The 69,665-nt window shown below is 48.5% G+C and overlaps 1 protein-coding gene across 1 annotated transcript; it reads left to right on the forward strand.

The window, feature by feature from the left end:
* The first annotated feature begins 23,753 nt into the window (after nucleotides 1-23,753).
* On the forward strand, nucleotides 23,754-38,655 carry LOC149336772 (uncharacterized). Its single transcript, XM_089554230.1, has 5 exons — nucleotides 23,754-23,829; nucleotides 24,542-25,424; nucleotides 32,120-32,279; nucleotides 36,842-36,866; nucleotides 38,567-38,655. Exons 1-5 carry the CDS (start codon nucleotides 23,754-23,756, stop codon nucleotides 38,653-38,655), a joined length of 1,233 nt encoding a protein of 410 aa, XP_089410356.1.
* The last annotated feature ends 31,010 nt before the right edge of the window (nucleotides 38,656-69,665 follow it).

Consider the following 69,665-nt stretch of genomic DNA (forward strand, 5'->3'; position numbering starts at 1 on the left):
TGGACACGTTCATCGAGTACCGCCGAATAGGGGTACACCAACCGAATATGTACCACTCTCGTCAACTCTCATTCGTTTCCTCCACACGGCCTGTACAGGCTTCGGCGTCCAGAGGTCGGGTCCTAGAAGTATAACGCAGAGAACCAGGAGATTTTCCGAATATTTAGCACCATCTTTATCGCGCTGAGGTCGATAGGGGCCGCGGTAAAAGCGGGGATGCGGCGATAATTTCCTACGTGAATACCCTTTTTGTGTTTTTTGGTTGGGTTTCGAGCATGACGAACGAGCGCAGTGGTTAACAACAGCGCCACTAGGTCGCTTCACCGCATGACAGCAGAGTGGTATGGTGAAGAATGAACACGTCATACTCCGGGCTGTCAGTGATTTAACCATGGACACCTTTCGGCCAATTGGAAATCGCCTTGCGTTTCCGTTTTACATCGCTCTCACTCGTCTTCGCCTTCGGAAACCGGCGGCGCGATGGCACAGTCAAGCATACCAGATGCACTGCCGACCGGTCAGACCACGTGACCACGCTGCGAAAACGGAAACTATAGATCGCACAGGGCACATTACAAGCACAGTGCGCTCGGCAGCGGGCTATGCGCAGCGACAAGGTTGCAAAGTGTAGAGATCGAAAGACCTTGTCAACTCTATCGAGGCAACAGGTCAACGGAGAATTTTTCCCGCAGGACATACAACGGCAGCGCCAAAAGGTGAAGAACTTAGAGTGGACTGAGCCGCCATATTTGGTCACATGACCATTCCGCCATCGCTGGCCTTCGGGCCGTCTCGTTTCGACGGCTGCCGGCGCGCAAGTGCCCGGCTGCGAGACGCTTCTCCGGCTCTCGCTGTGGATAACGAGCTGCCGGACGGCACGAAAATTTCTTGTGAGTGCGCATAGAAGGTGTTGGTGCTGGAAAATGTTTGCTTCAACCAGCTGATTTACTCGTCTCCTTCCGACTGCCGGCATCGGCTCGAATGTGTCAACAGACCGCGGTCAGCTACCTGCGCGTTCACATTTATTCAATCAATTCACCACGTAACGATATTTGTGGACCGCATAACTTGTTGTCGAACTGCAGATTGAAAGCGGGCCAATGCCTGCAAGCGTGCTTTTTAGAGCTCGATATTTTTGCCGAATGGATGAATATGTGTTCACAGCTATCAAGAAAGTTCGCTGCTCAGCACTGTGCACGCGATTTACAGCCGAACGTCCGCGTGCGTGTGATGGCCGGCCGATTGTCTAGATATTTACTTTATCCTCCGTTAACATTCCGGCTTCCAAAGGAAGAGTATGGATCTTTTTCATCTTGGTAATGTAAAAGCTTTTAGCGCAAAACGACTCAGAAAGGACGGGGACAGAACACAGACACAAAGGAGCGCTGTTTTTCAAGGACCCCTTCAGAAGCTCAGTGACATTCGACCGTGCTCTCTTGCTAAGTAAAGCTGAAAACTGCTCGGAGTTCAGCACCCGTAGATGTAAGCAGTCGGAATAAGCTGGAATATTCGAAGTCCTGTAATGATAAATTTCACCGCTGTCCCGTGCATTAGCGCACTTCTGTAGAGCTTTGCACTGGGCAACAGAATTGCATGTCGAAACGCCTGCTTTGAGGACTTTTGCAAACGCTCAGTTACCGCTTCCACCGTGCTAGCGTTAAGTAGGCACGAGAGTTTTCTGAGCACAGTGCCGACGCCAAGGAAGCACTTATTGCAAAGGTATGAAAAAGCACCGATCATTCGATGTATTGGATCAGTGTTTGCCGAAGGTGAGAAACGTTACAGGCATATTTACGCTCGTTCTGCCATTCCTGCAGCTACTACTGGCGTTGGATTAAACTGGCACGCGGCGTTTGTGATATGTTTATTTTTTTCGTGGAACAACACATTAACGTTCTGTTCTGCTTGGAAGCAGCATGAACTCGCAAAACAGCTCCTCCAAAAACGGCGGTAATTGTTTCGCGGTTTCGTTTATGTAACAAGCGCGTCTATTTTTCCGACACTACACCACAGGGATATGAGATCTAGATATTAATTCAACAAACAGTTATATTCATTCACCGCTAAATAAATTCAACAATACGCATGACATCCGTATCACAGCTGGGTTGTTTAAAAGTCACTTGACGTTCGTACACACGCTGTGCCACAGCGTTTCGCACTGCGCGGTGATGCCGTTAGCGCCGGCTTCGAAGGCCAGAAGTGGAAGACCTCCTAGTGGCGCCATCTGTCGTGGATAGAGCAAACTGCTCTCTGTAAACCGTCTATACATACTCCAGAGCAACTCGACTGCTCAAATGTGACGTCATGCAAGATTCGCCACTTCATTAGTTCATGTTTCACTGCCGATCGGACGAGAGGAAACGAGACTAATAATCTTTATGAGCGCAGCAGCGGCTGCGGCTGTGGCAAGCCGAGCTGCAGGTTTCGGATTTAAATACGTTCAGTTAAAGAGCTCTAACACTAGCACTACGCGGCTCGCCGATGCTTACCCGACGACGACATTGACGGTCGGCCAACCGGTCAGCAGACCGAGTCTGAGCCAGACAGGATGTCTCACTATATAGGCCGACAACGAAACCAACACGACTGACGGCCAGATGTATTCGCAGTAGGACACGCTTTGAGGCCGGCTACGCCGACAAAACCAGTCGGCCGACCGTCGGCGGCCGGGGGTCTTCGCGAGATCGACCGCTAAGCTAGAACGTTCACCAAACACGAAACCGACTCTATACATATTGTCAACGGAGAATACGATTAAGCTGGCGTATATAAAGAAAATATGCATAATTGCTACATGTAATCGCATAATCTTCTGCCTACACGCGAGCTCAAAACACAAAAACGTTAAAGTACCCGGAGCGGCCGCATGCATGCGTGATGTCCGCGGTAGCATTTTCCACTCAAAACGAGCGGTATGCCTCTAGAGGAAGATATGGAATGTGAAACCTGAAATAGCCAATGGCGAGGTTTGAAAGAAGTTGGATTGGGAATACTATGCGAGGCATTGGAAGCCCGAACATTTTAACCAAAAGCATGTTTGCAGTGTGTGTCAAAGCAGCAACCACAACGAACTACCATGGCGCATTTCCGAAGAGCAAAGAACAGCGCAAAAAGAACGGAATAGCTGTTAAAGCAGTAACGAAAAAGCGATGATCTACCGTAAGCCGGGGAAAAAAAAAAAGGAAATAGCGCCTGCATCACTCGGAATCCTTCCGTGTTCTTTCTTCGAGTCAGCGCAGAGCTGTCAATTCTCATGCACTTCGAAATGTGTGTGAACACTCCTACAGTGTTTACAATGTTAGATAATTATGTGCGTTGTTGCCGCACAAGCCAATTTAGAAGTCATGTGACGCATCACGGAAGGAATGTTTGTGGAGTAACTTAATATGTAGATAAAAAGTTGGACTGCGCAAATGGGACAGGACAGGTTATAAAAATGGTCTATAGACGGTCTACAAACTTCTTACTGGTTCTATTGACTTCCTATAGATATTGCTTTTTGTCTATTCATAGTCTATAGACTATCTATAGACAAAACTTTGAAGTGTATGGCCATAAATCTATAGATTGTCTATAGACTCTACGGTATTTGTATTGCCTATAGGCTGTTTAGAATTTGTCAATAGACAATTTATAGACTATATAAACAGAAATCTATAGACGCTCTATAGACTGTCTAAAACGTTTCTTATAAGTGGTGAAAGAGGAACGATAACGACAACATTGGTTTCTTTTTCACCTGTCCTGTCCCGTTTGCGCAGTGCTACCTTTTATCTGAAATGAACCAACTGTCCCGCAAGAACGTTATACCAACTTAATATGTACCGAGGATTGTGTGCGCAGAAGATAGCAGAACCAACAGCCGGCCCCGCTGCCGGCTGCCGAATGTTTTGCCGGTTACTGCACTGCCGCCGGGCTGTTTTCTCCTCCGCACCCGATCAGGAACCCGATTTTAATCCGGTCTATACGTTCAAAGATAGTACAACCTACTATCAAAATAGTCACCGCCTTTACCCTAGCCCATGTAAAGGCCCCAAGAAGGCGGATGAGCGGCTCCTTCTCCGCCTTCTCACCAATGCATTGCTGTGCCCGGCAGCACTAAAACATTTCGACCCCTCCTTTAGCGGCAGCTGCCCGAACAGTAGTGCGGTGTCTTCTGACACCTATCACATGGTGTGCGCCTGCCCCTCCAACCCGGCCATTCCCCCCATCCCCAACCCAACCCGGGAGGACTGGGAGGCGACCCTGCTCGGCTGCCACGACTTACAGGCCCAACAAGCCTTAGTCGGGCGCGCCAAGGCGGCGGCCACCGCCACTGGGTTCAAAAACTAGGGACCTCCACCTAGTGCTTGTAAGGACCGGTCCCTTGCGGGCTGATCCAGACATGCCTCCTGTCCCTTCTGAATAAATGTTTTCACCACCGCCACCACGGAAGATTCAAGAGATCAGCGGCTTATTCCCAGCGAGCTTGATAGAAGTGTCAGTCTACAGTCAGCTGCGAACGCCTGCGGTCCGTCGCGAATTTCATACTTCACAAAAAGGACGCAACAGCTGAGACCGGTGTACGTACACTTCTCAAGGCGAAGGACAAGCCTTTCCTTTTTAATTCTTTTCCATTCTCGTGGCCAACCTTTTCCCGCTCTCCGGGATACAACCTCTGTTCCATGCTATGATACCCCCCTTTCACTTACGTTATCTCATCCAGGACTTTACTTTTAAGGCGAAAGCCTTTAATGGCTCATACTGTCGTCCGTTAGCAGAGGGTGTCACACCTTTGGCAGTGTGCTAACTCGGGAACTAAAAAAGATAGGAGAAAACCAATGGTTGCTTCAGATAGAGGAGGATAAAATGAACCCAGAAGCCACGTTTGATGACTTTAGAGTAATTAGTTAATTAATATAGTCAGAAATGTCAAAATTGCATTGAAATAACGCAGACATTTATATAGCCACGAGAACGGTGTGACGTCACATCCACCGGAAGTCGTCACGGCACAGTGAAAATTGTCGCAGAATAGTCGGAAAAACGCCGGATTTGTGTTAAATTAGATGGGAAAATGTGTAATTAAGCGTAATTAACACTTAGGGTCCCGAAAGATGTATAATTTGGGCATCGATATAGTCACGGGAACGGTGAGACGTCCCATCCACCGGAAGTCGTCACGGCATAGGGTCCTCGGCTTTGGCCTCTCAACGCTTTAGTCGCCAAAGTGTCCTCGCAATTATTTCTTTCTCTTCCATTTTCGCGGCCACCTTCTCTCCGCTGTCTCCTAGGCTGGAATTGGGCAGAATGTAATTTGGCTTATGCCCAATTCCATTCTGCGATACCTCCCTTTCACTGACGTTATCTCACCCGGGACTTTACTTTTACTTGTCCGCCTGTGTACAAACACGAAAGTTAAATTTTTTAGATTCTATTCCCGATTGTTTCTCATCTGCAATTGTATAGGTATATTATTGTAAACATGTTTTTGTTTTCAGGAAAAAAAAAGCCCTTCGAGATGTTGTGGCTATCGCAGTAAGAGGAGACACCAGAGGCAGCTGGTTTAGAGTCCGCGTGATAAGCATTGTTTTTAACTTTCAAAATATTTTACCCTTTAACAATCTCCCCCTTCATATTTGGCTGCGTCAAGGCGTTCCTTTTTGTTCCGGCGACCAGTGCCACACAGTTCTGGGCGGTACTGAATCTAGGCTCATAATCACGGCTAGTAAGGAGTCTGTTTATTTTGGTATTGGTGTATTTCTTAAAAAGAACTAAAAATAAAGAAACCCGGCCCTTGAATTTCGCTAACCAGGGAATAATACTAAAATTAAATAATAATAAAAATACTAGTCAAGAAAGAAGGCCAACGGCTGTGTGACATCCTTGTAACTGCCCGGGTGGACAGGTCACGTACGTTAGATTGGGCGAGAGAAAAAAAAGCAAAATAACACCCCCTCAATGCCCGGGCGGGCAGGTAACCTACTTTAGAATAGGCTCGACAAAAAAAAAAAAGAAAAATAATAGCGCCCTGCCCGAACCACTGATTGACACACGTGCTTAAAGCGATCAAAAAGTTGGTTGGTTTGGTTGGTTTCTGGGGTTTAACGTCCCAAAGCGACTAAGGCTATGAGAGACGCCGTAGTGGAGGGCTCCAGAAATTTCGACCACCTGGGGTTCTTTAACGTGCACTGACATCGCACAGTACACGGGCCTCTAGAATTTCTCCTCCAAAGAAATTCAACCGCCGCGGCCGGGATCGAACCCGCGTCTTTCGGGTCAGCAGCCGAGCACCATAATCACTGAGTAAAGTAAAAACAATAGTAAAAAAGTAAAAACAATATTGGCCAAAGACAAAATAAACTTTTGAGAGGAAGAAATGAAACGAATGTAAAAAAGAAATGTATATCTACCACCAGCGGTTCTAAAGCCAAGGGCGGGCCTGGATCAACGGGATTCACAGTATCACGTGACCGTGAAGGAATGACTGTGCCACACATATGCACAGACAGAGAGGAGATAAGAGGACAGAACACATGAGAAGTATTTTTTTCTGTTCTATATGGCTTAAAAGGTTCTCTTAAATGTGGGGAATTACCTCGGGTGGTTATTCTTTTTTTCGCTGAAATGATTTCATGGTAGGCTGCTACCGTCAGTACTCGCAGAACCAGAAGCCTAGCGGAGAACAAACGTAGACGGGGCTAGACCAAGAAACAAAGGATTAGTTACGTCATTATGAAGCACAAGAAAAGGAGCATAACTAGAGCGGCAAGGCACAGCGTTCGTGCAGAGGCTGATGACAGCATGGAACTTTTATCGTCCATAAATATTCGTGACGTCCGTAACGGTAATAAAAATCTTCTTGTTCCTTTAAGGCCTTAGCTACATTTTTCCTCAAAGAGGCTATCCAGAGCGATATTAAGCAATATACTCTCATTCTTCAGTCCTGCCGCGTTCGTTTGTGGCAGTCCGTGCTTTTGCGGCTGCGGAGAGATGGGATTATCAATCATATTTTTATTGATGATCCTCAATGCTATCACCGTGTGCAGACGGCGATTGAAGGACACGCCAGCCCAACCTTGACGAACGACTGGTTCGTCGGGGATTAAAAAAAAACATCAAAAAAAGGGCACGTGGTTGAGTGCCATGCGCCACAGTAATTACCGCAATAAATATGTAACCTATAAATGATGGTTACGTTTAACCAGAATAGTCGGTCAGCGGAAGCCCTCTTCGCTAGTAATAACTGCTTCAGTGGGTGCCTTTCCTTGCGAGTGCGTTGTGCCGTTACTCTGTCAGCTACCAATCCACTTTCATCAAATCACGGCTTATAGAAAAGTTTTGTGCGGTCCCTTTGACAGCGGAGCTTTTAGAGGTTAGGGAGATATGAAAAACTATTTTTCAGTAGTGAAAAAATTGATGGATAGATTATATGCTGCGGAAAAATTTCGACCGGCACGTCCCCCATTGGTAGCTATTTCTCTCGTTCTATCGTGCTCACCTTCAAGACTGGTTAAAGAAATTGACATTAGTAAGATTGGCATTAAAACCTCCCCTACTCCTTCGACCAGGTAGCAGCAACCCAGATCAGTGATCAGTTAGCGCATGTAACTTGTAAAACAATTTATTCGTCTCCTTGTGTGCGCTTTCATGCAACAGCATAAAAAAAAGTCTGAAAAATCCTGATTGGCTAGGTGCAGTGACGTCATCAGTGACGTCGCCAGAGCGGAGAAATGTCCTGATTGGCTATTGCAGTCTGGTGGCCGTTCTGAGTACCCGGAGCTTTCTAATCGACTGCCATGATTAATCGCTACCGTGTCTTTGGTTGTCCTGAGTAGTCGGTTCCATCGCATCGGGTATCTCCGATTGGTCGTAACCGTCTCAACCGCAGCCCTGACTGGCCGGAGCCGTCTTGTAGGCTTACCTGATTGGTCAGTGCAGTCACATGGGTCCGGAGTAGTCGGCATTTTCTAACTGGGTGTCCTGATTGGCAGATGCTATTTTGCCGGTTACTTTTACTAAATGGCGCAGTCTCAAAGGCTGCCCTGATTGACCGTTGCCCTGCACTGACTAATCCCGGCAACCTATGAGCGAATCATTGAAACGCCGGCCAAACGCCTACATACTACCGCGGCTTTGTGAATATCGGACTGCAGGTCATTCTGAGATAAGAGTTTAACAAGACAGAGCATCTGCGCAGGTCTTCTCAAGTACAGGCGTGCCAAGTTCGGTCTGCTCTGCTTTCTCAGAGCGGGCTTATCGTTCTCGTTAACCGGCGATATTCTAAGGATTAACACCAAGTGTTAAACGTGATGATGACTTTGAAGTGCAATTTTCACAGTTCCTTAAAAGACGCGCAAAATGATTCGATATTCATTTTGCACCTCTTTAGCGCTGAAACTTCAGTGTCATAAACGGTTCTTTCTTTTTTACGAAAAAAGTTTCTTACCTAGTTGTGCTAAGAGAAGGAGAGCTCTATAGAACTGACATAAAACTGCGTCCCTCATAGCCTGAGTCACTTTGAGACGTTAAACCCCAACAAACAAACAAACAAACAAACAAACAAACAAACAAACAAACAAACAAACAAACAAACAAACAAACAAACAAACAAACAAACAAACAAACAAACAAACAAACAAACAAACAAACAAACAAACAAACAAACAAACAAACAAACAAACAAACAAACATCAAGAAACTCCCACGAGAAGTGTACAGAAATAGGCACAGGATATAATACACAACAAGCCATTAGGAATCTTCGAAAGTCTTAACTGTGCTCCAGAGCATAGATATGATAGCTACAGATATGCGACGACCATCTGTCTCCACTGCAATGGAGCTCAGACTCCAAGCTCGTCATTGATAAGACCAGGCTGGGTTGCATAACTCGACCGGGAACATCCTCAAGTACGCCCCCTTCCGGACGACCTTGATACCACTAAGGTCGGCCAGCATGTCAAAGTGGACACGCGGACAAACCTCGGACAGCTACGCGCTTGACCCTGGAGAAAGTTCCCCGTACGTCTATCGCTGCATAGAGTGCCTGTCCTGCGCATTCCTTCGTCCCGTCGCACTTTTCTTGAGTTGTTCTTTTTAGCTGCTCCACTGCCAACTCACCTTGCTCTTCGTCTTGTTCCATCTGGCTGTAATAAGACGAGGAGGGAAGGTTCTAAAAGGTCCTGCGCACAGTTGTGCATGTATAAAACTAGCTATAGATTGCCTCTTGATTCTCTCAGGCTATACAGTTAATTTGTTTCAGTCTTTGCCTGTCACCAACAAGAATGTGTGCTGTCCAATTAGAGCCACTCAGGATTGAAGCTATTTTAAAAAAAATAACCGCAAGTGAGTTCCTTGTGTACGTGTGGGCATCTGTTTCTTTGTTTTTCGTGGTCGTCGCACTGTTCAGGTCTCAATAATGAATGCGAATGCGACCTTGTTGATGAACAGTTAGGTATGGGTGCCCAGGGTTTGCTACCCATAGAGTTGCACAACCAGAGCCACTTAATAGCCCAGCGCTGCAGGCGCTCTCCGTGCTTGCAGGACAGCCTTAACACACGTGTTCTGTGAACCGGCGTAGACAGGCACGCAAGCCTGGAGCTGTCGCTTTCTTCAAGGGCAGCGAAAGCACGAGTAATGCACGGTTCAATGTCACACCTCCCATCGCCTTTGCGGAGCAACGTCTTTGAACAGCATAGCATGCAGCAGATCAAAACACCTTCGTCTTGCTCGTTTGGACTCGACAAGCGGCGCCTGATACTTGTGAACAGACAGAGCAAGTCCTTCATTAGCACGCCCCTTTCACCTGCCGTCGGCCGAGTGATCAAGGGACGCGCCGGTAATTACGGGGAAGCTGTGTAAACACACGACTCGCCTCAACTCGTAAATCTTGCTTGCGTGCAGTCCGAGACGTGATGGCTGCGCCCGTGCTGTACTGTGATCAGCCTTCGCAAATGCTATAGACCAGTGTTCGGTCAGCCCACGCGTCTTCAGAGGTCTCAGCCACAATACCAGACAGAAATAGAGGCTGAGAAACGATTCTGCCAGAAAGCCTGGAGATGTTTTGTTGGGCAACGCTCTGGGAGGGTGCAGTGTGACAAGGCTGAAGGGCTAAATGACGCGTTATCTTAATGCAACTCTCGGGGTCTTGTGGAGTTCTGTGTCTAGGAGGAAAGGTCCTGAAGTCGGAGGTGACAGCACACTTCGAACGCAGGAGACCGCCCCCCACAGACAAAAGTGCGAGCCAGAGCCTGCCGAAAACATAGTCTTCAGTGCAGTGCTTGAAGCCGGAATGCGATTGCTTTGTTTTTTTTTTTCTTCCGACGTTTCCACCAGATGCACAGCGACGGTGTAGGCTGTCTGATGCTATCTGCATAAACAGCCACGACTCGTCTCTTGGCGATGCAACCTTGGCGATGCAGCGCTCGTATTTTCCAGATTCTTCAGCGAAGCGCGCAGCAACACGCTGCATTCCACACCGCTACTTCAACGTGACTCCCCTCGTCTCACAGCCGAGCACGTCCGATCACTCTGTCACTTGCTCTGTCAAGAAGCGCGACCTGCGATCCAGTATACTCAGCAACTTCCGTGTCTGAAAAGAGACGGCGGCTCCGTGTTGTCTGTATTCTGATTCCATGCACCTGCTTTAGCGCAAGGCGAAAAAAAAAATAGAAAGGTCGTAGAATATATTTTCACCGTGCGGATGCCCTTAAAGGCTTGAGAAGCTGATATAGGCTCTTCTCATTGCGGCAAACTCGCGCCGCAGTCCTACAACGCTGTGGTCCAACTGCCCCAAACTGGCACTCGTTTCATGGGCCCAGGAAGTCGCCCCCACCTTGGGGCCGCACAAGCCCACCTGCCATAAATCCCGCCATTCTACGGCAATAAAGGTGTTTCTCTCTGTCGCGGCGTCTGTGTGAATCCTCCACCTGCCAACCATGACAGGTGGTGTTTAAGAGGAGTTTCACCTTCCTACCTTACACCTGTCCCCCTTACACCTTACACCGTAGGCCTGCCTCTGAAGATGCGTTAGCGCACAGAAACCGTCACTGCGCACGTATGCAGCCTGTGTCCCACATATCAGAGACGTCCAGCGAAGTGACGCAGTGTTTACACTTGTCATTGGCAGCTGTTTGTGCGCACACTGTACAAGGTGCTCGGCAGTGCGCATTTTATGGCACCTGGGAATAAAATCAGTGCGACATCGGGCAAGAATGAATAATTCCACAGAACAGTCCCATCGATAAAATAAAATTAATCATCTATCTCTACTTCAAGAGTAGATTCCAGCGTGAGATGCATCGCAGGAGAGGTGAGGCGCTTTCATGGACGGCTCATAGACTGTGGTATCCACATACGGGTGTTGGTCAGGTCTTTTTGCTCCTAAACGAGACCCCACCTTCGCCCGATTGTGTTCTTCGATCTGGATATCGCGCCTGGCTTCGTCCTCTGACATTTCATCGCTCCTGAAGTTGATGACGACGAACTCTGACAGCTTGTATTTAGTGCACCTAGCTGGCGCCTTGATCTGATAACATCCACGAAGCGACCACGGGGCTAAGCCGTGCTTTTATTAAGCGTAGCTTCACGACCGGTATACGGTCAGAGAGGTCTGGTGGTATTGACATTAAGGAGTATGCGGTACTAGCCTTACATTGGTCGTGTCGGCAATCGCTCTGCTTGTGTCTGCTAGCGTAAACGATATAAATCTACTACCCCTGTCGCAGAAGGACAGTGTCCTTAAATAATTTTTGAAGTAGCCCCACACCCCCCTCTCCCACCGCGCGCCTCTTACCTCGGGAACATTCAGCGTACACAACGCGAACGCATGGATGGACGGATGGATAGACGGACGGACGGACGGACGGACGGACGGACGGACGGACGGACGGATGGATGGATGGATGGATGGATGGATGGATGGATGGATGGATGGATGGATGGATGGATGGATGGATGGATGGATGGATGGATGGATGGATGGAGGATGGATGGATGGATGGATGGATGGATGGATGGATGGATGGATGGACGGACGGACGGACGGACGGACGGACGGACGGACGGACGGACGGACGGACGGACGGACGGACGGACGGACGGATGGATGGACAGATAGGAGCGTCCCTCGGCTTTTTTCTTTCTTTTTTTTGGTTAACTGTGTTGTAAGTTCCCATTAAAATTCTCAATCTTCTTTCAACATGGTTTCCTACACTTCTAACCTTATGTCACCTCTCTGCTTTTTAGCCACTGATCTTCCAATCGCATTTCACTAACTTCCATCGGAGATTTATTTACATGACCATTGTTATCTCTAAACCATTGTTATCGCTATGCGAACGACATTGTCCAGCAGCGCCAGCTGCCGAGAGACAAATAAATGAAAAGAATTAACTGGTAAGTGAATCCTCGTAAAAAACGAACCCCAGATACCATCTTCAATGACTAACAGAGGAACGCTGTACTTCTCGGTTACTACAAAGACGGCAATGCCGACGTCTTTGACCGCGGAGGAAGCCGCTGGGAAAACGAGTTCATCGGCTTACGTTCACGCGAAAAAGGATAAAGGACGCAGTTTACGTCTCGCCGAGGTTTGTGTTCTTTCTCAGTTACTCACTCTGGCATTTGTAGTATCCGCCCTTGGGCTAACCGCATGACCTGACTTGTTGCAAACCGTAAACCCGCGGCCTTGTCTCCGAATCCCCCATTGGACAGCCGTTTCACCCTTCTAGTTCAGGCATGGACATTCTTTGTCGGTGAGAGCGCCCCCTATAACGTGTTTGAACTGGCTAACGAAATACTAAAAAAAAAAAGAAGTAGCACACGGGGTCTTGCACGGACTTGGACCGCTACCTAATCCTGTCCAAGGGCAGGGAGAACTCCACCAAAAAAACAAACAACATTTGTTGGGGCGGGCTGTAAAATAAGCAAAAAAAATAGTGCCCCGCAGCACAGACAAAGGTGAGAAGAACCGCTTAGCAGAAACGGATAGTTTCTGCAGAGCTACGTGACCCGTTGCGACCTCTCGAGCGGTGACCCGATGCAGGCCGCGGACTTGCGTACACTTTCGTGAACGGTGCCTTGCTTAGGCGGCGTGCAACGAGTCGCCGACCCGGATGCCCCGACAAATGGTGGTAAACATCTCAGGGTCTTAACCACGCTCGTGAGCACCGGAGGTATGTATGTGCGCCCAAGCTGAGTGCCTACGTTCCGACGAAAATTCCGCACGAGCCACGCAACGAAACCGAGAAGCGAGCTCGGACCAAGTCACGAAAACAACACTGAACCGCTTGCGCAGGTGTATCTCCGTTGTTTTGCAAGCTTGTTCCTTCTTTTTGTTGTGTCTCAAATTAGGAGGGTTGTCCGTAGCATTACGCCTAGTAAGAAACACGGTGCGCCAGTACAACGTAGCGGCACGGCGGCGAAGTTCTTGCGTCCGCCGCGGGTCAGTGAACTGCACTGCGGTGGCCTTGGCGTTCTCAGTGGCCGCGGTAGCCGCCGGCAGCGTCTCCAAGGAGAGATCACCCTTTTACGCGCGCTCTCGGGCGGCCTTGAATCAGGAAGGGGGTCTCGGCAAAGAGAGGGTGTCGGACTGGGGGAAGGGGGAACTGGGCAAGAATGCGCCGGCCAGCGGTGGTCCGGCGCGCGCGCGCGCAACATGGCGTTGTCGCCGCGTATTTTTTCTTTCTATTTTTCAATAACGGGATCCTGCAGCCGGAGCGTGAAGAACAAACGAGAATCTTTTCCTCCTCTCCGCTGCGGTCACCGAGTAGCGAGAGAGAGAAGGAGGGGAGCTTTTGGAAGCCACCTGCCGATTTAGCTTCTGTGCAGCGGTGGCGCTCTGTCGAGCCTCGTGGTTTCAGACCCTCCCTCCGCCATAATCCTCTCCCCTTATGCTGCGACCCTCTCCAGCGCTCTTTATCGTTCGCGCCTCATTTACATGTGTTGTGTAAGCACGTCTCGTGTGCTGGTTTCGCGCAAGTGTGGTGGTTTAAGGAAGGGAGCCTTGCGGGTGGTGGCAGTGGCAGAAAGCGCTTATCGGATTGTCTAATCGGCATGGCGCTATGTTAGGCGCCCAGTTCCCCCTTCTGAAGCTGCCGCGTAAAAGCCGGACTTGGAAGCATTCAAGTTGTTGCGCCAAAGCGGGTACAAGATTGCGTTCTGCGTCTAGGTATTATGGGATGGCCTCAGATGGCACGTGGTAAGAAACCGACAGATTATTCACTGGAACGCCATTTTAATTAACTTCGGGGACCTTGAGGAAATATGCACTCGTCAAAGTTCGCTGAATTCAAATTGGCGTACAGCCATTCATATTAAAGAGCAGAAGTAAATTTCGAGCATTAAAATGATAAGAGGCACCTACTGACGCAATTTAATGCTCCATGCTCGTATTTTATTGTACCAGGAACTTAAGATAAAATGCACTATCTACCTGCCCAACTTCTTTCACATTGCCAACTACTTAAAGTGGGCGAGCTCGTCTATGCATTCAGGCACGTTTTCAAAGATAACCGCTTGAAGGAAAAAGTCTTCAACTGTCACAGACAGATAAGTGCCTATGGAAGTACGGCGATGCGAATTTTCGCAAGCTGCGCCCCTACGGAGATGCGCTGTCCGAAGGTTTGCGGACGAAAATGGCTGCACACCTGCTGAAGCAGTGATATAGTGTACTAGAATATTGGGGTACGCTATAGTGGTTCATTTTGCCCCTGGAGCAGCATTGATACTTTTCAAAGTTTGGTTTGGTTTGGTTTACGGGGTTTTACGTCCCAAAGCGACTAATACCCGTGCCACACGCACGCAAGAAATGACAGGAAATGCTTAAGGCCTTAAGTTTGTTAATGCCATTATTTTCGGAGTTGGTGCTACACGTCCACATTTAATGCCATTATCGAAAGTGACGATGACGATAACAATTGCAAGGTAGTCAAAAGTTTGATCTGAATATAAACATTCCTAATGAGCACAGTATATCGGGAATGTTGTTCAAATGTAATGTAAAAACGATTTTCCAGAAAATACGGCTCTTCCTGCTTTACAAGTCGAAAAAGTAGCCATAAACTCGCATGTCAGCGCAGAAGTCGAGAGTACTTGTCAATAAGGCAGGTTAAAATGACGCTCTTCGCATAGAAAAATCGGTATAGATGCCTCATCTGACTGAAAGTTAAGAATTAACCATTTCCTACTTGTTAGGAAGTTGTTACCAACAAAGCTGCATGCTTTTCTGCGTGTGGAATGGGAACGAGAGTACACATTGCACGGGCGAATGAGTTGCGGCGTACTCAGTACGTCGCGAATGGCGGTAAGGCTAATGCCATTAAATTTATGCGTGTGGCACCGCACGAATGACATTAAAACTTAAGGCTGTAAGCACTTAATGGCATTAAATCTGTCCATGTGACACGGGTATAAGACTATGAGGGACGCCGTAGTGAAGGGCTCCGGAAATTTCGACCACCTGGGGTTCTTCAGCGTGCACTGACATCGCACAGTACACGGGCCTCTAGAATTTCGCCTCCATCGAAATTCGACCGCCGCGGCCGGGATCGAACCCGCGTCTTTCGGGTCAGCAGCAGAGCACCATAACCACTGAGCCACCGCGGCGGCGGGATACTTTTCAAAGAGTTCGGCGAACTGATAATGGCAGTCTTCTGGAATTCGTTAGGATGAAACACACCTCTTTTGGTAACAACGGGGTTTTGGTGGGGATTTCGCAAAAAGTTCCTGCAACTGAAAAGTTTGTTCAAGTGGATTTTCATACCCAACACTTCTGGATAAAAGAATTTTTGAGCCGGAAACCATTTATGGACGCCATTTTTTCATATAATGAAAAATTTCGCTTTAACAATTAATATATCCGCAGATCAGGCGACGGCAGTCCTGAATTTTTTTTTTCCCTATTAGCGTTTTTGCTGTCGTCAAAAGCGTTCCCCATTGGTTTTCTAAGGCAGTCTTAACTGCTCTATTCGGTCAATGGAAACACTTGAAAAGAAAATATTTTGATACATATCAGAAGAAAGGACCACTACCTTCGATATTTCCTTAAAAGTATCTCACAATTTTTCGATTTTCAAAATTTTATACGAAATTGTTGGACATGATCTGCATTTGAAAGATACAGTGCTTCGCCGGTATTATTAGCTGCTCATGAACAGTGCTTAGCTGACAGAGAATGCTTCCAGTGCTGAGCACAGCACACGAACGCTGGTCACCTCTCCTTTCTCAAGCACGTCGCATTAGAAGCATTGTTCGTCAGCTACTGAGACCCATTCGGATTCATTCGCCAGGGAGCGCGCCCTGTGAGGACTGCGTCGTCTTTGTGCATGCGATCCAGGCAGACCTGAAAATTAGAGCTCATTAAGAGGGCTGGCGTCGTCAAAAAATTTCGAGGACACTTTGGCAACTGATGTATTGAGAGGCGAAAGCTGAGGGCACCATGTCGTGAAGACTTCCGGTGGATGTGACGTCACGCCGTTCCTGTGGTTATATCGATACCCAAATTGTACATCTTTCGGGGATCTTCAGTGTTAATTACGCTTTATTACACACTTTTCCATCTAATTTGACACAAATCCGGCGTTTTCCCGACCATTCTGGGATAATTTTCACTATGCCATGACGACTTCCGGTGGATGTGACGTCACACCGTTTTAGCGGTTATATCGACGTCTGCGTTATTTCGGCGCAATTGGGACATTTCTGACTATAATTAATTAACTGATTATTCTACAGTCATCAAACGTGGTTTCTAGGTTCATTTTTTCCTCCTCTATCTGAAGCAATCATTCGTTTTCTCCCATGTTATTTAGTTCCCGAGTTAACACGAGTTAAACGCTGCCACTCTGCTAACGGACGACAGTATGAGCCATTGAAGGCTTTAGCCTTAATAAATTAGTCCCTGCCCCTTCTGGACCAGCGTACGGTGGAAAGTCTGGGCGTTTCAATGCCGAAATACATTACACAGTTAAATTCTGAATTTCCCGCTTACGGATTCCCGGTGTACGTTCATTTTTGTTCCTCCGCGCAGGAGCACAAAGGCCAAGCTGTCGCTGATCTGCACCTGTGCTTATCTTGTGAGCAGGTGCACTCGTGCCGACGCCTAACGTCACAAAACAGCTCTGGGATTCAAATAGGAACATTGCTGTAGTACGATATTTTCAGCCTTAAAGGTGCAGTGAAGAGGAATCTGAACTAGTATTTTTACCGGTGGAACTCGATCTACACGTTCCGAGCGTTCTTGGAAGCTTCTAATAATTGCCCTGTGCGGCCGATTTCACCAAATTTAAATTGGATTAACGTCAGGCTTTCACCTTTTTATTTTAATTCCTCGCAAACGGCGGGAGGAGTCGACCAACATTTCACCCAGTCCCGTGGCGGCTTGCCGCACTGCCATCGGCGGAGTGATACGTTGTGACCGGCGAAAGCAAAGAGTCCACGCGTATTGTTATTTCCGTGGGCCTAATTTGCAGCTATGTAGTCTCTGACTGGATCTATCTATTCAGAGAAACCTAAAAGAAACAAAATAAAAGCAAAAGCAGTCGCCACGTTACTGCCTGAAAGGCACTCCACGCGTTGGTCGACTCCTGCACCGTACGCGGGGAATTCAAAAAAAAAAAAAAGTGGGAGCCGGACGTTAATCCGATTTGATTAGGGAAATCGGCCGCACAGGGCAATATATCGAAGTTTCTAAGAATGCTAGGAACGTGTAGATCGAGTTCCCGCGGCAAAAAGACGAATTCAGATTCCTCTTCGGTGCACCCTTAAAGAGCCATAATTTATACAGCCGCCTAAATGTAATAGTTGATAATTAACAAAGTCCCTAGCCAAGCAGCGGCAAATGCAAGAGTGGGGACGGCTAGTACCTCTAAGGATTCATTGCAGTAACTGCCGCCTCTATCGAAGGTGGCAGTACACTCCCGCCACAGTTTGTTTGAAAATGTAAAAGAAACTTCCTGTTTGGCTTTTTCCGCGATGACATACAAAGGGCGCCCAATAGGCTCTGCATCCTGGGTTGTAACGTTTCAGTAAACGATGAAATTTAGATACGTGATAATCATACAAAAGTTCAATTCCGGCCAATTTGCCAATTCACGTTTACAATCCTTGGACCCAGGTCTGAAGCTCCGGCTTCCATCCGGCCTACCACGACGTGACGAAACTTTGCTGTGTCGCCTCTGGCTTGGTGTAGCTTTCGCCAACCATTGCTCATTCTTAATCGGAATGGCTGATAGCCCTGCATGTGCCATCTGCGGGTGTGATGAAACTATAACCCACATTCTTTGTGACATGCAATGCCTACAGCACCGAAAGGCAATCCCTCAGTCATGCGCTGGAGCGTCCAGATCCACGCCCACTGACGGAAATGAAGATTCTCGGCCACTGGCCGCGGCGGCCGTCGGCGGAGAAGGCCTCCAAGGCACTGCTCCGCTTCTTGCGAACTTCTGGCCTGCACGATAGGCTGTGACTTTAACGAGCGCTGACTTTACATGGTGACTTCAATTTTCTGTTACTCTCCTTTCTCTTTCTTTTATTTATCCCCTCACTCCTTTCCCCCCGTGTGGAGTAGCAAACCGATTATTCTTCCGGTTAACCTCCCTGCCTTCCCTCTTATTCCTCCTCCTCCATATAAAAGTTTAGAATGTTTTCTAATATCCAGCAGCACATTGATTTTCGAGACATTCTCCATCAGAGGCGATGCACCTCCAGGAGAGGTGCACTGTACTAGCTCTGAGTGCCGTCAGAGAATGAGAGCGGCTTTTGACGACACCGACGGCGCATTGCCTCAGCGACTTCGTGGTCGTCCGCGAGGTGTGTACACTTCGCAGGATGTTTCATTTTAGGAAACAGTCATACATGAATCCATTTTGACGAGCTCCGAATGTAATGTGAGTGAAGCAAGACTGCTGGTGTTATTTAAATTTATACAAAAATTATACGCATTCTGGAAGGGGTAACGTTAACACATGGCTTAAGATGGACTGCCCACATTGCAGACATTTGCTCCGTCTTTTTCTAAGCTTTGCTACTTAAGGTGGAAGCTTAAAGATGCCCCAAGTAAAGTCAAACTCCTTGCTTACTCAACATTTATTAGGTCCAAATTAGAGTTCGCTTCCGTTTTATGGGATCCACTCATTAAGAAAGACATATACCAGATAGAGATGGTGCAAAGGAAAGCGGTTGGGTTTATTTATAACAGCTATAGGAGGCTAGACTCACCTACAACACTAATGAAAACCAACTATATTCCACTACTTGAAGTGCGCAGAAAAATTTCCCGTCTATTGTTTACGCATAACCTTTTAACCCATAAATTAAACATACTCCGCCTAGCAATTCTCTAACAATTATCGCGGCGAACACACCATTCACGTATTCATTTTCTAGAACCCCTTTATTCAAGGACTGATTCTTTCAAGCACAGTTTGTTTTCCACGTACTGTTTCCGACTGCAACTCGCTTCCCGAGACCATTTTTCACTCCTCCAATTTCAGTAAAGCTCTCGAAAGCATTTTTTTGAGTGAATCAGCGTTTTATTTCGTTGTTTAAATTTGCTCATTGATTGTAACCCCCCCTGTATTTCATTTGGCTTTTGTTATTTTAAATGTCCTGTATAGCCCTCCTGCATGGGCCAATATATTGGCCTGCAGTATTTTTAAATAAATAATTAAATAAATAAATACCGAGTGTTTCATTTTATTTGATACGCATTTGGTCGAAAAAGAGGAATTAATGGCGTGGCCATGTAATATAAATGGGGTTTAGTGTTCCGAATCGACACATGCGCAGTGAGAGACGCCGTAGTGGAGAGCTGCAGATTAGTTTACATAAACTTTGGTTCTTTAACATGCACTGATATCGTTAAGTAGTCAACTGTCTCTTGCCTTTTGCCTCATCTAATTGCGACCGAAGCGGCACAGACCAGATCTCGCGTCATTTTAGCTCGTCAGTCGAACGCGGTATTCACTGAGGATGTGGACCGGATTAAGGAGAAGTTTTAAAATAAGAAGCAATTTGCTGTATTAAAATTTATATTTACAAATAAACCTACGCAAGCTCTCCCCCTCACCGGATAACGCAGCTTCAAAATTTGGGCTTCGTAGCCATTGTACCGATAATATCAAGTCTTCCTTATAAAACAGTGTATAGAGTTTCTATATAGACTTCTAAAAGACTCTAAATGGATTCTTATAGACGTTTCCTTTTGCAGATTCATGTTCTATAGACTGCCCATAGACAAAAATGTACTAAACATGTATGGCCATAAATCTATAAGTACTTGCAGGTGGGCTTGTTGGTGCGTATTCGTGAAAGACATGAGAGCGCAAAAATGTCAACACGGACGAGGGCGCAGCGCTCGTCCTGTTCCCTTACTCGTCCGTGTTGCCAGTTTTGCGCTCTCATGTCTTTCACGAATCTATAGCTTGTCTATTGACTGTCTATAGGATTTTTTATTGCCTATAGACTGGTATATACGATTTTTCTAAAGATAGTGTCTAGACGCTATTGACCGAAGTCTGTGGACAGTATATGAACCGAGTAAAAAAATGTTTAAAGGAATGTATCCAATAAAATGAAACACCAGGCGTAGGGTATTACGGTCATTCACTTAAATACCCCCCACCCCCCTCTCTCCCCTTCCTTTTCAATTCTGTCTGTGTATTAAGAAAAGCTAAGACTTCAGAGGCCAACGTCCTGGCAACACCATCGCATTTGGGGTTGATCAATTTTATGTGCATCGAATGAATTTCAGCATGAAACAATCCCTTTATAACGCTCACAGTTATTTCGCAGAGGTCGTCGATGGAAAGCACGTGAGTCGAAAACAGACCGAAAGCTGCCTTCCCCGTGAAGTACGTGCGTGGACTGTTATCGTCCGGTTGTCACACAGCGAATACGCACACCAGGGTATCGACCAAAAGAATCTGGAGGAGTACGACGGATAATCAGCAACAAAATGGACAACTGCCATTTTCTGTCACCTTCTGTAATCGACATTTTCATTTACCTTCAAGCTCGGAATTTTTTTGATAAATGGCCGCGATCCTGCCTTGTAAACATGTTTGTTGGTGTTCGCCTCCATCGTTTCTGTAACTCCTTCAGACCCGAAGAGACCGCACAAGGAATGGCGCGAAATATGTTGCTTTCCAAAACGCGCCAGCTGGCGAGCCATAGGAAGGTAAAATATATTTATTAACCGTGGCATTGATGAACTCATTAGCCTGACGCTAGTAGCATTGTGGCAGGTGTTTTGCGCATGTGACATAACGACCTATACAAAAGGAGCCTTCTGTCCGCCGCGGTGGCTCAGTGGTTATGGCGCTCGGCTGCTGACACTAAAGACGCGGGTTCTATCCTGACCGCGGTGGTCGAATTTCGATGGAGGCGAAATTCCGGAGTCCCGTGCACTGTGCGATGTCAGTGCTCGTTAAAGAACCACAGGCGGTCGAAATTTCCAGAGCCCTTCACTACGGCGTCCCTCATAGCCTGAGTCGCTTTGGAACGTTAAACCCCCAAAAACTATAAACTATAAAAGGAGCCTTCTGCCACACAGCTTTCCAAGGCGGTACTGCCAGATCAGTGAATGGTAACCTATTTTTCGCGGTGATTTATTTTTAGAAAATTAATTATTTATTTGAAGGCTTTCAGAGATATATAAAATTAATTAATCAAAGACCATGGGGATCCATAAGTCACTTTTAAGAGAGGAATGCAATGGCATTAGATTTTACATTTGTCGCAGCTGCTGCTGTAAATTCCGTGTATGTTTGTGTCAGTCTTTTGTCATCTTCGGTCCATTAACCGCCATATTCAGAGCGCTAGCTGCAGTATATCTCATTTTATTTTCTGATATTTGATTTCGATAGGTCAGTGTCTAGAAAATAGGTTCCTGACAGCCCCATCCTAGTAGAAATCAAGAGGAAGAAATGGGCTTGGGCAGGGCATGCAATGCGAAGGCAAGATGACCGCTGGTCCTTAAGGGTAACAACGGAGTGGATTCCAAGAGACGGGGAGCGTAGCAGGGGGTGGCAGAAGGTTAGGTGGGCAGATGAGATTGAGAACTTTGCGGGAATACGGTGTCCGCAGCTGGCGAGGGACAGGGTTAATGGAGAGACATGGGAGAGGCCTTTGCCCTGCAGTGGGCGTAGTCAGGCTGATGATGATGATGATGACAACCCAATGGGCAGTGTATGAGGATGTCACAATGTCATGTGAGCTTTCTTGACCTACAATCAATTAATTTCCATCTGCCACAGGGGAGCGGGGTGCAAATCGCTGACAACGCGCTGCATAGGTTCCACCTGACACCGTGGGCAGGTTGTGATGACGTCAAAAGGTCACGCGATTTCTCTGGAATGATCAACGAATTTCTTCTCGCACATCGGCGGGGTTTTAGTGTGACAACTCTTGCAATATCACATTACAAAGGCTGGCTCGGGACCTAACCTAAGTGTGGGTGGAGGTGCAGGATTAAGTGTGATACATTCATACAAAACAATTCTGGACGAAAGTATTTTTGAACGGGAGTTTATGACACAATTTTTTATTTATATTAAGATTTCACTATGACAATCAATATATATGCAGATCTTCCGTCGGCAGGCTGTCATTTTTCTGCTGTCGCCAAAAGCGTTCTCCACTGGTTTTCTATGGCAGTCTTGACTGCGCGATGCGAGCGATGGAAACAAATTTAACCCCCGCCGCGGTGGCTCACTGGTTATGGCACTCGGCTGCTGACCCGAAAGACGCGGGTTCGATCCCGGCCGCGGCGGCCAAATTTCGATGGAGGCGAAATTCTAGAGGACCGTGTACTGTGCGATGTCAGTGCAGGTTAAAGAACCCCAGGTGGTCGAAATTTCCGGAGCCCTTCACTACGGCGTCCCTTATAACCTGAGTCGCTTTGGGACGTTAAACGCCCCCCATAAAACAAACCACACCAAAAACTTTAAAATAAGACTTTGTTACGCATCGGAAGAATGGACCATTACCGTCATTATTTATGGTTTATGGGGCTTAACGTTCCTTAGCGATTAAGTATATGAGGGACGCTGTAGTGAAGGGCTCCGGATAATTTCGACCACCTGGGGTTCTTCAACGTGCACTCACATCACACAGTACACGGGCCTCTAGCATTTCGCCTCCATCTAAATTCGACCGCCGTGGCCGGGATCGAACCCGCGTCTTTCGGGTCAGCAGCCGAGCCCCATAACCACAGAGCCACCGCGACGGCTTTCAATATTACTATAACAGTGCCTTACAGTTTTCCGATATTCAAAATTTTTGCCCAGTAATGTTGGACATGACATATGCCTCGCAAGCAAAGCTCTACGCTGAGTTCAGCGTCTCTTAGAACACGTCCCACGGTGGTAGAGGAGCTGCATCGCTGCTCAGACCTGCCAACGCTGAAAATTCTTTATTCTTTACTCAACAGTAAAAAAAAAAAAGAAACCATACTCGGTTAAAGGGGCGCGCAGCCAAAAGACAAAATGGAGGATTGACTGGAACTGCGCACCCTCACGAGGCTCAATTGCAGCAGCGAACCTTTTTCGATTTCAAGAAAATGATAGGTTGACTATGAGACTGCTAAAACAAGTAGGAATTCACGCCCTTTTGACGAGGATGACTCATGACGAGCGGACGTACTTGAGAATGAAGTTGTACATGCCACGCCTGTAGTACCTGAGACGGATACGAGTGTATGTCTTGAATACACCGGCGTGACCGCATTGCTGGTCAGCGTCGAAACACGTGCAGATGTGGGAGCGTAGATGGCGAGGAATGACGAGAAGCCATTAACGCCCATCAAGGTTATAGTTATGCGGATAAAGGAGGTTATCGCGAATGGCAAAATGTGAAGCTTGGCGGCGAAGTGCACGGGATGCCGGAACCGTAGATGGAGCGGATAGAAAGTTGAGAAGAGAGGCAATTCATCGATCTCTGCTCTGCTCTGAAGGCAGGTCGGTGATGGCATAGAGTTTCTTACTACTACCTAGAGGGAAAGCTGGCGGCGCTGCACTTCAGCCACCATGGACGCTCAAAGCATCATGGGGCGGTGAGCTACTTGTTGCGGCACAGTCGTAGTTTTTCGGGAACACAGAGTGGCAGTACTAAGGCGTTTCATTCCGAAAACGTAGTTCGTGTGTGCGCAGACGACTTTCGCGCGAACGCAGTGTGCAAAAGCCATAGTAGTGAAGACGTGACGACACACGACGCCAATAAAAGGTTTTACTCTTCCGAAATGCCATTAAAAAACCTCTTAAAGTATCTAAACAACAACATTTTTTCTGAAAACATATTTACTTTTAAAAGTGCGCCTGTTAATTACGAAATAATAGTTTTTTTAGTGTTCATCACTTGGCCAATAGGAAAGCTAGTCATGTCTTATTTTAGGCAAACTTTGCACTTAAATGCTTTTCTGCTCGTTTGTTGCAATCATTAGACAAGATATTGTTACCGATGGACCGTGAACGAAGAAGTGGCGGTGCGCTGAACGACGACGACGTTGACCGTTGGTAGCTGGGCCCTCGGTGTCTGAGCTGAGTGCTGGCCATCTCAGAGCAGCCGCCAACACAGACTTACCGCCGTAACATCCCCGTAACATCTTTTGGTGGAGGTGCGGGGTACATTCGCGACCCGGGCACATTCTGCGGTACAGATGGCGTGGATGTCGAGGACTGGCTCTCGCTCTATGAGCGTGTTAGCCAGCACAACAGGTGGGACGCCACGCTGATGCTGGCCAATGTGATATTTTATCTTGCCGGCACCGCACGCGTGTGGTTCGAAACCCACGAAGAAGAGATTGCCACGTGGGATGCCTGCAAGCAGAAGCTCCGCGACCTGTTTGGGAAACCAGTTGGCCGTCAGCTTGCTGCCAAAAAAGAACTTTCAGCTCGCGCCCAAACGGCCACCGAATCATATATCACATACATTCAAGACGTCTTGGCACTGTGCCGAAAGGTCGATCCCAACATGACCGAGGACGATAAGGTAGGCCACATTCTTAAAGGCATTGCCGACGATGCCTTCCACCTTCTTCTATGCCGGGACTGCTCTACGGTTGACTCCGTTCTGCAGGTGTGTCGACGCTTCGAGCAGGCCAAGCACCGGCGCATTGCACACCGCTTTGATCGCCTGCCTAACACCGCTGCCAGTTCCACGTGCGAGGATCTGCCGACACTGAGGCAGCCTTCAAACCCCGACAACGTGACTCGCATCGTGCGCCGTGAACTGGAGGCCCTGGCTCCTGTTACGACCAACGCGCCCTTGTCGGACAACACCCTGGCCACAATATCCCTTATTCAAGCTGTCGTCCGCCAGGAGGTCGCCAACTTGGGCATGCCCTCTAGCCATCGTCCCGTCGAACCACGGAGTGCGAGCCCCATCTCTCCCGTGGTCGCTTCTGCTACGGCCCGCAACACCTTCGTCCCAAGTTACACAAGGTATCGCAATCCCGATGAGTGGCGTACTCCTGACGACCGGCCGATCTGCTTTACGTGCTCGCGCGTAGGCCACATCTCTCGCCACTGCCGCAGCCGTTGGTCCGCACCTCCCCGACCTTTGCCCTACGTCGACCGTCGTTATGACTATGGACCCCGTCGCTTCACGCCTCGGAATGACCCACCCAGCGCCGAGTCCACACCGCCTCCTCGCAGAACCAGCCGCTCTCCCTCTCCGACAGCCCACCGTTCCCGCTCACCTCTTCCGCACCGCAGTTACTCACCGTCCTCTGCAGGCCGCTTCGCGGGAAACTAGCCAGTGCAGCTCCCGGAGGTGATGCTGCATTGGTGCCCCGACCTGAAAATCCTCTACTGACCCAGCCTTCGCCCTGTAATCTGCTCGACGTTTTTGTGGACGGTGTTCCTGTTTCTGCCCTCATTGACACTGGTGCCCAAGTCTCGGTTCTTAGCTCATCCTTTTGCCGTCGCCTCAAAAAAGTTCAGACCCCTGCCGCTTCGCCCACCGTTCGCGTTGCCGATGGCAGCACTGCTGCCGTCACTGGCTTGTGCACTGCCCGCGTCACTCTTGCCGGTCATAACATCCCAGTTTTGTTCACCGTCCTCGAACACTGCCCTCACAATGTGATCCTTGGTCTAGACTTTCTAACCGCTCACTCTGCCCTTATCGACTGCTCCAGTGGCCTTCTACGATTGGACCTGCCTCTCAGCTCAGCCGACACACCCTCAAGCTCCACGCCCCGCCTTCGCTCCACCGAGTACGCTCGCCTGCCCCCCGACTCTGCCGTTTATCTGCCTATGTCACCATTTCCTGCGGTTCCTGATGGGGATTATCTTGCCTGCCCACTCGCCGATGTCGTTCTCTCTCGCAATGTTGTTCTTCCGCACCTTATCGTGAGCGTCACCAAGAATAGCACCTACCTCCCTGTCCTCAACTTCAGCTTGTCACCACAAGTTCTTCCTGCAGGCATATCGCTTGCTACTTTGTCTTCTCTCACCGACTGTACCGTCACTGCTCTCTCACCTGGACCGCCTTCTACTGTCTCTCAGGCGCCCGACATCCCGTCCAACGTTCCGCAATCCATTTCTGCGATGATTGCTTCTGACCTGAGCCCCGAGCATGCACAGGATCTTCACAACCTTTTGGTGTCCTACACCGACATTTTTGACTTTGCTTCTGCTCCTCTGGGTCAAACATCGGTAGTGACTCACCGCATTGACACCGGCGATGCAAGACCTATACACCGGAGGCCTTATCGTGTGTCGCTACCAGAGCGCCAGGTCATCCAGCGGGAGGTGGACAAGATGTTGGCCAACGATATCATCGAGCCTTCAAACAGCCCTTGGGCATCTCCTGTCGTGCTCGTGAAAAAGAAAGACCAAACTTGGCGGTTTTGCGTCGACTATCGTCATCTCAACAAAGTCACGAAGAAAGACGTCTATCCCCTTCCGCGCATAGATGATGCCCTGGACTGTTTACATGGTGCCCGCTACTTTTCTTCCATCGACCTTCGTAGCGGGTATTGGCAAATCTCTGTTGACGCAAGAGACCGCGAGAAAACAGCTTTCGTCACCCCTGATGGCCTTTACCAATTTAAGGTCATGCCCTTCGGCCTTTGTAACGCCCCTGCCACATTTGAACGGATGATGGATTCGTTACTCCGGGGCTTCAAGTGGACGACCTGTCTTTGTTACTTAGATGATGTAATTGTTTTCTCGCCCTCTTTTGAAACCCACCTGCTTCGCCTTTCGTCAATCTTGGCACTTTTCCGCCGCGCAGGTCTTCAACTCAACTCAAAAAAATGTACTTTCGGCCGCCGCGAACTCAAAGTCCTCGGCCATTTGGTGAATGCGAGTGGCATACAACCTGACCCTGATAAAGTTCGTGCCGTCAGTGCTTTTCCCTGTCCCCGCTCGCCCAGCGATGTCCGCAGCTTCATCGGTCTCTGTTCCTACTTTCGCCGGTTCGTCCCGAACTTCGCAGCCGTCGCTCGCCCTCTCACCAATCTGTTGCAGAAAGGCGTTCCTTTTTCCTGGGGACCAGAGCAGGCTACTGCATTCTCCAGCCTTATCGCCGTCCTCACTAACCCTCCTGTATTGGCCCATTTCAACCCGTCTGCCCCGACTGAACTTCGCACTGATGCCAGTGGTCACGGAATTGGCGCCATCCTTGCTCAGCGACAACGCGGCCAGCACTGCGTGATTGCGTACGCCAGCCGTCTTCTTTCTTCCGCCGAGAAGAATTACTCCATCACAGAACGCGAGTGCCTGGCTCTTGTTTGGGCCATTGGAAAATTCCGCACATACTTGTTTGGCCGCCCATTCACTGTTATCACCGACCACCACGCCCTGTGCTGGCTGTCCTCTCTCAAGGACCCTACTGGCCGTCTTGGCCGGTGGGCATTGCGATTGCAAGAATACACCTTTTCCGTGGTTCACAAGTCCGGTCGCCTTCATCAAGATGCAGACTGCCTGTCACGCTATCCCGTCGATCCTCCTTCTACAGACTGTGAGTCGGATGCCTGTGTCCTCTCCATCTCCGACCTCTCCCACATTGCCGACGAACAGCGCTTGGATCCCGCCCTCACCTCTCTCATCGACCGCGTCAGCACCGACCGGCGCGACACTTCTCTGGCCCGGTTTTTGCTCGACGGGAACACGCTGTACCGCCGCAACATGCGACCTGATGGCGCTGAGCACTTGCTCGTTGTTCCCCGACACCTACGTTCCACTATCCTCCAACAACTGCATGACGCACCTACGGCTGGTCATCTTGGTGTCTCCCGTACGTATGACCGCGTGCGCCGGCGTTTCTTCTGGCCTGGTCTGTACCGCTCCGTCCAACGCTACGTTGCCGCTTGCGACGTCTGTCAGCGCCGAAAGAAGCCCGCTGTCCTGCCGTCTGGACACCTGCAGCCGATTCCCATCCCAACCAACCCGTTTTCTCGTGTTGGGCTAGATTTACTTGGGCCCTTTCCGGAGTCCTCCTCGGGGAACAAGTGGATTGCCGTCGCCACCGATTATGCCACGCGGTACGTGATCACTCGCGCCATTCCAACCAGCTGCGCCACTGACGTCGCTGACTTCCTTCTGCACGACGTCATATTACACCATGGCGCTCCCCGTCAACTCCTTACCGACCGTGGCCGCTGCTTCCTCTCCCGAGTTGTTGACGAAATCCTTCGTTCGTGCTCCGTTCGTCACAAGTTCACCACTGCTTATCATCCTCAGACGAACGGCCTAACGGAGCGTCTCAACCGCACGCTTACAGACATGCTCGCCATGTACGTATCCGACGACCACCGGGACTGGGACATAAGCTTGCCTTTTGTCACCTTCGCCTACAACTCTTCGCGCCATGATACCGCTGGTTACTCACCCTTCTATCTTCTCTTTGGACGAGACCCCTTACTGCCCTTCGACACTCTGCTGCCCACAGCCGGCCCTGTCACTACATATGCGCATGACGCTATCGCCCGAGCAGACGCCGCCCGCCAGGTTGCTCGTCACAAGCTCTCCGCCTCCCAAGAGGCTCAAAAACACCGCTACGATGGCCTGCACCGTGATGTGCGCTACCCTGCCGGATCTCTCGTCTTGCTGTGGCTCCCATCCCGTCGTGTGGGGTTATGTGAAAAACTTCTGCCGCGCTACACAGGTCCTTATCGTGTATTACGGGCAGTGACCGACGTAACCTATGAGATCACGCCGCTGCACCCAAAGTCGACGTCCGCTCCACTGAAGTCCGAAGTCGTTCATGTAGCTCGCCTCAAGCCCTATCACCCACCATCGACATCGCACGCCTAACACGCACCGGGACGTTGCCTTCAGCCGAGGGGGATAGTGTTACCGATGGACCGTGAACGAAGAAGTGGCGGTGCGCTGAACGACGACGACGTTGACCGTTGGTAGCTGGGCCCTCGGTGTCTGAGCTGAGTGCTGGCCATCTCAGAGCAGCCGCCAACACAGACTTACCGCCGTAACATCCCCGTAACAATATTGAATGTTAGGACGTTTGTAGCTATCAAACAGCTTTATTTTTTTATTATTTTTTGGCCAAAAGTTACAGTTCCGCAACAAGTAGCTCACCGCCCCATGATGCTTTGAGCGCCCATGGTGGCTGAGGTGGTCACGTGGGGTCTCCATGCAAACTCCCATAGACGGCTTGCCAGCTTTCCCTCTAGGTAATAGTAAGAAACTCTATGGGTGATGGTGAGCGAAGGCGCAGTGGCTTCGAGGGCAGAGAGGCTGTCAATCTCGGCTGGTAGCGGGGAGCGGGACAAGGCATCGGCGTCCTGATGCTTGCGGCCCGACCGGTAAGCGACGCGTATGTTATATTCTTGGAGGCAGAGAGACCATCGAGCAAGGCGACCGGAGGGATCTTTTAATGAAGAAAGCCAGCAAAGAGCATGGTGGTCCGTGACCACGTCAAGAGAGAGAGAGAGAGAGAGGGAAAGGCAGGGATGTTAACCAGAAAGGATTCTGGTTTGCTACCCTGCACAGGGGAAGGGAATGAGGGGAATTAAAGAGGAAAGAGAGAAATAAAGGGAAATAATCACAGTCTGTCAATTAAGGCAGTCGCTCTCAAAAAGCGAAAGAGTGCCTTGTAAGCCCACGTCAAAAGGATGTCCATAAAGGTAAGGGGGAAACTTGCGGAAGGCCCAAACGATAGCCAAGCACTCTTTTTACGCGACGCAGTAGTTGGGCTCGGCTTAAGTCAGGGTGCGTCTGGCGTAAGTAACGACGCATATTCTTCGAATCTAGGCTTGCGTTAAGCGAGCACAGCACCGAGTTCAATACCACTGGCGTCCGTGTGTACTTCGGTTGGTGCTTGCGGGTCAGAGTGGTGCAGGATGGGTGGTGCTTTGAGGAGAGCGCACAAGGTGTTGTAGGCATCGTGGCATGCGGGCAACCAACTCGAGAAATCTACGTTCCTGCCAAGGAGCTGAGTTATAGGGGCAGCAATCAAAGCAAAGTTCCAAATAAAACGCCGAAAATAGGAACAGAGGCCTAGGAAGCTGCGCAGTTCCTTTATGGAAGTCGGTTTGGGAAAAGCACTCACAGCTCGAAGTTTGGCGGTGTCGGGACGGACACCCTGGTTTGAAACAACGTGGCCTAAAATGGTTAATTCGCGAGCAGCAAAGCGGCACTTTTTCAAGTTCAGCTGCAGGTCGGCGTTCGTAAGGCAGGTCAAGACGTGCTTGAGCCGGGACAGATGAGTCTCTAAGTCAGGCGAAAAGACCACGTCATCGTCCAGATAGCGCAGGCACGACTTCCACTTCAGGCCACGCAAAGTACTGTCTATCATGCGTCCGAAAGTAGCTGGAGCATTACAGAGGCCAAAAGGCATGACGTTAAATTCATACAGGCCGTCAGGGGTCACAAATGCGGTTTTAGGGCGATCTTCGGCTGCCATGGGGACCTGCCAATACCCAGAGCGCAAATCGCGAGAAGAGAAAAGTTCCGCTCCTAGGAGGCAGTCTAGAGAGTCATTAATACGCGGGAGAGGGTAAACGTCTTTACGTGGTATCTTATTCAGGCGGCGGTAATCAACGCAGAAACGAATGGAGCCATCTTTCTTCTTAACGAGGACCACGGATGAGGCCCATGGACTGTGGGAGGCCTTAATCACGCCACTCTGAAGCATGGTGTCAGCCTGTTCCTGAATAACATAGCGCTCAGTGGCAGAGACACGGTATGGGCGGTGACGCAGAGGAGCATGGCCACCGGTGTAGATGTGGTGGGCGACAGTCGACGTGCGCCTCAAAGTGGATTGGTGGGAACTGAAGGAAGGACGAAACTGATGAAGCAGCGCAAGAAGTTGAGTGCGTTGAGGGGTAAGAAGGGTTGCATCGATGGAGCGAAGGAAACCGTCTGAAGACAAAGTGTCGAAAACGGGAACCGGTGGGCTAAGGGCGTTTACGGCGAGGGACAGTGGATTGTCAGTCTCATCCAGATGGACAATGAAATCAGTGAGCTGCACGGTTCCGAGACACTCACCCCGACGCACGGCGGAAGGGTACGCAAACGGATTGGTCACAAACAACGCGGTAAGGCCAGCTGACAGGATGAGTAATTGGTAGGTAGGGGCAGTGACTTGCGCTGGAGAAATATGGGCGATGGCGTAAAATGTACGATTCCGTCCCGAAGGAAGTCACAAGTGATGGGCACGAGAACAGCAACGCCCGCTGGCCGATCAGTGTCGTCGGCAATGACGGCTTTGTGAGAAGCAGCAGAAGCGGTAGCTGCCGACGAGGAATCGCTGAGAGCAGAGAACTCCAGTTCAGCACGAGCACAACAGATGACGTCGTTATGGCGCGAGAGGAAGTCCCAACCCAAGATTATGTCATGAGAACACGTAGGAAAAAAGACGAACTCCATTGCGTACTGTACGTCCTGTATAACGACTCGTGCAGTGCACCTCGCTGACGGCTCAATAGGCTGCGCGCTTGCCGTGCGCAGAGAGAATCCAGAAAGAGGTGTTGTCACTTTTCGCAAGGAGCGGCAAAATGCTGCGGCCATCGCAGAAACTGCAGCACCAGTATCGACGAGCGCCAGAACAGAAACGCCCTCTACAAAAACTTCAATAACATTGTCGGGAGAGAAAAGAGGCTTTTGACATTTCGCTGGCGGCGCAGTTCTCGCCTCAGGAACTGCGGCATCTAGTTCTCCTCTTGCGGAAGTGTGGGGCGCCGCCGCATGGCAGAGAAGGAGCGGCGACGCGGTGATGGTGAGAGCTTGCTGGAGAAAGCGGAGCGGTCGGTGAAAGAGGATGACTCTCGGGAGGCTCGGCTGTCACTGAGTATTGAGTTTGAGGAGGCCAGTAGCCGGCAACTCGTGGAGGTAGCGGGGAGACTGGCACACGACGACGACAAAACCGGGCCACGTGACTTTGCAATCCTCAAGAATAACAGATGGGGTGATGTCTTTCTCTCTGTCTCTCACACACACATGCACGCACGCACGCACACACACACACACACACACACACACACACACACACACACACACACACACACACACACACGCGCGCGCACGCACGCGCGCGCACACACACACACGCACACACAGACACACACACGCACACGCATGCGCGCGCGCACACACACACACATATATATACGAATTTAAAAAAGAAATGTAATTAGTATGCTTCCTAGCGTGAATTAGTCGAAAGAAAAATTATTTAGCAATTAAGCAATCTTAAATCACAGTATTTGATATCCATAATTGGTTCGGCAAAGTGGCATGTCCCAAACAACGCCCACACATTTGTGGCGGGGTCCGATTTTCAAGAACCGAGTCCAAGGAACCGAAGTACTCTGCGCTTTCACCTGCCAAGGCCAGAACCCCACCATAAAAATTATTTAACAGAATGGGCTACGGCTTAGTTAAAAGATTACGCGAGTGCCACATTGGTCGCAAATCTCGCGCTGAGGCGGCGTCGGCTTAGCGCTGGCGCTTCCTACCCTTATATAAATGGTCTATAGACAGTCTGTAGACTTCTTACAGACTCTTTTGCCTTCCTATAGATATTTCTTTTTGTCTATTCACAGTCTACAGACTGTATGTACACAAAAGTCTACTAGAAGTGTATGGCAGTAAATCTATAGATGGTTCATAGTCTGTCTATAGCATTTGTACGGACTATGCACTGTTCTCTAGGATTTGTCTATAGAGTCAAAAGACTTTATAGACAGAAGTCTAAGGACTATCTATAGACTATCTAAAAATGTTTTCTGTAAGGGTGGTCATCCCCTGCAAACTTCCCGTCCACAGGCTCATAGCACAACGTTTGCTGCACCATTCTCTCCTCGCTCAGCCAAAGACTGGAATGGCCTTCCACACTTCGTCGCTGCAACCACCTGTCCATCCTCATTTTCGAATTGCATAACTGCCATATTTAACGAATAACATCTTTGTACATAAAGTTTCATTCTGTCTGTATCCACCCCTTATGTAATACACCTCCAACCTTCTGCGGACTGCTTTACACCTGCATACAGGTATCCTTTACTTACAGCTGCCCAACTGGCGACTGCTTTCATTGGCGCTCGTCTTTTCTGTAGTACGTGCATTATAAACGGAAATGAACAGCCCCCTAGAAAAACCTGCCGGCGACCGCTCTCAGTATGCATTAGAATTACGGTGAACCACATACGATTAGAATTCCAAGATATGCCTTTTACGGCATCCCTGCACCTGTCTGTAGAGAGATCGCATTTCTGCTGGACGCATGATGCTGGTGGCGCGTTTTTTTTACATACATTTTAAAAATAAAGGAAAGCCCCAGAAAGGCACCTCCGCAAATCCGCACGCACAGGTACGCGATACTAGCGAATACGATGTTAGCCACAGAAATGCAGCCATGCTTGGGCGTCATCGGAGTGAGCCGTACAGAAATACAGAAGTGAAAGGGTTCGACAAGGAAGCAAACTGCAGCAGCGCGTTCGATAATTACATATTGCACGTCAACTTTCTCCGCGTTTATGTACACCATTTATCGACCCCCCCCCCCCCCTCTCCATTCTTACATTATATTCAGTAAAGCTTGGTAGTTGAGCTGGGTAATACACTTAATGTTCAAATCGTGGCGGCGCAAATCACAACCACAGGTGCACGCATCGGGCCGCAGTTATCTTTTAACGGTAAGCTCAATGGCTCCCGTCCGATAAGATGCGTCCTTCAATGCTGCCATCCGAAACCTTGACGATGCCTCCATATCTCATCTAGTCACCCACTTCAACGAGTGTTGGAAGTCAGGTACCCTCCCAGCCACCTGGAAGCATGGAAAAATCATATTTATTCCTAAACCCCACAAACCCATCAACATAGAGAATATCCGACCAATTTCTCTGACATCTTGTCTCGGCAAGGCCTTCGAACACATAATTCTTGCCCGACTAACCACGTACATGGAAGACAAGCACCTTTTTCCGCACAGCATGGTGGGCTTTCGTGCGCACCTATCTGCACAGGATGCCCTACTACAAATTACACATGACGTGCTTGATGACACGATCCCCTACCTCACTAAAGCTATTCTGGCGGTTGACCTCACAAAGGCATTTGACAGGATTCGACACGATGCCATTTTGCGAGAACTGCAGGCACTACAGGTAGGCTCAAATACCTACAACTACGTTCGCGCCTTTCTCTCGGGGCGCACTGCCTCCCTGCACATAGCAGAGCTGAGCACACCACCTTATACACTTGGCGAACTTGGAACCCCCCAAGGCGCGGTCCTCTCCCCTCTTCTCTTTAATATTGCTCTCATCCCCCTAGCTCATAAACTCGCTCTCATTCCACACCTAAGGCATACCTTGTACGCTGATGATATTACCGCATGGACCACTCATGGATCTGATGGAGAAATTGAGGAAACTCTTCAATTAGCAGCTGACACCATCTCTGCTCATGCGTCATCTATTGGGCTCGAATGCTCCCCTCTAAATCCGAACTTCTCCTCATAAGACCGAAATCTGCAGCTAACTCGCCCATTCAAATCGCTTTACAAGGAACCCCTATCCCCGTCACCCCCACCCTCCGTATCCTTGGCCTTTACTTGCAGGATTCAGGACGCAACGATCATACCCTTAAAACACTCAAGGCCTCCACGCAATCTGTGTTGCAACTTCTACGCCGCGTATCCTCCCTGCACAAAGGTTTAGACGAAGCGGACAGCATGAAAGTAGTGCATGCTTTTACACTTAGCCGCATTTTATACGCCACCCCATATCTTAAGCTCAACCACATGGAAACAGAGCGAGTGAACGCCATGATTCGTCTAGCAACCAAGGCAGCCTTAAACTTACCCCGCAGCACTAGCACAGCCAAGCTCCTTGAACTAGGCATGCATAACACCATTCAGGAACTAGTAGACGCGCACCTCCAGACACAGTATCTGAGACTTGCCGCGAGCGCAACTGGCAGGCATATCCTCGCTTCCCTTCGCATCAACATTCCCGCTAATCAGACATCCCTTATAGCTATTCCTCGACACATTCATACCCCCCTCGTTGTGAAACCCCTTCCCCGGAACGTTCATCCCCAGTACCACATCCCTCGCCGCATGGCTCGCGCTAAGGCCCTACACAAGCATTATGGACAAGCCCAGGACGCCATTTGGGTAGACGCCGCGTGCACAACTCATGAAGCTGTAGCTGTTGGTTACAATCCAGCCCTAGCACAGCCCCTCACACACCGCCTTCCCTCGGGCTGTGCGCCTGAGGAGGCAGAGGAAACCGCCATCGCCCTAGCCCTTGTACATTCCAATGCAAACTACATCTTTAGCGATTCCAAAACGGCTCTGTTCAACTTCGCGAGAGGCAGGATTCACGCCCCTGCTTGGGAGTTGTTGAACACCCCCACCAAAAACTTACCACGCAGGGTAGAGCTCCAGTGGGTGCCGGCTCACTCTGGGAATCCAGGAAACGAGGCTGCCGATAAATTGGCCCGAGGTTTGATTTGCCGGGCTCAGGACGGCCTCGATCCAGGTTTCTCGAGAGAACGGGCGCACACCTTTGCAGAGCTCACGCAAATGCCCCGCTTGGACCGTCGGACTTACCCTCCTCCACACCCCTCCCTTACCCATTCCCAACAGATCATCTGGAGACGCCTCCAGACCCGCTCTCTCTCATCCCCTCAGCTGCTATCTCTCTACTGTGGCACCTCCCCTGCATGCACCCTGTGCGGCGACCCTCACGCCACACTCTCCCACATCCTCTTCGGCTGCCCTGCTGATCCTCCCCCGCAGGGACAGCCCGCGTTATCAAGTTGGGAGGACTGGGAGGTCGTGCTCTCGTCTCCGGACCCGCCATCGCAGCTTGCTGCGGTGCTTCGGGGTGCGACGTCATGGACAAACACCACATGAACGTTCCGACGTAGAGTGGGACCGTGCGGTGGTCCAGGGACCCAAGGGGGTCTAACACACTTGCCATAATAAAGTTTTTTCTCTCTCTCTCTCCTTCATGAATAGCTGTTAAGTTGTTACGCTCGTCTCCATCGCATGTAGATGCTGCATGGGTTATTAACGGTGTTACTGATCAGCGCACAATTTTCAAAAAGTGCAACACTAAGTAAGGAAGCGGTAGAGGTGCTTTTAGCACCTCTTCCGCTCTGCTTAGAACCTCTTCCGCACCTATGCCTTTAAGGGTGCGAATTTTTTTTTTTTTACTGCGTGGATGAGCTCTTCGATGGATGCAGCCTGGATGTAATCAACTTGATCTGTTCGCTTAAAGCTTTGGCAACCGACTCTTGGTACGTACCGACAGTTGGTTATTGCGAGAACCTGTAAGAACCTTGCGAGGACCTTAATCCCACTGTATATGCGAATAAGTTTCAGAAAGCAAAAACGCTAAGTTTACACCAGTGTTGTTACTCTAACGTCTATATGCAAATTTCAGGAGCCTCCAGACTTCTTTACGAGAGGTACGTGAGCGATTTCTGAATTTCATTTCAGTCTCTCGGTTATGCGCTAGATAAAAAAAAAATCCATGCAAAATATGCTGGTTAACTGACAGCTGCGTAGACCCAGTTGCCCATGGCGACCGCGCAAGATATGAAAAGTAAAATAAACGAAAAAAAAAGCATTGGACAAAAAAGATAGGCAGGCTGGGCAACGCCACATCAGAATTGCATTTAACTGTGTTATTAACCATGGAATGAAGCATTCGAGCAGGCGCTTCAACAGCGAGGTAAATACAAAACCTTAGCTCTAGTGAAAGATTCTCAGATACTGGTCACGAACACCATCTGCCGATTGGCGTAGTTTTATATTTGGTCAAGCAAAGAACATGAGTTACTGCCTGTGAATGTGAGCAAAGGGAATTAGTCGTCTCCTCGTTTGTTAAGGTTGTAGGCACGATGACCATGCATTGTGACGGCCTTTAGCTGCGTGCTTTTAAAGCTTTTGAAACCAAAGCCTTTGGCCATCTCTTAGTGTTTCCTACCGCTGATGCGTTCCCAGTTTAATACCTTAACGCCATTGTCGCACAAATGCCGTAGTCGTCGTCGGCGTCAAAGCTTCGAAAAAATCCCCCGAGAAACAATCTAGGAGCTTTCAGGTGGCCCACCTTGGTCATGTGACCCTGTGGCAGCATCATAACCTGCCCACCGGATTGTGACCAAACTGCCCACCATGGCAGGTGGCAGTTAAATTATTGATTGGTCGCCAGAGGTTGCTCGGAAAGAGCAACCTCAGTCTCGCAAGCCGCATAACTGGCAGCACCTGCCGTCGCAGGGCAGTGGCACATTGCTTAACCACTGTACCCCTGCGCCAGGAGAGATATGAAGACTCCCAGGGATCTATGAATGTAAATGAGATAATGACCAATTCCGCATGTACCCGCATTAATCCATCAGCGCTATCGCAGAATACTCTTACGGCGGAGCTTAGTGTCGTTACCTCCAGTTCTTTCTTTTTTACCGCTCTCCATAAAACCCAAGCCCGTGGAAAAGCTGACTTGAGCCTCGACCAGACGTGGACGAATACCGCGACGTTTTAACAGACCACGCTTGACTGCGTCACTGCCTTTTCCATTTGCTACGTGTTGCCTTCGAAAGCCGGTGAAAGCAAAGCCGATCTCTTTGGCACTCTTTATTTCCGGGGAACGGCGCATCGCTCGACCCCGGAAGCGCTCGGAGAACAGTGCAAACATCTTTATTGTAAGCATCCTTGCATGGCGCGGCCCCTCGGGGCGCGTCGTCAGATACGGCTCCGTGTCACCAAGGGAGCGCGCAATGTCTCTTGTCCCGCATGATTAGCACTTGTGACAGGGTGGGGAGTGCACCTTACCATCCTCCCAGCTTGGTTGACCTCACTAGAAGCCTGGGTAGCATTTATGGTCAACTCTTGGAGAGGGCAGTCCAACTTAGACGGTGCATTTCTTGATCTGCCTTGGTGGAAAAAAAACTAACGGGGGCACTTAAGTCTCCTTGCGTGTTATGAATGCGAAAGCATTATGCACTACTGCTGTTTCTGTTGGTGCGTTTGTGGTTGATTATGCCTGTATATTCTGCGCGTTTGCATAAATTAGTTCGCGTTGGCCACCAAACCGCACCCCATTTGGAGCTCCGTGGGTTAATGCGCTTATATGCAGAATTTGTAATTCTCTGCTTAACACTGATAGGTGGCGGCGAGTGCTCGTACCGCTACCAGCTCAGTGGCGCAGCGTTTAAGTGGGTGTTCCTCTCACAGCCAGCCGCACGGATTGTGTGACCCATGTTGCTTTTCCCGAGCAACTTGTCGCGCATATGAAGCGATGGCCCTCCGAACATATTCGAACTTCCTCCCAATGGCTGCAGCTTGCGCCGAAAGCTTGCACAGAAAGCGTGGACACTTTCTGTACAGGCCTGACATGCCTGGTAGCATGCCAGGCCTATAGTCAGGCAGACCTCTCCATTATCCATTAAAGTCTCTTTCCTCCTCCAGGAGGCAAGCAATGCTTAAGAATTTTTAAAGGAATTGGGACAGACGGTGTCTCTGGAGCAACATTGCAGCAGTGTATACGCTTTTTCATTTTCGTTCAATTTTGTTCCCCAAATCCCGCCCACGATTGTATTGCTATGGTCTATACGACGTACCAGAGCTGTCCTACGGAGCGCTTCTCAACAGAAACTATACACGGGAAATAGTTTGATTTGATGCATTCCCAAAAGCGGAGCGGACTCAGTGTGTAGTTCATGAAGGGAAAGACTGTCTTGCACTGAGACAGGCGAGAACGGACAGCGAATTTAGCGCTGCCAAAGAGTGACCAGATATATGAAACAAACACGTTTTAATTCATTTCTATTTCTTATATTTTTTCTCCTCGGCCGTAAGGGCGCTGCCGTCAATGAACCCAAACATGGCGCCGCTGCGTAGAGGAAGCTCCTATTCACATCCGTATCTTTGGGGCTAGCTATATGTTTTAAGGGGGGGGGGGGGGGGGGGCTATACTCTAGTTGGAAGAGCGAGGAGTCGAAGCGAAGCTCAGCGCTTGCTCAGACCCATTGGGCTGACAGAATTGCCGTCTGCAAAAACACTGGCCTAGCATTTCATACCCCTTACAAATAAAGTTTTAGACAGTGTATAGAGTGTCCACAGACTTCTGTCTATAAAGTCTATAGATTGTCTATACACAAAAGTTTATAGGCAATACAAATGCCATAGACAGTCTATAGACAATCTATAGATTTATGGCCATACACTTTTAGTAGACTTTTGTCTATACAGTCTATAGACTATGAATAGATAAAAAACAATATCTATAGGAAGTCAATAGAGTCAATAAAAAGTCTATAGACTGTCCATAGACCATTTTATAAGGGACATCTGAGAGTTTACTTATTTTATTTGATTTCGAACATATTGCTAGCCTCTGTCGAAGCTGTTGCAGGACTGGGTTACAATATCATTGTTCTACACACATCGAAAAGGAAAAGAAAAATAACATCAGCAAAAAGAGTGCTCACACAACAAAAATACAAACATGGGACAATAAATAGTCACCTGCGGATAAACACATCATGTAATATTATATAATACAATTTGAGTATGGAAAATAAGATTTCTAAGCAAGTGGTACCTATAATGTCAGTTTGTAATGTTGAGAATAAAAATTGTGAGAGGTTAGAAAGAAAACGGCGCAGAAATTTACATTCAGCATAAACATTCTCGGGGTAACATATTCCATTCCCTGACTGCTTGCGGGAAATATGAGTAATGAACAAATGTCAGTGTAAAATTTGTGCTCTGCTAAATGTTGTGAATGTTTTGTTCTGGTATTTCCTTCAGGTGACGAAACTAAGTAAAGCGCTGAATCTATTTTTAGTGCACAGTTTAAGAGAAAGACGAACTCGAGGCGCGGGATTCTAACGCGGTTATTAATAGCGGCGAGACTTGGTTTGCTTAAGAGTTCGGTTGGAGAGTCGTAACGTCGATATTTGTTTAAAATAAACCTGCCTGTTTACCTCTGAACACTTTCACACTTATTTATGCATTTCTCTGTGTACAGAAACCAACACAGGATGTTCTTCTACTCGACTACAGGACGGAAAAGGGAACATTATGCCAGTAATCTGGTGTCGGGAGAGGCAGACGGGACCAAGCGTTGAAGAGAAAAAAAAAAGCCCGGAAAGTGCTTTTGATGATGGATACTGTACGTGCCTATCCTGTTTCAAATCAGAGGAGATCACAATTAGGAGATATTTCTTTCTTGGAATGCTTTCAAAGACGGGTCCCCACTGCATACGGGAAATTAAGAGTGTACTTTTTTCTTGACAGAATCATAAAAACTGACTTCTGGAGATTCGACACCATTTTGCTATTTTACTAAATGCTTTGTTTAAAGCGATTTTATCATTGTGGTACTTAATTTCTTTATAAATAACGGAATCGTCTGCGAACATATTTAACACTAGGTCATTGATGTAAGGGGAAAATAAGATAGGAGCTAATACCGTTCCCAGGGGTAGTCTATGGTCAGATGTATGTTCGTCCTATTGCACATACTGGCAGCAGCCGCCACGGACGACTTGTAAATTGCTAGTTTGAAAACGTTTACGATGTGGCAAAATATATAATAGTTGCATCTTGCCAGTGTTCATCTATATGACTCAAACTTGGAGTCTACCTTGAAATAAAATAGCAATGGCGCGGCGAGCGATGGAAAGAAAAAAAAATGGTGAAGTAACCATACTATATCATCATCATCATCAGCCTGACTACACCCACTGCAGGGCAAAGGCCTCTCCCATGGCTCTCCAATTAACCCTGTCCTTTGTCAGTTGCCGCCACTGTATCCTCGTAAACTTCTTAATCTCATCCGCCCACCTAACGTTCTGCCGTTCCCTGCTACGTTTGCTTTCTCTTGGAATCCACTCCGTTACCCTTACCATACTAGTATAGGGTTAAATCCACAATCAAGGTGAATTTTTTTTTACAAATATTTGACAAAATCGCACAGCTTTCAACTCGATCTCAACACCAACGCTTAGATGGATGTGAACGGCTACTCTTTTCCTGTTATATTAAGCTGCAGTATCGCGCAGCACGGCGTTTCACTCTGGTGGGACGCGCAACAGCAGGTCGCCTGCGAGCCTACAGGTGACGCAACAGTCCCTAAATCTCAGAAATTAGGGCTAATGTGTGCGTCGTCTTTTGCAACATGCGGCTTTCAGGAAAAAGCGGTCCTGTCCGATCCGGCGCACGTGCCTCTTAGCACGCCCGGAAATTGGCGCGGCGCTGTCGGCATCCGCCTTTCCGAGAGATAGAGAGAGAGAAAGAGAGAGAGATATTTGAGAAAGAGTGGAGGCGATCGCGCAATTAAGCGCTCGCGTTGCTACAGCGTCACGCTCGAGCCGCACCGGTTGCATCATCAGGCGGCGCATGCCGTTGTCGGGTTGTTAATACCACCCAAAGGCTGTACAGTACGAAATTCTTCCAGAGGACGAACAAAAAGAGACAGGTCTTAGATGATCGTTGAAAGGGTCAGTCCTGCCAAATTGCAGTGTTTTTACCAACACGTCTATTACCACGGGAGGTGCGACTCCAGTGGAATAAGAATGCGGGGAGAAAATTGATACGCGAATTATGAAAATGAGCTCGTAGTTGCACAACGAGCTAACTGGCGCACTCTATAACGGCGAGGGACAGGCCGTGCGCAAACATAAAAACACGTTCCCTTCGGGCAGCACTCGTCCGTCTGACCGATTACTTCTTGCCCCCGCCCCCTCGTTATATGCCGTACACCGCAGAGACTTGGAGATAAAAAGTGCAACAATTAAATGACCTGCGCATCCCGTTCAACAAGGTAAACGTACTTGATTGCCGCCCGTGCTAATCGCGGTCACAAGAAGAAGCTGTTGTATCTTCCTCGCGCTTTTTTTCCTCACGAAGTCGCCAATACGTCGTGAAATTGTGCCCATTGAAGAGTCCCATGCGGCGCCCGTTAAGCCAGTTTGCGAAACGGACGCAATTTTCGAGGCGGGTGCATTTTGCACAGCGCTAATAAGCTGCCGAAGGACGTGGTATACCACTAACGGTGCTCATGGAGGAAAAGAAAAGCAGGAACGAAAGCCAGGATTAGACCAATTGCTGGTCTTGATCGGCGTCGCGGTTCTGAGGCGCCGTTGATTCACTGACGCAATACACGTTCTACGGGCAGTCGCTAAACCCCCGAAGGCCGCGGCAGCCTTTGCCCACAGTTGAGGCGTAAAATGCGAAGAACCAAAATTTCAGTATCTATAGTGGGCGCAGTTGTAAAAAAAAAATCTAAGGAAGTGGTTAGCTCTTGGGGTGCTCATCACTGGAACTCTGTATAGGCTCTATCACGTACGCTCAGAAACCAGTACTTAGACAGGTGCTAGTCCGTCGTGTGTGTCTGAGTAGCGCGGAGGGACCAAATAGGCTCAGAAGTGACTATATTTTTTTAAAAATTTATTACCGAGTCCTTGCGGTTGCTGGTTTTCTTAGCCGAGAACATTGAGAGAAACTGTTAATTAGCAATCAAATTTTCGAAGAGGGAAATTGCCATTAATGCTGTTCGCGCTGCTCTCAATGAGTCGCGCGCCAGCAGTGTGGTGCCGAATGCGTGGCGTTGCAAAATGTTGTAGCGAAAGCTACATTGGCTACGAACTTGCGATTTCTCTGAGGCGGTGCTCCAAGGAGGCAGAGAGACCTACCTTGAGCCGTTGCCTAGCAACCGCCGCAGCTGGTGGACGCCGCGCGCTCGCCGCGCCATCTGGCATGACGTCACACCGCGCGCCTCGCCGCGGAGCCGCCGCCGCCGTTTGGTATGACGTCACACCGCTTGCCTCGTCGTTGCGCTCGCCGAGCTAAGTCACTGCCAATTTTCTCGCCTCGCGAGCCCCAGGTTTCCTACGGAAACGGTAACGTAGGTGGCTAAAAAGTTACTTAACGAAGTGAGAATTGGAGGCGACAAAGCCGTCATAGAGAGAGAGAGAAATAACACTTAATAGCACCAGTCAAAAGGTTGACAAGGATCCGACGCGCAGCTCGGTCCCAGCCATATCCTCCCCCACAACCGTCGACCGGGACCTCCTGGATCCCAGCAGCGGCCAGGGCTAGACGGATGAGTTCACGGTGTCCCTTTTTCAGCAGCAGTGCCTCCCGGGACTCATTGGTTCTGGCAGGTTCTCCAAATCTGGGTCACGTCCACATTATATGGATCACGTCCGCTACGTTCTCGCAACGTTTGCACCTGCGGCTAAAATCTTCGGATGCCACTCGCTATAAAGCTTCGGGTTTGAGAATACTCCGGTTTGTATTTTACGCCACACAACCTTTTCTCTTTTCTGAGCAGCTTGCATACTCCTGGAAGTACCACTCTGCCTAATTTTTAACGATTTAGGATTTCTTTAAGAATTTTATGGACGAGTAAGGTGTGTGGCTATGCCATACAATGTGTCGCACCGTCTAAAAAAGATCTCGGCAAAGTGCAGAATAAAGCTTGAGCTAACAGAACTGAAGAAGCTGGCCGTTTGCTCCCTCTTGCAGACAGCAGAACTAAGAAGCCAAGTTACCCCATGAACCACGTAGCATTTCTTGTCACATGTGAATTTCATGAGACAGTATGTGCCCCGTGCTGTGCGATGTTGGTGCGCTTTAAGGAACCTCAGGTGGTCTATAATACGGAGCCTTGCACTACAAGGCGTCTCTCATAGAGCACGTGGAAGTTCCATGCATTAAACCACACAAACTGCTCTTGCTGCTGCGTAGTCCCATACTTTTATGACAATCGCAGCTGTGCAGAAGAATATACGTAGTGCAAACGGCGTCATTGGCGCAGAGTGTTGTAAACGAAAATTCCCTCGCTCACCTTTCTCCAGGAGACAATGTTGATCACGTGGGATTGAGCCGTAAGGACCATATGGATTCACTATAGTGGTGCCATCTGGAGGCATCTGTGGTCGATATGAACCTCAGAATAATGGCACTAATCACTGCGGTGAGGAGCGTGGTGTGGTGCGCTTTGTCCTTTCCTCGTCCTGAAACAAGGCGTCAAGTCAGAAAGCGTTTCGGTGTCATGCTCTTCTTTCGAAGGAGAGATGGGATGTTCTCTGTGGGTGGTGGCGCTTGTTGGGCTAGTAGGATTGAATAGCGCACACAGGACGAGGACACAGAAGAGAAGCGACAAGACACGAGCGCTGACTATCAACTAAATGATTTATTGGAGTAACATTTATATGTATAAAATAACATTCTGACAACCAAGTACGCATGTTCGCAGATAAGATCCCTGACATCAGGCAGCTTTGTCCAGATATGCGATGTCGCGGGGATCGGTGAGAGCCGTTGTACGGAGCCCACCGTAGACTCGCAGACCTTGGTGAAGATGCGGTCCGTCGAATCACAGCCGGACCGGAGCGGCCGAGGGGGTGGTGGTACTCGACAGCTTGCCGGAGGGTTTCCGGAAGATCCAAGAAGAGCGCGACCCCTTTTTCCTAGTAAAAATGGTCTATAGACAGCTTATAGACTTCTTATACACTCTACTGCCTTCCTATGGATATATCTTTTTGTCTGTTCATGGTCTATACAGCCAGTCGACTGACAAAAAGTCGACTAAAAATGTATGGTCATAAATCTGTAGACTGTCTATGCATAGGATTTATGTGGCCTGTAGGCCACATCTGGGATTTTTCAGTTGATTTTATAGACGCAAGTCTATGGACAGTCTATAGACTATGTAAAGAGATTTTTGTAAGGGTAGGCCGTAGACATGTGCAAGACAATCATTGGCGGAATTTGGCATCAAAATTGAACGAAAACGAAAAAGCGTACACTGTTTCAGCGTTGTTCCAGCGGCGCCATCTGTGTCCTTGAGGCTGAGGCGCATTTTAGGGGAGGGAGCGGGGTGATCACTAGAGCTAAAATTTTCTATTTATGTGGATGTTCGAGCGCCTTCTCACGTGCTTCATTTGATGCTTTATAACGCAGTTAAAAGGCAGCTCTGATCTGGCGTTGCCCAGCCTGCCTATCTTTTTTCTGCAATCCTTTTTCTTTTCATTTTACTTTCCATATCTAGCGCTCTCGCCATGAGCAGCTAAGTATACGACGATGTCGGTTAATCGGCATATTCTGCCCTGATTTTTTTTTTATCTAGTGCACAACCGAGAGACTGAAATGAAATTTAGAAATCGCTCACGTATCTGTCGTAAAGAAGCCTGGCAGCCCCTGAAATTTGCATATAGTTGTTAGAGTAACAACACTGGCGCAGAATTAGCTTTCTTGCGTTCGGAAACTTATCCGCATATGCAGTGGGATTAAGGGTCTCGTAATAACCAACTGTCGGCACGTACCAAGAGTCGGTTGCAAAAGCTTTAAGCGAATAGATCAAGTTGATTCCATCCACGCTCCATCCATCGCAGAGCTCATCAACGCAGTAAAAAAAAAAAAAATGCGCTCTTAAGGGCATAGGTGCGGAAGAGGTGCTAAGCGGAGCGGAAGAGGTGCTAAAAGCACCGCTTCCGCTCCCTTAATTAGTGTTGCTCTTTTTGAAAATTGTGCGCTGATCAATAACACCGTTAATAACACATGCCTCATCTACATGCGATGGAGACGAGCGTAAGGGTGAACAGTGAACGGGTGGTTTCAGTCTTTTCGAATAACTTAGCAGTTATTCATGAAGGGTGCATCTTATCGGACGGGAGCCATTTGAGCTTACCGTTAAAAGATAACTGCGGCCGGATGCGTGCACCTGCGGTTGTGATTTGCGCCGCCACGATTTGAACATTAAGTGTATTACCCAGCTCAACTACCAAGCTTCACTGAATCTAATGTGAGAAGAAAGGGGGGGGGGGGGGGGGGGGTGTCGATAAATGGTGTACATAAACGCGGAGAAAGTTGATGCGCAATATGTAATTATCGGACGCGCTGCTGCGGTTTGCTTCCTTGTACGGCTGTAGGGCTCATTTTGACGACGCCTAAGCATGGCTGCATTTCTGTGGCTTACATCGTATGTGCTAGAATCGCGTTCCTGAGCGTACGGATTTGCGGAGGTGCCTTGGTGGGGATTTCTTTTATTTATAAAATGTATTAAAAAAAAAACACGCCATAAACATCATGCGTCCAGCAGAAATGCAGTCTCTCTGCAAACAGGTGCAGGCATGCCGTGAAAAACATACCTTGGAATCCTAATCATAGTGTGGTTCACCGTAATTCTAATGCATACTGAGAGCGGTCGTGGGCAGGTTTTTCTAGTGTGCTGTTCAGTTCCGTTTAGAGTGCATGTACTACAGAAAAGACGAGCGCCAATAAAAGCAGTCGCCAGTTGTGTAGCTGTAAGCAAACGAGACTTGTACACAGCTGCAAAGCAGTCCGCAGACGGCTGGAAGCGTGACCATCACACTCAATCCTATGGACGCGGCAGTCACTTTTGCGCCCATTTTGGGGTGTGCAACCGTTCATCATATCACATCACTTTATTACCTTAAAGACCCGTATTTAGGCCAAATTCGTGAGGCCCGTGTACTGTGCGATGTCAGGGCACGTTAAAGAACCTCAGGTGTCGAAATTGTCCGGAGCCCTCCACTACGGCGTCCCTCATAGGCCGAGTCGCTTTGGGAGGTTAAACCCCAATAAACCAACGAAACCAACCTATTTAGGCGTATTACATAAGCGGTGCATATAGACAAAATCAAACTTTATGTACAAAGACGTTATTCGTTAAATCTGGCAGTTATACAATTCGAAAATGAGGATGGACAGGTGGTTGCAGTGACGTTGTGTGGAAGGCCGTTGCAGTCTTTGGCTGAGCGAGGAAAGAATGATGCAGCAAACGTTGTGGTATGAGTATGTGGGCGGGCAATTTGCCGGACTTGACCAGGTATAAAAACCCCCTTAAGAGTGTGAATTTGCTTGCGCCGCATGGGCAAAGGCTTTGAAGTGTTGCGCCGGAATGTAATTCAACTATATTGGCTGCTGCGAGAATTTAGTGCCCGTTGAACAAGCTCAACCGTGCCTGAAATAAGTCGTTGTCGGTCTTCCACTACACTTTTTGTAAACTCGTTGATGTCCGCTTTGGAATGCGGAAAGCCAACAATTTTAATTGTGGCACCTCCTGGGCACAATTTAAGTAAACCGTACCACCAAAGGGTTGCATAACAAGTTGTATATAAACGCCGTCTACCTCCTACAATAGTGCTATTTCGAAGCACTTCGCTGAACTCAGAATCCCGACTGCGGTGTACAGGGTAGAAAAATATTTGCGCAAAGGTGGCATTATGTCTAGAGCTCATTGAAAAGCTCACGGCTGGCAACAGTGGCAATTATATCGCGTCCGGTTTGGGCGCACACACTCGCTCAAGCGGCAGGAGTTGGATAAATCTCGGCGTTCTTACGGCAAAAGCTGTTTCATTCAACCCACGGTCACGTCGAGACCGAATTACCATACATTATCCTCATTGTGGCGCCGCCGAGAAGAGCCCTTCTTAAGTTCTCAGTGAATCCGCGGCCGCAGTCGGACCGTTTTAGTTCGCCCAGGAAAAAAAAAATCGAAAAAATTAAACAAAAAAATGGGAGGAGATGGTAGCACTAGCACTCCACTTCACTCGTCGTTTTGTTTTTCTTGCTTTTTTCTTTAGGCCGCTCCAATTTGCCGAGCTACGCGAGGCATGTGGGCCGAGACCTTGTCCGCGTCGGCCTTGATGCAAGACACGTCTCGATGTCACTTGGACGCAGCCCTCTCTGCATTGGGCGTGCTCGTCGCGGTTTGCGAGGGCTCAGTTCTTCTTCGGCGGCAGGGGTGGTGGAAGTGCCCCTTCTTCTTCTTCTACTGCCATGCAATTCACGTGGTCCACAGTAATCCTCAAGCAAGCACAGAATGCATGTCTGTGTGTAAAGCGCTGCTGCCCTCCCTCTCCACTCTGCCCTTTCGCCCTGGCGGAATATGGCGTGTTCACTGCCAGTTAAGTGTGCGTGCGGTCACAGTGCGATCGTATCGGCATCTGCGCACACCACGTGCCTTAAGATAATCCTGACCTCTCGTGCCCTCCGACAAATGCGGTGAGAGGAGGTTGCCCAATCGCCCTTGTTCACGTCTCTGTTACGCTGTTCACAATTCTGTCACCCCCCCCTACCACCACTACTACTGTGCGCTACGTATTCCGGGTTCGAATGCAGTGGCATAACGACAAGCGCTTCCTGTTCTGGGAGAGAGCGGCACTCCTCGATGGAGGCTGTGAGATCATGCGTATTGTGCGCCCGTGATTCGTTCGTGACGCAAATGCTGAAAGAGGCCAGTAATTTTGATGCAGCGCTGCTAAGAGAGCGAATAAAGCCGTACCCGATCCTCCCGGTAGCGTTCGATATGCTGCTAAAAGCAAGAAGCTGACGTGGCACACACACAGTTAGTAAGCGACGAAAAAGGGAGTGCATTTCCTGGACATAGTTTTGCAGTACACACTTTATTAGTGCATACACTGTTGAATACGCCTAGTTTTCTGCACCACACCAACCACGTGTGAAGGACTGGAGGTGAGGGGGGTACGGACGGACCACGTGCCTTTGCGATTGCAATGACTGGTGCGGACCTGCAGAATTCAAATTTAACCACGCGCTACATCTGGGATTATAACTTCAGAGCTTACCCCACCCCTCCCTTAAAAAGATCTACTAATCCTAATTAGAATACAAAATTGCCTTTTAATACTGAGTCCTACTCTTACACTAACACAGGTGTCTGTTCCTTGTGCATATGTTACGTGCACACATCCCACGAATTATATCGCAGTGTGCACTGAGGTGAATCTGCGATATGTGCCCTATGAAGCATCCGGCTTTCATTTACCGTAACAGGTGCTCAGCACCAAATCTGAGGCGTATTAATCGCACTGAAGTACTTATCAAGGAGTTTATGACACTGAATATTGACTACAAAATGCAGGAGTAACTATGGGGATTGCGATTTCTTTAAAAGAAATCTAGGCATACTAACTACTAGGCAGCTATTCTTGAAACATTTAATGAAGGATTTGTTACAATGTCATAGGACCATTGATCATTGTTTTCTTTATTGCGAAAAGAAGCGGGAGGAAATTTAAAATTATTTGTAATAATTTGACGGGCGTTCAGCAAGGTCTTCTTTCTGGGCTGTAACATTTTGAGCAATTGACGGAACTGAGAGATACTATAAAATGCTTGTTTGTAGTTCAGTCTCTCGGCTATTTCTTTCTTATGCACGGTTTTGCACTGATATTGATGCAGTAGCCTGAAAAATTACTCGTTTTGCGAGCGCTCTGCTTAAACAGAGTTCAGTGATTGCATTTAAGACTGCACTCATTTATGACCTCACAGCGAAGACCGCCTCTCAGGACACTTGTGGCGGTATCCAAGAAGAGGAAGCACCTGACGGGCACGATGTCTGCGCTCATCAGAGCACACTGCCTTTGGTCTCGTCGAAAACTGCCCCCTCATTCTCCTAAATGGTAGCAGCTCATTTGAAGAGTAGGCCGTTAGGCATAAATAAGACAGACGGATGGGGACGTGGGACATGTGGGTCAATTTCACGATCAAGCCCTCAGAGCCTATGCAGTGGTTTTCCAGCATCCACTTATTTAACTCAAAATGCGCGGATCCGACGAAGGTCCTAATTATTGAGGATGCATACCCTGGCACAAGTAATCCCCGAGAACGTCCGAAGCAGGTGTCGCACATGACAAATACCCAAGGCAGCACTAAAACGTGGGCGCTTCTTAGGACTGTGGACTATGGGCACGCTACTTCTTGGAATAGAGTCGAGCCCACTTATAACAGCCGCAGTTATAACGAATACCCACTTATTACGAACAAAGGTGGTGCTACCGTCGAAAGGTACCTTAGGGCAACGGTACTGTGTCTAGGATAAAACAAGGAGCCCTGGCTATATCCCTAGTTACCACAACCGACTATGCATGATGCGCCCTAAGCTCATCCCCTCCGTCGAAAAACACGTGCTTCCCGGAGCGCAGACACCTTCACCCCCCCCCCCCCCCTACTTTACGCTGGTAACTCGAAAGATCATGAAGACCCCAAGAATGCTAAAAAAAAAGTGGTATTGAAACTGCCTTTAACGACTGGTCAAGAGCGCCTTGGGCAGCAGGGTCAACCGTACGTGCGCAAGTGCAGGTTACGCTATAGAAGCCTGGAGGCAGAAGCGCAAGTGATGGGCGCGAGACAGAAGTAGCTACATGTGGTCGGTGATAAACCAATTACAGTGATTGGGCAAGTTTGAATAAAAGTCACGTGGTATGCCTTGGTGTTCAATCCGGTCACGTGGCGACCCAATCAACTTCAACCTTCTGCGCATGCGTGCAGGCAGGACGCACGTGCGCTGAGCTGGCTTCGTCCCCGCTTCCTTACATCTTTGTTGATGATCGTAGGCAAGGAGGACGACCTACCACTACGGAAACGTTTCTTCGCGACTAGTAAAATCGTGTCCCCAAAATCAGTTCGTTGGTACGAATGGTCCCGTCGAGGACCTTATGACAGCGCTGAAGGTCTTGGAAATAACCGTGATAAATAAGGAGAATGCTATATAAGCAGAATAAATAAGCCGTATAAACTAAAAACCAAATAACAAAATGTTTGGTGACTGCAGTTTGAGCGCATGTTTAGATTGGGAACTTAGGTGCGGTCGCATTCGCATACTCCTTGATTTGGCAGAACTTTCTTAGCTTAGCTTAGTACTTTGAGATTTGCTTGTTTAACTGAATGCTCGTACCTGTACATACAAGGTGGTGGTAATCAGTGCATAACATCCTGGTGCGACGCAGCTGATGCGCTGTTTTTTCTGTGTACGGTCTAAAGTATAGTGAACCTGACAACCGTATCTTGACGTTCGGTTAGCGAAATCGAATGGCCATACGTTCGAAAGAAAATGCCTGTTCAAGAGAGGACCTTACCCTAAGAAAGCTAAAGAGGCTTCGAAGTGGTGGTACTCCTGACCAAAACGGAAGGTTTTCTGGAGTAGTTGAAGAGCCGCCAAAAGGGTGGTTCTGTGTACGCCGCCTCGCAGACGGTCCTCGTTTAGTGCAGGTTTGTGCTGATGGAACGGCGTTTGAACCTACATGTTCAGTGGCCTCGCCACCTAACGTGCATGTTCAACCTGTATTGTATGTTTGTAGGTTCAACCTGTAGTGCATGTTTGCAGGTTCATACTACAGCTACAGGTGCAGGTACAGGTAGCTGTAGTGCGAACCTGCAAACATGAACTACAGGTTGAACCTACAAACATGCACTACAGGTTGAACGTAGAGCATGTTAGTAGGTTCAACCTGTAGTGCATGTTTGCAGGTTCGCACTACAGCTACAGGTTCGCACTACAGGGGAGTGCGGACCGCACCAGGTGCTGCGTTGAGGTGGAGTGCAGGTTTACCGTGCAATGTTTTATTGAAATATTTGTGGCATAGTACAGAGCGAGCTCCACGTTAAATGGCAGACTGTTGGGCGAGTTGGTACGTGTTCTTGGCGAGAAGCTCGCGAAGGAAACAACACAAGACAGGATACACACAAGCGCACATTAAAGCGAGTTAAGCTTGGAAGGTTTAACTCCAGTCGGGCTTATTCTGATTAATGAATCTAAAGGAGGTGGTGCATGGGGGTAGGGGGAATGGCATGCTAGGCTACTGAACCGGATGCCGCTGGACCTCGTCACACCACCACACAGCTGAATGCCTCCATAAGACGTTAAGGCAAGGGTTCGGGCAAGTATGTTAATTACCATAAACGTAAAAAAGACTGGTAGGTGGGGAATCGTCGACTTGGGAAGTTTATTCTGAGTCGGGTTCATTCTGATTAAGAACGAGATTGCTTCGGTGCATTGAAAGAGGGAGGAGGTTTCTTTCCGGAAGTCAAAAATACTGCAGCCAGGATTCGACTAAGCTCTTTGCTGGTAGTTTGATAGGACTAAGCGACCTCGTCTCGTTTCGGGGTTTTGCTTCTAGATTTTGTGCACTGAAGGGTTGCGCGTCTTCTCCGAGCTCATTGAAGAATAACTGCGTCGCTAAGTTCCCTAAGCGCATCTACAAAAATATATACTTTTGCGAGGCTGTCAATAAGTTCTGCCGGTTCGCAATCGGAGGCGTCTCGGAGTTTGAGCAGATCCTAGTTATTACCTAGTTAAGCCTTGGCGACCTCTTCGAGCCCGTTAGCCATGTCGCAGGAGTAGCTCAATCAGCTGTCGTCGTTGTGGTCCGCTCGTTCTGGTCGAAGGTGCACATAATTCGATAATGGTCCTATTAGATTCTTGTTACACCCTAAACACGAATACGCCTACATGAGAGTGAAAAGGGGAGTAAAGCTGTCCTCTAGCGCACACCCTTTTATAGAAGAGAGTGCGCTAGAGGACAGCTTTACTCCCTTTCTATTCCTTTCTGCGTAGAGTGTAAGGCTGTGGAGCACATTCTTTCGATCACAATAGAGTTCTGTCGCTACAGTTTTGATGTCTCCCCAAGAAGTTAGACAGTGGGCAAGCTTTACGAGAGGATGGTACCTGACAAAGTGTGGGTAAAGATTGTTTTGCATTTCTCAGCTTCTGCTGCGGCAGGAAACTTGAAACTTGCCTGCATGTTTCGTATACGCGTTTTCGTGAAGCGCACGAAGTGTTATAAAAAAAAAAAATCTGCGCCGATGTGAAGTTAAAAGACCAATAATATTGGTGCTGCGGAGGTTTGAGAAAAACTCAATTGCAAAGCAACTGTGGTCACCGAAACGGCGCAAATTCAATCAATATTCTCGAATGTGTTTAGCACTGACTGAACTGGAATAATAGCGCACGTTTTATTGTTTTTTCGCGAAAAATACTTCCAGAATTCTGACATTGAATATTCCACATCTTCTCCACTGATACGCATATTTATTTTAAAAACACGTTTATTGGTATCATGGGTTTTCTAGTTCAGTTGATGGAATGGGTCTACTTTTAAAAGTCCCGAAAAATTGATTTGATCTTTTTCTAAAGGTTCACGAGAGAATGTTCCTTAAACAAATAAACAACTGCGTTTTCAGAAATCTGCGCTTAAACTTTGGTCGTTCAGCCACAATCGAAAAATGTGGTGCCCAGTCTTCACTGCCATTGATTTGAAATGGTTTATAAAGCTGTTCCTCGCGCATTCCTTAATCTTGCATCTCTTTTTGCATTCGCCATAGTTAGGAATGTATGCCCTTGTTGTCAGGTTGATGTCGATATTGTTCAGCACTAGACACCTGTTGTGTCCCCTTATTGCTTTTGTGTGTGTGTGCGCCCCCGCATCCTCCTCCTAACGACCACTCGCATCCTCCTCCTAACGACCACTTGCCCCTCGTCGCACGCTGTCGCCAGATGCCCCCCCATGGTGCGCCCCCGCATCCTCCTCCTGTTTTGGGAAGCCACTCCCTCCCGTGGACGCTTCTCCGCTCCCTCCTTTCTTCGGGCGGCCAGTTCGGCTCCTGCCTCGGTCGACGCTGGTCGCACCCTCATCGGCTTTAAATAAACGAAGTCTTAAAGTACCGTGTGCGTCTTTCGCTGCATTCAACACAGCGACCGGACACGACAGTGGCGACGAGAAAGTGGATTCGACCCGCGCTACGCAACGCTATTGACAAGCCATGGCTACGCGAGGGTTTCCCAATCAGATACCAGAGTTCAACGGCTCATCGTGGTCATCGTGGGTTGGACGCCTTCAGTTCTACTTTGAAGCTAACAACATCACAGACCCAGCCTTGAAGAGGGCCAACCTGCTGACGCTGTGCGGGGAGCAGACCTACGATACTGTCTGCGCCCTTATTCAGCCAAGCACACCAGCGGCAGTGTCTTACGACGACATCGTAAAAGCGCTGCAAAAGCACTACGACCCAAGGCCATCCGAGGTCTACAGCCGGGCTCGCTTCCAACGACGAGATCAACTGGGAGGAGAAACTGTGAGCGCCTACGTAGCCGCGCTCAAGAAGCTCGCTGCCGACTGCAATTTTGGAACGCTGTCGACAACAGCTACCGGGCAGGAGGGAGACGCAGCTTCTTCTGCTAACACCACCATGCTTCCCTTGGACGTGATGTTACGCGACAGATTTGTGTGCGGACTGAGTGACGAGTCACTGCAGCAGCGCCTGTTCGCTGAGAAGGACCTCACATTCAGCAAAGCTTACGACATCGCCGTTCGAGCGGAGAGCGCCGGTCACCAGCAGAGAGGGATTCGCCGGAACACCGAGCCGGTACACCAGACAAGCAACCAGGTGCGCAAGCCTTCTGTTGTTGTAAAATCGGTCAAAAAGGCACAACGCTGCTGGCGGTGTGACGACCAACACAACCCCCAGGGATGTCGATTCCAGTCAGCCACGTGTAATTTTTGCCACAAGCGAGGGCATATCGAAAGAGCATGCATTACGAAACGGAGACTTGCCAAGATAAAGTCACCTTCCCAGCCTAATCACAGCGTCAACGCCTCAGAGAATACGCCGCTATCTGATCTCCATGGAACAACATCAGCAACACCATCTGTGTTGTACGACCTGAACACCATGAATCTCGGCACGCGACCGAAGATTTTTACAGAAGTAAGCGTACATCACCAGCTGATTAAGTTCGAGGTGGACTCCGGCGCAGCCTGTACTCTGATCAGTGAGGACACGTTCCGAACTTCATGGCCATCTGACGCACCCGCCCTGCAACAAGACGACACGCACCTGCGAACGTGGTCAGGACAGAATCTGCCACTATTGGGCTCTGCCAACGTGCAGGTTAACTACAACGGCCAGACCCATACGCTACCTCTGCTTGTTGTGAAGGGCACAGGATTAAGCCTTCTAGGGAGAAACTGGTTTTCTCCACTAGGCGTGATGATATGCGGCATACACCAGACGCCGAGCCAGAACATGGTTGAGCAACTGCAAGAGAAATACGAAAGAGTATTCTCGGAAGAGATTCCAGGAAACGAAGGGCCCCCGGTCACACTGGAGTTGTTGGACAACGCGCAACCCAAATTTCTGAAGGCCAGGCCGGTGCCGTTTGCTCTCCGAGATTCAGTTGAAAAAGAGTTGGACAAACTGGAGCAGCAAGGTGTCATCGAGCCGACGCAGCATTCAGAATGGGCCACACCACTTGTCGTAGTTCGCAAGAAGAACGGAACCATACGCCTCTGCGGAGACTACCGGAGCACCGTCAATCTTGCGACTAAAGCGTCCTCTTACCCGCTACCGACACCTGAAGAAGTATTCAGTGTACTACGTGGCGCAAGAGTCTTCAGCACATTGGACCTCACCCAGGCGTATCAGCAGCTGAAGGTGAGCGAGTCAACTGCTGAATTATTGGCAATTAACACACTGAAAGGCTTGTACAAAGTCAAGCGACTGCCTTTTGGCGTAGCTGCAGCCCCGGCCATATTTCAAAAATTCATGGAGACAGTGCTTCAGGGCATCCCAGGAGTTTGTGTCTACCTTGACGATGTCATCATCAGTGGCACTTCCACTGAAGAGCATGCAGTGCGCCTAGAGCTCGTTCTCGAAAGGCTAGCAAACGCTAATTTGTGCATAAGCAAATCGAAGTGCTGTTTTGCGGTGCCAGAGGTGCAATTTCTGGGACACCGAATTGATGCGGAAGGCATTCACCCTACCGAGGACAAAGTGCGAGCGATCACAGAAGCACGAGCTCCAACAAACAAGCAGGAGCTACAGGCTTTTCTCGGACTCTTGACGTTCTACGACCGGTTCTTGGAACAAAGAGCTACCGTGGCCAACGACTTATACCAACTCCTTCGGAAAGATGTGACATGGACATGGTCGCCACGCCATCAGCAGTCATTCGATGCCCTGAAAGACCTGATTCGAAGATGTACAGTCCTCCGCCACTACGACGAAAGGAAGCCTCTGCTTTTGGCTTGCGACGCATCACCGTACGGAGTCGGCGCGGTTCTATCGCAAACTGACGAGCAAGGAAGGGAAGCTCCCATCGCCTTCGCCTCACGTACGTTGTCGCAAGCAGAACGCAACTACGCGCAACTTGACAAAGAAGGGCTAGCCATCGTCTACGCGGCGACACATTTTCACCAGTACATTGCCGGCCGGAAGGTGACCTTTATAACCGATCACCGACCGCTATTGGGCATTCTGGGACCACAAAGGCCTATGCCACCAACTTTGTCTCCGCGAATGACACGTTGGTGCATCAAACTCTCAGCGTACGACTACGCTCTGGTCTACCGCAATGGGAGTAAACATCAAAACGCCGATGCGCTAAGCCGTCTGCCACTAGACGCAACTGTTGACGAACCATTTCCACCAGGAGACGTTCTGATGTTCGAAGCACTGCCAGAACCTCCGCTTACAGCAGGCACAGTTGCAGCATCTACGCAGAAGTGCGCAGCTCTCCGGCTAGTTTACACAGCTGTTCAACAAGGCAACGTGCATAAACTCAAAGGGGACAACTTCGACGCTTACCGCAGGCGAGCTACAGAGTTGAGCACCCATCGCGGCTGCATCATATTTGGGTCCCGAGTTGTGATGCCGAGAGAACTACGCGCACAAGCTATGTCTCTCATCCACGCCGGACATCGGGGCATCGTTGCAATGAAAAAGTGTGCCAGAAGCTACATGTGGTGGCCTGGCATTGACAACGACATCGAAACAGTGGTGCGAGAATGCAAGCCTTGCCAGAGCAGCCGGAGCGCCCCGCCGAAAGCTCCTGTCCCAGAATGGGAAAAGCCAGACACACCATGGCACACACTGCACATTGATTTTGCAGGACCAATTGAGGGCTGCACTTTCCTTGTGGTCGTAGATGCCTACACAAAGTGGCTTGAGATAAGGCAAATGGGACAGACGACTTCGGCAGCAGTCATTGACAACCTCCGATCACTATTTGCAACGTTCGGCCTGCCGCGCAAGGTAGTGTCGGACAACGGAACACCGTTTGTGTCTGCGGAGATCCTCAAGTTTTATCGCGACAACGGGATCTCATCAGTTACATCGGCCCCCTACCACCCAGCGACAAACGGACAAGCCGAGCGCTACGTAGCCGAGCTAAAACGCGCCCTTGAAAGAGATCAGACAGGCTCGCTGCAGCGCCGCCTTGCGCGCTTTCTCTTCAAGCAGCACACGACGGTTCAGAGCACAACAGGCGAGACCCCCTCGAAAATGATGTTCGAGCGTGAAATGCGAACCCAGCTCACAGCCATCCTCCCCGAGCCAAAGGCAGAGACGTTCCGGGAAGAAAAAGCAATTCCGCGCTGCGGCACGCTTAATGAGGGGCAGCGCGTCCTCGCCCGACAGTTTCTGAAAAAGCCACGCTGGGAGGAAGCTACAATTGTCAGACGCATAGGCCTGCGCTCTTGGCTCGTCAACATACATGGCACAGTAGCACGCCGACATCTCAACCAGCTGCGTAGATTTACGACGCCGTCTGAGAGCTGTCCGCCAGCGGAGAGAACACGTGCACCATCTTCCCACATAGCCTGGCACCTCTTCCCGGAAGAAGAGACTTCGCCCAGGACAGACCTAGGAGACACAGCGAACAACAGCCAGCCTACAAGTGTTTCTCCCCCGAGCGCACAAAGCCAGCGCGCCTCCACGCGTGAGCGCCGACCCCCTGCACGATACCAGGCAACTTTCTAAGGGGGAAGGAAGTGTTGTGTCCCCTTATTGCTTTTGTGTGTGTGCGCCCCCGCATCCTCCTCCTGACGACCACTCGCATCCTCCTCCTAACGACCACTCGCATCCTCCTCCTAACGACCACTTGCCCCTCGTCGCACGCTGTCGCCAGATGCCCCCCCATGGTGCGCCCCCGCATCCTCCTCCTGTTTTGGGAAGCCACTCCCTCCCGTGGACGCTTCTCCGCTCCCTCCTTTCTTCGGGCGGCCAGTTCGGCTCCTGCCTCGGTCGACGCTGGTCGCACCCTCATCGGCTTTAAATAAACGAAGTCTTAAAGTACCGTGTGCGTCTTTCGCTGCATTCAACACAGCGACCGGACACGACAACACCAAAAAAAAAAAGTGTACGGACGCTTAAGCTCCGCCTTAAGGGTATGACGCGATAGCTTAATGGGTTAATTCCAATATATGCAGAATGTCATTCTCTACTTTACATTCATAGGTCTCTGGGAGTCCTCATATACCCCTCCTGGCGCAGTGGTGCAGCGGTCAAGCGATGCCACACTGCCCTGCGATGGCAGGTGCTCCCAGCGGTGGGGCTTAATTGTGCGACCCAGATTGCTCTTCCCGAGTGACCAATCATTAGTTTTAACTGCCGCCTTCCACGGTGGGCAATTCACTCGCTATTCGGTGGGCAGGTTGTGATGACACCGCAAGGTCACGTGACCTGGGTGGCCAATCAGCAACCTCGGTGGCCAACCTGCCACCTAGGTGTCTCTCTAGGCGCCACCTGCCGAGTCGTGCTCGTAATTTTTCGCTCGCAACGCCGACAACGCCGACACCGTATTTTCTGAACAACGTGGCCTTTAATGCTATCGCGTTAGCATCTGGTTTGATACACTGGTGAGCTAAAAACACGCGCTTCTTCCGAAGATTGTGAAAAAACGAGGCACTGCTGTATACGCAGTGCTTTCGGAAAGCAGCGAGCAGCCGCCATCTTTTGCAAACTCCAAAGTCTTACACGGCCGTTCGACTAGCAGATCGACTGATGAGAGTCCAAGCTAACAAACAGCGCCAGTGCACCTAAAACTTAAATGCAGAATTTTTTCCCCAGTATGCTTTGTCGACTTTTAAAACAAAAAGCCCGTGTTAGGAAGGCTTTTTTATTATTTTGAAACAACAGAAGAAAGTCTCCGCAAACGCATCTTGTCTGAAGTTGCGCGTCAAATAAAAAAAATTGCTGCATTTGGAACCATTTAATTATACCAGCACGCGCTTTGGAAGGGGCATTTTTTTTAAAGAATCCTCGCATTTTTAGAGTGCGAAATCAAAAATGTGCTTTACTGATTAACTTTGCCTACCATCTCCTCTTAGAGGCCTCCACCAATTTTTTTTACCTGTTTGAAGCACGCAGTGCAATGACTTTTCAAGCGCCAGAAAGCCAGTGAATAGAGAAAACGAAGTTCCTTGAATTACTCTAAAAATAATAGAAAGAATAAACTTTATGTATTACCAAAGATAAAATCCTGGTTAGAACAAAGGACAATGAGCCCTACGTAATGAAAGCACTTCTCGGCGAGAACAAAAATCTATGCGCGTCCCCGATGGAGACGCTCGTCGAGTTAGCCGCGCTGGTGCACAGACTGCAGAGACAGAAGGTCCTTCCTCCTGGGCAGCGAGTCCTTGAGCAGTGGTGACGTACTTCAGGAAACGAGATTGGAATTATTTTCGAAGCAACAGCGCAATACCGGATTCAGAGCTGCGGGTCATTGACTTGTCAAGGAAGCAAGCACACAGAGAGAAAACTGTTCTCGCGGTAAACCAGCGTGATGGGAATGGTCGTGGTTCAAGGAGGCTACTGCGTTTTGAGCTGTACTGAATACATGCGGGCCAATGACTTCAGTTAGGCTGCCAAGACCGCCTTAAATCTTGCTTCATTTGGCGATACCTGATGTCATGCGACATGCGGCAGACGGGAAGCCTGCCATATACAGTATTGTGCATCTTTATCGTGAAGACTTCAAAAAATTTTCTCACCTCTACCACTGGCTCGTTTGTGGTAAAAAGCACGGAGCTTGCGTATTGTGGTAACTTTTTTATCGTAGCAAGTTTTACAACTATGCTTACTTGATTTAGCCGTGAATGATGCAACTCTGTAATCGTCTGCGCCGAGATCGACGAACTGAAAGCCGCCAGTGCCGGTTTGCCACGGAGGGCTGCAGTGGCGCCATCAAAGGACGTGAGCAGCTTGTAATGCTGACCTCGGCGCCCTTCACGTCGTGGTGCTTTCGTATGGAGACAACAGATGGCGCCACTAACAACCGTCGGCGGAAACCCAGAGTTGGAGGCTTTCGGTTTGTCGATTTCGAGGCAGACGATTACGGGTTTTCATCATGCTCGGATGAAACAGGTAAATACTGTTGACAAACTTACTACAAGGCAAAAGTTACCGCAATACCCAAGTTCTGAGCGCAGTTTCAGCGCAAACGAGCCACCGTTTGAGGCGAGAAAATTTTTTGAAATCTTTACGATAAAGACGCACAATACTGCATATAAGAGGTCGGGAAGCCTTTTCATCAGCACTCGCTTTTCCTTGCACGCTCGGACTTCAAGAAGAATCCTGGCATAAAGTTTTGGTTATCTCGAATTCCTTCTTGTGTGAACAATTTACCGTCAAGAGACATTTTTCATGTCTAAAACATGACATAGCGTCTTAGCTGCTATATCTTGTCAAATGTTTACAGGCTCAATCCCTGCCTCCTTCAGATTACCACTGCCTTGGCAATAATGCGAAAAAGCGCGCAGTTGTCTGTGACGAAATATTGCTACCCATTTAAAGCGCCTTTACAGCAACCACGTTTATAGACATCGTCCTTGTAAAATAGAGTTACTTAAAAAGTGCGATGTTAAGTAACGTGGCAGGTATTTAGTTGTTGTCCCATTTTATGTCCACGCAAAACCTGAAAAATGCATCTGCATGGTCGGCGGGACTGTAGCTAAGTGCATGTTCTGCAAGGCGGTGTATTTCAGAGTGATTATGGCCAGTGTGGAAACCAGAATCTATAGCCAGGCATTGCCTAGTTAAGAGCCAACAAACTGTCCAAACCAGGCTTAACTGAAAACCGAAAGGAAGTATAGTCGAAAACACAGTGTCGTCACCAACCACGATCTCGCGAAGAGCAAGGCAGCGTTCAGCAACTCAGCACCGAGTTGTATGACAAACCGAATTCTATCTGTCGGCTGGACGAAAATAGTACGTGAACAAGTTACAGCACACGCAGGAGTCGAGACCTGGCGAGCACGGTACCGTCGGCAGTCGCTATAAGTATCGATACTGAACGAACGTGACGCGACTGTGTAGTAAGGCGTTTCTTGGTGGCAACGTACAGTTAGCTAAACATGACGTAACCAAAGTTTTTTGCTCTCTGGTTCAGGGGAGTTTAGATGGATAACGTTGCTTCGACGACGAAGGAATCACGTTTAGGATCCCTCCCTTTTTTTGGCTTATTTTCGAGCCGAAGCCCGTTTTCAGGGCGACGTACTTTCCTGCATTCCGGACGCATTGCGTCATAGGCTCCCTCAAGAATTCACTTTTCTCCTCTAGAGCTAAAGGGCTGGCGAGGGCGTCGACACTTGTGGCATCGTCAATTGCGTCGTCGCGGTTATCGCCTATTTTTTGTACCAGCATTCCTAACGCAATCCTGTCGTCTAGGTGAGCCCAGAAGAGCAAACAGTATGCACCCAACTCTGTCTTTTTTTCTTCTTAACATATCCCCGCTTGATGCATAATCACCCAGGAAATTGACGGATGGGCGTCTTGTTTACACAAAAAAGATAACGTATCCACGTGGGGGCATGCAACTAAAAAGCGAAAGCTGCCCGTAATCAGTATGCGGCACGCAGATTTAGCCAGCCAGTAAAAGCGCACTTGCTAAAAATTTGTGACTGCAGTCCGTGTTAGCCGATTGCCTAACTTTGTATTTGTGTTCTCATTCCTCGTGGGTGGAGTATCGGTTCTGGCATGTTTATTCGCGCTGCATGGAAGACGGGTGTCGCAATTCAGCCTAGCTGCCTCTCTTGTGAAAAATACTGCGCGAGATAACCGGAATTGCTTGAAAATATATTAAAGGCGCCTTTCTACACCACTCTGCCTCACTTAACGGAAAAGAAAGAAAGAAGGAAAGAAAGAACGAAGGAAAGAAAGAAAGAAGGGAAGAAAGAAAGGAAGAATGAAAGGAAGAAAAGAAAGAAAGAAAGAAAGAAAGTAAGAAAGGAAGAAAGAAAGAAAGAAAGAAAGAAAGAAAGAAAGAAAGAAAGAAAGAAAGAAAGAAAGAAAGAAAGAAAGAAAGCTGAGAAAGCTGTATAGCTTTCCCTTGTAGCCGTACGGCTGCGCTCGGGTGGATGTCAATGAGTAATTACTCCCTTATTACAAATCTACACCCTGGGGGATTCCCCTAAACATCTGACCAAAGAAAGAAAGAAATGTCCAGGCACTGTCCGAATCATAACCGCGCGTGAGCGACCACCGCCAACACTGTGTATACAAAGCCGCGCGCACGTAGTGCTCTGTCGCTCCCTCGAGTGTCCATTCCCCCCCCCCCCCCCCCCCTTTTTGACCAACTAGCTAGACAAGGACCAGAAGGGGGACAAGAAACTTCCCTCCTCGTCAAAGGCAGCACGAGACATGCCGTCTTCTCTCTGTTGATCCGCCTTGAGCTGGAAGGTACGTCACGCACACAGCGGACCCGCCATGTCTTCCCATCAGCCCGGCACCACAGCGTGCAGGAAGGTCTCCATCTCTAGCATTCATGCCCCGAATGCCCATGTTTCGCTTCTTCGCGGTGAGGGAGCGAGAGAGAGGTTTTATTTATCGGACACCCTGCTTCGTTTCTTGAGGTCCTCATTTTATTTATACACGTGATTTTGTAGCGGAAGCTACATTGGCCACGAACTTGCGATTTCGCTGAGGCGCGGTGCTCCGAGGAGGCACACAGACCGACCTTGAGCCGTTGCCTAGCAACCGCCGCAGCTGGCGGACGCCGCGCGCTCGCCATGCCATCTGGCATGACGTCACACCGCGCGCCTCGCCGCAGAGCCGCCGCCGCCGTTTGGTATGACGTCACACCGCTTGCCTCGTCGTTGCGATCGCCTCCGCTCGCTTCGCCAGCCAAAATGCGACGTCGCTACCGAAATATCAATAGACGAAGCTGTTTTCGCTAAGTATATCCTGGCCTAGCTGAGCTAAGCCACTGCCATTTTTTAACTAGGTTCTCCAATCATCTCTCCTTTTTTAAACATCCCATTTCTCTCTCTCCCGGTGCCGGGTATCAAAACGGTACATTTTTTTCGCTAGCCTCCCGCGTCCCCCCCCCCCACCCCCTCTTTATTTTCAGACTTGTCTGATGACATCATCTGTGCCGATAAGGACAAAAGCGAAGAGGGAGACCTATAAGGGAAAAAAAAAATAATGCGATGGGGCTGGAGACAAGGCCGTCACAGTTTTAGTCTTCGATTTGAGCCTCAGAGATAACCGGCGGAACGAATCAAACACGGGCCTTTTGGCCCTCAACTCGGTCATGAAGGAAGCGATGAAGAGGATGAAAAGAGGGGAAGGAAAACAATTTGAGAAATACAGTTGTTCGCGCATAGGCGCAAACGTAGCTTTAGTTGTATATAGTACTTGCATGCTTGTATCACTAAACGAATATGCCATGCGTTGCTCTGATACGATTATGAGTGGCCATTACAGACAGACAGACAGACAGACACAGACAGACAGACAGACAGACAGACAGACAGACAGACAGACACACACACACACACACAGACAGACAGACAGACAGACAGACAGACAGACAGACAGACAGACAGACAGACAGACAGACACACACACACAGACAGACACACACACAGACAGACAGACAGACAGACAGACACACAGACAGACAGACAGACAGACAGACAGACAGACAGACAGACACACACACAGACAGACAGACAGACAGACAGACAGACAGACAGACACACACACACACAGACAGACACACAGACAGACAGACAGACAGACAGACAGACACACACACACACACAGACAGACACACAGACAGACAGACAGACAGACAGACAGACAGACAGACAGACACACACACAGACAGACACACAGACAGACAGACAGACAGACAGACAGACAGACAGACAGACACACACACACACAGACAGACACACACACAGACAGACAGACAGACAGACAGACAGACAGACAGACAGACAGACGGCATAGCAGCACAAAGCATGGACGATACCCTTCATCCAAGTCACTAAGGACAGCGTCTCCGTAAGCTGATTCAAAGCTAGCCAAGTCCGATACGCTAGGGAATTAATAGTTGGTGATGGCTATGGTTCGGCCATTTGATTCCAATTATTGTTGGGCCAGTTGGTATATTTTTTAACGAAAAAGAAATGGCGCGAAAAACAGGACAGTGGAAGAGAGACACGCGGGTGCCAACAATCAGCCGATGCACTTGGAAATGCGTCCAGCTGACCGCCTAGCGTCCTTCAGAACGTACGGAACCGCGTACCGTCAGCTCTGTCAGAAAGCAGGTGATGACGGTGTTACCTAGAAAGCAGGCAACCGTAATGTGTTCTCTGAATAAATACCTAGACTTTTAAAGCGTCGCATGTCGTCCCACTTTAAGCCTTTGTTCCAGCGACGGAAGCAGACGCTCGTATTTTAATGTATTCGCATGAATATTCCGACATGCAAATTGCAGTAAACAGATAACGAAATGCAAATATATGCGCATAGTTATTGGAGTGATAAGGTTGTACTCTTGTATAACAAACTTCCGGCGCGTAGAGTCACACCTCAGAAAAGCAAGGGAAATAAAAAAAAACGAGGCACTGAAGCATTAAAAATTGCGTGAGATTTTCAACCTGGCACCAAAAGCAAGACATTGCGCAGACTTCCGACTATTCCTCTGCTACAGCTGCTAAAGAAGTTCCTCCTTTAGTAGCTGTTCTTTCTCGCAGAAATTTATTATTCCGTTGCGAAAAGGCTGGCGAATGTAAAATTTTGCATGAGATTGCTGCTGCATCTGCAACAGCCACAACCATTAACCTACCCCTAATGTAGGCGGTCTTGTGTGGCTGCAGAATAGATTTGTCTAATGTGAAACAGCATGGTACCAGAATTCCAGTGTCGCTCTGTGCAGGGTAGACTTATGTTAACTTACATGAGAAGGTCAGGTGTCTCAATGGTCGTCTTTTCCTTCGGTTATATTCAGTCATTCGCACAGAAAGTGCCATAACGGGGGAACTGTGGGACATTGGTGTCGGAGAATTTTTGTGCGCATCTAGGGGCCGGTATTCTTTTTAATCACTGCGTCCAGCTACCATCGGGGGCTAAGTAACCGCAGAAAACACAAAATACAGCTTGAATCCACACAATGCTGGCCTTATACAGCATACTTACCAGCAAACCCGCGTACGGCGCCAAGTGTCTTTGAAGCGCCAGAAACGTTCACGAAACTATGCTTGCCTTGCTTCCTATTATTTCTCGTCACCCCCCCCCCCCCCCCCCCCTCACCCATAAGCCAGCCCACCGTCATCCCAAAAATGCACATACGCTCAATACGCCCTCATGCTTCTTCGACAGATCATAACATCTACGGGCCGTTCAACTCACGCTACCTTAGTGAACAGGTTTGTCGAGAATTTTATTCAGAAACGATGCTTTTGCCGCGAGCGAGCGCCCTCCCGCCCCCGCCGCTCTTTCTTTCTTTCCTTCTTTCTATCTTTATTTCTTTCTTTCTTTTCTTCTTTCTTTCTTTCTTTCTTTCTATCTTTCTTTCTTTCTTTCTTTTTTTTCTTTCTTTCTTTCCTTCTTTCTATCTTTCTTTATTTCTTTCTTTTTTCTTTCTTTCTTTCTTTCTTTCTCTCTTTCTTTCTTCCTTTCTTTCTTCCTTCCTTCCTTTCTTTCTTTCTCTCTCTCTCTCTCTCTCTCTCTTTCTTTCTTTCTTTCTTTCTATCTTCCTTTCTTTCTTTCTTTCTCTCTTTCTTTCTTTCTCTCTTTCTTTCTTTCCTTCTTCCTTTCCTTCTTTCTTTCCTTCTTTCTTTGTTCCTTTCTTTTTCTTTCTTTCTTTCTTTCTCTCCTTTCTTTCTTCCTTTCTTTCTTCCTTCCTTCCTTCTTTCTTTCTTTCTTTCTTTCGTTCTCTCTCTCTTTCTTTCTTTCTTTCTTCATACTTCCGGCGAACTGAAAACAAACGTTCACGCCACACTAGCTACATAATCACGATCATAAAAAAATGTAATAAAGCACCTAGAAAAAAAAAAACACGATCGCGAGAAGCACCAAATAAAAGTTGTATCCTCGGCAGCGCATATGTAGAAGCGCGCGTTACGCGATTCGATGTTTCACAAGCGAAGAGCTAAGAAGTGGCGTGAAAAACGTGGAGACATATATCGCGCGCGCGCACACACACATGCACACAGAGCGGCTCGGAGGCGCTACCGGCGAGCGATTATGCTCTTCGCAACGTCGTTCGTAGCGCGCGTCTCGCCTGATTAGAGAAAAAGAGTCAGTCTCCGGGAGCGGTCGGATCCGACGATGCGGCCGGACTACCGATGACCGCGATGTCCGTTGAGCCATCGCGGAGCACAGCGCCGGCGGCTATGCAACGCCTGCGGGCAAGGTTGCCAACTTGGCAACTAGAGGGCGCATTGTCGGCTACCTCGGCCCGTTCGGGCTCCGTTTACGGGCTGCCCTGAAAACACGAAGAAAAACAGTAGGCGATAAAGAACGCAGAGAGCCTGCGGGACAAATATGTTACAACAACCACCTCGTATACGTGCCTTCCACGGCTGATATCAGTGAAAGAAGAAGCGATGCGAAACGAAGAAGCAGACGGAACTGCGAAAATAGCAGAAAGCCGAGCCGATAGATTAGAAATTCGAAGCGCGCAGTATATGTTTTATTGTGAGTTGTTTATCTTTTAGTCAGCCGTCTAGACTGCTGTTCGACATTCCTCGGGTTAAGAGAGGGGTACGCTACGAGGAGATATATAGATCCGTGTTTTCGGCCGGTTCGATTCGAGTGTGTGGGCAGAGGGACTCTTTTAGAAACCGGCGCCGCACTGGCGCTGCCTGGCGGCGAGAGTGCGAATTTCGATGGCGTATGTTATGCGGTGTTTGCAACACTTTCTTGGGCATCAGTAAGCGATGTCCGTTCACGGGACGCTATGTCAAGCCCACTGAGGCAATTGTAGGTAAAATTAACGACGTCGCAAAGCAATCGCGTCGCAAGTTATACGCCGAACGTACACGCTACCACAACGCCATGGAAAGGTAGACTTTCTTTTATAGCTTTGTCGTAGTGTTCAGTTCGATCAGAAGTAGTTACCAGACTAGCAGCTGTTGAGGAACCTATATATCCACAAATCAGGAAATGAACATCAAGCTTGTAACTTAGGGCCAGCTTCACTAAAAAGCACTGTGTGTAAGCTACTTCAACACATCATACTCAAGCGCATTACTGCCTCCCTTGAACAGGAGCACATATCACCAGTTCCGCATCGATTTCACAAAGACCACCCACAGTCACTCCACTAATCGATCTTATGCACGACATATCGCTAAACATAAGCCATCAAAGGCAACTTGTCCTCATTTTATTTGATTTTTCGAAAGCGTTCGACCGTGTATCACTCAAGAAATCAATTTGTAATTAAGAATTCATATTAGGAAAAGAGCCAGTAATTCACTGGATTGAAAACTATTCAACAAATCGAACAGTTTATGGAAATGAACCATGAAAAGTCCAGAGTAACCCACGACACGTCGGGTGTATCCCAGGAGAGTGTTCTAGCTTCTATTTTATTTTGAATCTTCAGTAAGGACCTCCCGTGTAGCGTCTTTGTTAGCATTAGTCTTTATTCCGATGATCGCGTACTCTACCATGAAACTGATTCTCCCGATGATCATATAACACTAAACAAAGCATTGAAATCTGTAATAGAATGGTGTGCTAATTGGCAAATGAGTCTTAATGCAGAAATATAAGCTCTTGCGAGTTACGAGGAAACATCACGTGTTTGGATAGTCTTGCACGCTAAATACTATTAAGCTGCCTGCAGTTAAAAAGCATAAGTACATTAATTTATTAACAACAAAAAAATTGCAAGTGAGACCCTCTTGGAAATTTTTTATATCATTTGGACTAAAACTACTCTTTCTTAACAAACGCCTCCAACACAACTAGCAGATATTACTTCCCTATAGCACTTTCGTCAGACCCTGACTCTAATATGCGAATGTCACCTGGTTTTCATTTACAGATGTCATAATCAGTCAATCAGGGGGAGTTTGGAGTTCGGAGATAAGGTTTATCTAAAGTAAGTACAGACTTACTCGCCTACGAAACTACCGAACAGTGCGGGAATGCCCACGCTACTAAATCGAGCTATACTTGCTCGACCGAAATTAACTTATAATTAATTTATAGCAAGCTAAACATAGATAGTTTAAGAGAGATTTCTTCACCAGAATTAAGAGGAAAACGTCATAAAAACTGACATTTTTTGAACGAATTTAAATTAAAACAGATTGTTTTAGATATTATTGTTTTCGTTAGCAAATAAAGAATGGAATAACTTACCAACATGTATAAGTAGTTCGTCATGTTTAAATAACTTTTCAGAGGCATACGAAACACACCTGTTTTACGATGTCAGTTATAACCATCATTTCGCTTTAACGCCTTACGGTAACCGTCTCATGTGTATCATGCGTCATGTTATGGTTTCAGAGTATCCGCCAGTCGCTTTGATGCTAACTGTAGACGACTGATATCTGTGTTTTATTTGTTTGTTTATTGAAGTACCCTAAAGGCCCAGCCGGGCATTACATAGGGGCGGGGGGGGGGGGGGGGGGGGTACATGAAAACAAAACAAGGTCATAACTACGAACATAAGATATGGTGTTGTCAGGAAAATCCAGTGTAACAAAGTAAGCTGGAACAAAATTAGGGCAAATAGGCACGCAAACAACTCAACTACGATAATAGAACTGTAATAAAAACTGCGTGAACTGAACTAGCACACTACCGAACTTAATTATCATACTACTGTATTTTCATTTTTGTGCCCTTCCTGTAACGATCGCTATTGTTATTGGCAGCATTTATAAACGAAATAAATAAATACTGAAACTTTCAACTGATTGTCAATTCAGAAATTTGTGGCAAAAATACAATTTTGCCGTAGAACCGAGGCTGTGACGTACAAGTCACCTGACTGGGCCTTCGACATCGTGTGCTACACAGCTCAGCAGACACAGAGAGCACACAAAGCAGCGCACACACAAAAACAAATCGATCAACAGGTCATGGATATAATACTTAGACAAATGAGGAGCAGTAACACAAAAAATGCCCCCAATTTTAATGCAACAGTCGAATAGCTCTCCTAGGACTAGACCTTCAGCCTTGTTGTGAAGTTTGTTTCTTTGTGCTTGATCTCCTTTGTTTCATTCCGCTTTACCGACTCACAATTATTTTCTTTGTTTTCTTTTAGCATAGGTATGCTGATTTGCCTATACTAAGAGCACACATTTTCAATTTTAGCGGTATCCGCTTATTCTGTATAAGATTTCTTCTTTGTATAGATGATTACTCAATATGTGAGAGTGCTACCTCAGTGC

The sequence above is a fragment of the Amblyomma mixtum genome, chromosome 7 (assembly GCF_055824585.1).
Source record: "Amblyomma mixtum isolate Tamu chromosome 7, ASM5582458v1, whole genome shotgun sequence".
Classification (NCBI taxonomy): Eukaryota; Metazoa; Arthropoda; class Arachnida; order Ixodida; family Ixodidae; genus Amblyomma; species Amblyomma mixtum.

Bases quoted from the DNA above. Each gene is read 5' to 3' on its own strand.
- LOC149336772 (XM_089554230.1), top strand. From the start codon at position 23,754: ATGGCGAGGAATGACGAGAAGCCATTAACGCCCATCAAGGTTATAGTT. The intron at 23,830-24,541 runs GCAAAATGTGAA...TGGCCATCTCAG, and splicing joins AAAGGAGGTTATCGCGAATG to AGCAGCCGCCAACACAGACT. The intron at 25,425-32,119 runs GTATCGCAATCC...CTCTTGCGGAAG, and splicing joins TTCGTCCCAAGTTACACAAG to TGTGGGGCGCCGCCGCATGG.